Here is a 60,948-nt window from a genome sequence, read left to right on the forward strand (position 1 = left end):
ACTGACCACATAGTGGTGGTATAAATAGAAATATACAAATTGTCCATATTTTGCCAATAAAAGGAGTGGGATAATCAATGTGATTAGGTGACTTATTTGTCAAAAGAAAGAAAGAAAGAAAGAAAGAAAAAGAAAAGCAAGCTTAAAACTCTTCAAAACCCTATTTCCACTGCTGATTCTCAAGTTCTGTAAGACAGAGTGAATACCTTCTGGTTTTAGTAGAGGACATAGTGACAAATGGCTGTTACGGGATCTGCTTCTCCATCTTCTTGAATAATAGTTTGTCTACTAATGCATAATGCTCTTCTATTTAACCCACCATTGATCTCCACAAAGTGGGCCTTAGGTAATCAAGTAGCCAGTGTTCAAAAATTGTCCTTAATTCAAGAGAAAGGTCTCAAATGTGCAACTCTAATGTCAAAAACTTCCTCAGATTGATCAAAACAATCATTTTTATGTTATCTTTTCCAAGTATGGTCCTTTATATCTTCCACCTACACACACCCTTGTATTCTTCCACCAGACAAACTCAGATAACTTGCTACATCCACGGATTCAGGTGACATGTTGCCTCACAAAATCAAACAGGAATAGTAACAAAAAAAAATGCAGAGATTTTCTTTCAAGGCAGAAGAATTTTCTAAGTGATAAAAGAGACACGTAAGTTTCATATCTCTCTCTAATGAAGATGAAAATCATGTTAAACACCAAATACACTTGTCTAATTACATCAGGAAATACTGTTCTGTATTTGCTAATGAAATGTGATGCTACTATATTCACTGAGAGCCAAAACAAAGTGAAGATATAACATTCTAATTACAAAAAGGCAATTGGTAAAATGGTTGTATGCTTTGAACTGTAATAAAAATTAATAAAATTATGTAAATACAAACACAGTTACTGAAAACATGACACTCTAATTTTAGAAAAGCCACAGAACATAATGACTTAAGAAACTTCAAACCATTTTTAACCTCATTCTCTTCACAGAGAGAAGACTAATGAGAAAATGTTTGTCTAAAAGGCTAATATTTGTTTTGATATATTTACTTCGTTGCTTTCAGTATGGAAGCCACTCCATATCCTCATGGCAGTAAGGATAAAATCCTAAATAAATAAATACGTAAGCATGAATTGTCCATCCACAGGCATTTTGTAACTCACCATGGATGCATTCATAAATGTCTTAATGGCCTTACTACATGGAGTCCTGTTATAATGCAGGGGCCAGAGGACACACAGAACCCTTTCTTTGTATGTTTTCCAAGTCATAAGAAAAGGGATGTACCACGCATCACTGTGTACACAGAGAACATGATTTGACCTCCGTGATCAAATCCATGGTATAACCAGGTGCCTCGTAATAGGCTATTATCATAGCTGGTGCTTAGTGATTCTCCACAGTGGGCTTTGTTCGGCACTAATTTTTCATCCTGAAATCTCTTCATAGCGTTCATGTTGACTCAAGAAATGCAGTGTCTTTAAAATTAACCTTAGGAGTATATGTTCTATTAAATTTTCTAATAATTTAAGCATGAAACATTATTAAAATTCATATAGCCTATTCCTACATTTTAATTCTTTAAAATTAACATTTTCATTGGTTACGACAGAGATCAGTGAAATGATAAGCTTTCGAACTTCCATCACTTAACAATACCTTAGTCAAGAAGCGAATGTGGCTCTAAACCAAATAAGCAATTTAAAAACTCTTCAAACGCTGTGTCTCTGAATCGTCTGAATAAATACCATATTCTTTACTAACAGTCTTCAGTGATAAATGTGCTTATTTGCAATACACTTACTCAAGGAGTTATAAAGGGACCAGAGATAATGTAAAAGGTCCCTACTTGCTTTAGTATGCAGGAAAAAAAATACTACTTCAAGCCTGAAAATATATGATGGACAGTATATCTTCCATTTGGTTCTGATTACTTTTTGTAATCTACTGGGAGTTAATACCAGAGCACAGATCTTCTGTGTTTCTACAGAAGTCTCCCCTAAGGTAGGTGTAAGAATTACACCAGCTACAGAGGATGTGAATTTACTCTGGTAAAATTGCTACAAATACACCATCAAAATTATGTATCTATGAAAATTGGGAATATTTTTATTTTTCAGTCACTTTCAGGATATGATTACGTCCACAACGGAGGATTTACTTAATCCATAAAAATATATCATTTATTGTGCTTTTAACATGGCTCTTAAAAAAAAAACCCTTCAAGTAGCAAATACACTGTAACAAAATCGGAGTAGTATTTAAAACACCCAGATTAAACATCTAAATGATAAATATTGCATGGTACTGCACATCTGTTCTTTGTAGTGTTTTCCAGTAATACAGCATAGAGCAGCATTTCAGCAAACCAATTCAAACATGAGAATCGCTACAGAGCAAAAGCTCTTGTCACTGTTTGTGATTGTCTAATGGTATATGGTTCAATCATAAAGGGCAGCTGACAGGCTGGTATAAGAAATGAATTTTCTTCTTCCTCCTGACACATCAGGGTAGGGCCCCCTGCTGTAATGCAGAAAATCTTTTATGCAAAAAGAATACACCATCTTTCAGCACATGATTGCTATTCAGAAGATTCTGATTAGGTTTTTTGGTGCATTTTTTAAAATATTGATACAAAATTACACGAAGACCAAACTAAGAGACTAGGCTTATGCCTTAGCTTCCCCACGTAGTCATTCTGTGACCTCAGGCATATTACCTTTTTTCTCAATGCCTTTGTTGCCCCATCTTTGAAATGGGAATGGTAATAACAAAGTATGTTTCCTGTCCTAGAATTTTTTAAATGAGGTGGATAAAATGGATGAATATTTTTCGATTAAAAAGTTCAGCCTATGTAAAAAATACTACCCACGCAGTGCTGGGGAAAACAATGTTCTATTTTCAAACACTTAAAGAAGGGATAGTCACACTAAGAGCCCTAATTAAAAATAAATCAAACATGTGGCATAAAATGTTAACATTTCAAATTTTAAACATTTCTGGGTATGTTGCACAAAATGGAAACATTGCACTCTCCTTGGCACAGAAAGACCAAATCGCAAGCCTATCAGATGAGTCTGCGATGAAAACTAAACACTTTTTGTCTGTGGACTGTATGTTAACCACTTTGATAAATACTTCACATTTATCTTCTCAATGAATCCTCGCAACCTCTCCTTGAGGTAAGTGCTATTATTAAATCCATTTTAGAAATGAGAAAACTGAAGCCCAGAGAACTTTTTTTAATAGTCCCCCTGGTTGAAATATGTAAGGACAGGGGGACGTTTGAAACTTTTTAAGAAAACTGGCAGTCAAGCCGGAGCCAACCCCAGTTTACGCTTTTAAGCACTTTGCTGGTTGTATTAGCATAGTAGAGCTGTATTGATTCATTTGATGAGATCGCCAATATTATGGGAAAGATGAGGGAGTAAAAAGGAAAAAAAAAAATAAAACACAAGACTTTTGAGCTGGAGAAGAGAGATGAGAGATTGGTGCTCACAGGAGACAGAGGTCCTCAGTCCTCTGGACAAAACCCAGTAGAAGTTTGGCAGAATAGGTGGGGGGAGTCATGGACCTCAGCTAAATTGGTGAGAGAGTCACGGAAGAGTGAGGAAAAGGACCAGGCAGGTGGGCTTCCCCCGGGAGAGCCAAGTACGATTATACCAATAATAGAGGCGAAGCAGAGGCTGGGAGGCAGGCTGGCGACGTGCTAGTCACCTGGGAAAGGGATCTCTGAAGGGAAGAGGCACTAATGAATGTGATTTATGTGAGTTCATGTTCATAAGGCTGTATAAATGCAAGTTATTATTGCTTGAGAAGTCTTACATTCACCAGAAGGAAAGTGTTACCTAAGAGAGACATCAGAATAAGATATTCTGTGCAAATTAACTGGGGCTGCTATTCTGTGGCTAAAAACATCCTACCTCTGGCTGAGTATCCCGGGGTCTAATCTGAGATGGTCAGGAATGGATTAGTGCTACTTTCAGAGGGTTGTGGGGAGAGATCAGTGCACACCCTATCAGAGACTGAGGTGCTTCTGGGGTTTTTAAGAAATACAAAGGTGGAGCGCTGGGTGGCTCAGTTGATTGAGCGATTGAGCGTCGACTCTTGATTTCAGCTCACGTCATGATCCCAGGGCTGTGGGATCGAGCCCCCCATCCAGCTCTGTGCTGAGCGTGGAGCCTCCTTGAGATTCTCTCTCTCCTTCTGTCCCTCTGTCTCTGTCCACCTGCTTACATGCAATCTTTCTCCTTAAAATAAAATTTTAAAAAGAGAAAGAAAGAAATACAAAGGCAAATCCTGCTCTGGGAAGGAGTAGGATAACCAACAGATATACTTGAAGGGAGTCTGAGAGGACAGGAAGCACTCAGAGAACAGAGCACGAAAGGTCTGGATGGAGGGAGAGTCCACAGGAGATGCTCATGGCAGAGGCTTAAATGGGAAAGGGCCTCCCCCTGATGAGTTTGAGGATATTCAAGTTGACTGGAATGTCAAGTTTTCTATGCCAGTTTTTTGAATGGAGGTCTGTGGGTATATTCTAAGGAACCTAAGAGTTTTTAAATTCAAGAAACATTGTCTTACACTAAAATCTTTCCTGAGATTACCTAATTCCTTACAAAGAAATGCGTGCACCTGGGGGGCCCTTTTATGAAAAAGAATAAAATACTATGAACAAAAATGATATGCAAAAGTAAGTATTTTTTAATGAAGCTACATAGGGCCCAGGCACATAAGAAGCTTTGAAGGTTAAGCATAGCATTTGGTTAGGTTGGGACAGAAAAGGCAAAGCACTCAGTAAAGGTCTGACCTGATTCACTCCACCTTCAGGGAGCCAGTAAGAAAAATGGTTGAATGGTTGGAAGGCTTTGGTGCCCTTGGTGCAAAACAAGAAAGAGGATTTTGATTACCAGTGTGGGAAGAGTGCCATAATATAAAAGCCCTGGAGAAGGTTCTGGCATTAGTTAGAAACCAAAGATTTTTCCGATTATCCCATGGATCTGGAACAAAAATCAAGGGACTCTGCCACAGAGTTACACTTACAAGAAATAATCTGCCTAGAAACACAACGACGATATTCCAATTCAGCTTTGCTATTTTCTTAATGAGTGCTTTTTTTGTAGTCATATGCCTTGCTGTCAATGATCAGAAGCCAATAAAGATATCTTTAAATTAGTAATCAAACATACTAATAACCACCAGTAGATTGCCAGCTACTCATAGGCACACAACTTTCTCATGAATAGTTAATTGATTTATTACACCTTATATTGTCTATTATTTAATTCAGAGAAATCAGGCAGAGATTACAGGGAAACCCTGGGACCAGTCTATGAAACACTAATACCATACATTGACTCTTAAATCTGATTTGGCACATGGAGCCACATCATAACCAAACTAAACTGAGTGGTTCCAAGAATGACTTATGTGGATTAAATTAATTCATTGTGTTGAAACTGTTAGGATTCTAACTCATTTCCAAGCAACTTCACTAAAACTGGGATGATGTCCCTTGGGAAGAGCCCATTGTTGAGTTAAATGACTAGTCTACTGTTTGAGGTGATTTTTTTTTAATATTCAGGGGAAAATGTTTTGAATCTTTTAAAAAGTCTCTTGAAAGTTATTGCAGAATATTGGGAAGACAAAGGTTATAAAATGTAAATTAAACCCTAAAGTAAAAAGATTATAACATAAAAGAAACTAGGGACAAAGTCAGGTTTCATGGGACCTTAAGCTTATACAAGTTGGAATCCTTTTAAAGAAACATAATTTTAAATTATGAATAAAAAATGTATACATGGGGCCCCTGAGTGGCTCAGTCAGTTAAGCATCTGACTCTTGATTTTGACTCAGGTCATGATCCCAGAGTCATCAGATTGAGCCCCGTGTCAGGCTCTGTGCTGAACGTGGAACCTGCTTGGGATTCTCTCTCTCTCTCTCTCTCTCTCTCTCTCTCTCTCTCTCTCTCCCCCCCCCCTTCTGCCTCTCCCCTCCATATGCTCTCTCTTTCCTTCTCTCTCTAAAATTAAAAAAAAATTTTTTTAATGCATCCAAAAATGAATATTCTCCAATGATGCTAGTAGGAACCCAGGCAAATAAGGGGTCTTGAAGATTAACCATCATTAGCTTCACAATACATTCACCTCCTAGGAGGAGCTAGGAATTATGATATTCCTTCGTCTTCTGAGTTACACAACACAGGACCTGAAATCTTTTCATTGGAATAAATTAAAGATGATCTTCCTCATAATTAGAGACAGCAATAAAGAGAGGTTAGTTGGTGTTAAAATTAATGCATCAAAATGAGTCCTATAAGCAGCCAAGAACCAGGAATACAGTGATCAGGCAGGAGCTAAGGATAAATCATGGGTAATTCTGTCGTTTAAAAACAAATAATTTAATGAGCACCGTTTATTAGAAAATAATGTGGCATAACCTTGTAAAGCGAAACATTCACAAACTCTAAACCTGACAATCCTGCTCCTAAGTGTATGTGTGTTACATATATATACATACACACAATTTGGTAGGATAAAATTTAAACTTCAACAGAAAACTGGCAAATTTTGTTTTGACTCTTAGTAAGGGAAGGGATATGCAAGCAGACAAACTATTAAAGGATTCAAAATATTTTCACAGTTTTTGAAGTACTGATTCATTGCCGATTATCAAAAGTTAGTTAGGAAGGCTTGGTATCCATCCCTCCATCTCTCATCTTTTTGTTATCCTGGACAAAGGGTTCCCCCATGAATTTCCAACAGCAGGACTCATGGTTTATTGCTCTCATTGTTTCTTAGGCCACAGATTTAATCTGTCTGCTTGTGGATTAGCTGGTAGTGACTCTACACATTCCACACTCCTATCCCCATCACCCTATTCCTGCCCCTGCCTGCTCTCCCTAATGACACTGCCTAATATGGCAGATAAAAAGTAAATACGTCTCCTCCAGAAATTGTCATGAAGCCTAAGAAAACCACAGAAAATGAAAGACAGCATAATAACAATATACATTTACAAGGCTGTAAAATATCTAATGTATTTCCTGCCATGTAGCAGATGATCAATAAATAGAAGTTGAGCGAGTCGTTCCTGATGTTATGGCTGCCACTGTCACAGCCTAGGTCATTTGCAAGTAATACCAGTGCAGTGGAAGACGACGAAAGAAATAAGATATGTGTCCTCAATTAGCTCAACGGATGATATAACAACCAAGTCAAACAGGGGGCTGCAATTTCAGAGAATAGCAAGGTATTGCAGATATAATTTTTGGCTACTTTAAACATAGCACCTTGTACAGACTACTAGCCAAATGCAAAGCAAATGCAAACTGCAAATGTCAACCAGACATTTAAACAAAGTCAAACCCTGAAAGGATTTACCTTGAAAGGAGGTGGTCACCTCCTACCTTGGTTGACTTGATCTTCAACTGCACTGGGACTGCTCTACAGCTGTTCTGAGTAGGGAGTACAGTGGGGCTGGGGAGCGGAGAGAGAGAGAGAGGGAGAGAGAGAGAGTGTGTGTGTGTGTGTGTGTGTGTGTCCAGTAGCCCCATAGTCAGGTACATCAAAGCTTTGACTCCCTATATTCTCGCTTCAAATCTTTCTCCATGTAAAGGGTACTATGCCTAGACTTACCATACAGATCCTATAGAAACATTGAAACCTTCTGCTAAAGCCTAAGAGTGATTCTCAGGAACCCACGAGACCAGGGAAATTTTCCATTCTGAGAGGTACATTTCCTTCCTCCATGATTGACAATTGACAATAACTAAACAGGTAAAATTCTACCCCCTCAGGTCTGACAACTAATAACGTGTTAATCATTTCACTGAGTTATATAAGAATTACATCCAAATAGGAACAATCAGTTCTTTATAACACATAAATGTAACAAAAATTTAAAAATTGCAGAGGTGGCCAAAATCTTTAGTCATCCTCTCATCTGTCAAAAGTGTCAGCTTTAAATGTTTGCCAACCAATAATATAAATTGAGAGACATGTGGCTCTGTAGTAGACATTTTGGTGGAAAAGATGAAATACACTGTTATTTTCTGACAAGATTCTTCACCCTTTTCTGCAAATGGCCATTCAATCATTAATAAATATTAAACTCTTACTTCGTCCTAGGCATTGTTCTAAGGCCACTGGGATACACCAATGAAAAAAGCAGACAAAAATCCCAGTCCTCATGGAGATTCTATGCTCATGTAGACAGACCAACAATAAGAATAAACATAATAAATAAGCAGATTATATAGTAGATCAAAATGTAAGAAATACAATTAGAGCAGAGTAGGCAGTTAGGGAGTGGAAAGGGACCTTGAAGCCAGGATGCTTATGACCTCAATAAGGCAGTCAGGGCAGAGCTCCTAGAGAGGCTAACATTTGAACAAGGATCTGAAAGAGGTGAAGGACTTCTCCGTAAGGATATCTGAGGGGAAAGTGTCCCAGGGAGAGCAAACAGTCAATACAAGCCTTAAAGAGGGAATGTGCACCGTGATGGAGGAAAACAGAGGAAGGGGGTGGTTTGGAGCAGAGTCAGTGAGGGAAGGGAAAGAGCAGAAGAGGGGGGGCAGAGAAGTACTAGGGCCAGATCATTCTGGACCTTAAGGGCCATTGTAAGGATTTCACATTTTACACTGAGAGAAGAGGGAATGCTAGTGAAGGTGGAGTGTGGTGGTTGTTGAAGGAAAGAGGACATGATTTGACTTTAAATGGATAAAGCATATCACTGAGAAGGGAATCCATATAAAAGGCCATCACAGTGACTCAGGGAAGAGAAGATAGTGGCTCCCACCAGGTAATAGCAAGGAAGATGATAAGGTATCAGATTCCAGGTGTATTTTGAAGGTAAAGTAAATAGGCTAACCCCTAAGAGAAGTTTCAAGGATGATTCCAAGGCTCTTAGCCTAAGCAACCGAAAAGGTGAACTTACTGTCAAGTGGGACAAATGGGAGTGCCTGAGCATGTTTGGGGGAAACCTTAAGGCATTGGTAAAACAATTGCAAACAGGAAAAAAGAAAAATAGGAAGGGTCCTCATGAGAAAAGAAAGAAAGCTTCCTCTGTCCCTTCTTCTGACCCAAAATCAGCTGTAGAGCTAAGAATCCATTCTGCATTTGTGTGCTTGGTTCAATGTTTCAATACAAACTTGCTTTCTCTCTCTCTCTCCAGCCTTGAAAAAACATTTTAGAAGAAAGATATGCATGGAGGAGCATGCATATACAATTTTTAAAAACTGTGGTTGAAGAATCACATTACTGAATGAGATCAGAACAAAGTTTTGTAATATTTGTATTTCAGACTTAGATAAAGCAATGAATAATTTGTAAAACCTGTCTTAAATGTCATTTGTCTCTCTTGTCTGATATTAACATAGCCACTCTAGCTTTTGTTTGATTAGCACAGTGTATCTTTCCCCCTCCTTCTACTTGTAACCTATTCTATTTTTGTCCTTATACTTAAAACATATCTCTTGTAAACAGTGTATATTTGAGTCTGGCTTTTTTATTCAATCTGACAATCTCTTCTTTTCAATGGGGATATTGAGACCATTTATATTCAATGTGATTAGTAATAAAATTTGGTCTTGTCTACCACGTCATATTTACATGTCTCACCTGTTCTTGGTTCCCCCTTTCCTGATTTCCTTGAAATTCATTGAGCTTTTTTCATGATGTTGTCTTATTTCTTTTGTTGGTTTAGTAAATAAATTTCTTTGCCATGTTATTTTCGTGGTTGCTTTAGGATTTATACTATATCTTATCGTAGTCTACCTTCAAATGACATTATACCACTCTAGGTACAGTACATAAGGATCTTACAATAATGTCTCATTTCTCTCTTCCTGACCTTTGTTCTATTTTTCTCATACATTTTACTTCTACTTCTACTGTAAACCCCAAAATACATTATTATTTTTTCTTTAAACAATCATCTTTCCAAGAGATTTAAATATCTTACATTTATTCACATAGTTACTAATCCAGTGTCTTCTTTCCTTCCTATAGGTTCAGATTTCCATCTGGTATCGCTTTTCTCCTGCCTAAAGGACTTCCACGAACAGTTCCTTTAGTACTCTTCTGCTAATGATAAATTCTTACAGCTTTTGTGTGTCTGAAAAGTCCTTATTTCACCGTTGTTTTTAGAAAATATTCTTGTGGTGGAGTTGTTAATGCTGTGGTTGTAATCATTTTATAATATGTAAGTATATCAAATCGACACATTGTACACCTTAAACTAACACGTTATATGTCAAATATATCTCAATAAAATGCACAAGTTTTTTTTTTATTTTTTTACTTTTTAAATCTATATTATTTTATTTTATTTTTAAGTAAACTCTACACCCAACATGGGGCTTGACCCACTCACGACCCTGAGATCAAAAGTTGCATGCTCCACCAACTGAGCCAGCCAGGCACCCACAGACAGTTTTTTTTTAACTTTTATTTAAAAATAAATACTTTCACTGGGTATAGAATTCAGATAGACTACCACAGTCTACTTGGGTTCCCTCCTCCCTGTGTTGTAGCCTTGAAACTCTCTACAGAAGGTAAACTGGGGTAATCATAGGGCTCCCCATTTAGTTTTCCAACCTGTCAGGAATCACTGTTCTTCGTTGTCTAATATCATGTCTTAAAAAGCATTATCTCATATATGTTTTCCAGATTTGTAGTTCCTTAGGGTAAGAAGGTAAGCCAGCTCCTTCTAAATTAGAAGGTTTTTTTTTTAATACAGGGGAAAAAATAGGCAAATTCCATCCAAAATGATCAACCAGAGTTATCTTCAATTGATGGTTAGTTAAGGAATGGCCTAGGGAAAAGGGGGGAAATGTGAATTAGGAATCATGTTGATTCTTCAGCTAAGAAAAGCTGCTGCTCATCTCCTGTTTGGCTAGTTAACCACAGTGGTCCCCAATGGACGTTTGCAATTTTTGTTGAAAATGGAGTCGAACCCTAAGTTAAAGGATATGGAGGAGGAAAGGGAAGAGGAAGAGGAGGAAGGAGGGGAGAGGAAGAAGAAAAAACCTGAAGTGTAGGAATATATTTTTAAAATACAGAATACTAGGGACAAAACCAAGTTTCTGTCATATAACTTCCTGTTATATATTATTTCTCAGTAAAACCACAAAATTCTATATTTTTAGGACCCTGCGTCAATGTGCTCCCTTTAAGTCTAGGACCTAATTGGACCATTCAATTTCTCAACTTTAAAGGACATGACATATAATACAATCTTTGTATATCATTTAGGGTGATGAAATTTAGGAAAATTTCTGATGCAAACGAAAATTGACAGCAACTTTCAAATACTGACCAGTTGGGAGACTTAATTAATCCAGCTGAATATACTAACACCAGTTTGACATAGTAGCTGCAAGTTTGGGTGTTAATACTAGGTTTCCTAGGTGATAAAGATTTTCTTTTTCTTTAGGGAGTTACAATGTTTCCCAAGTCTTGTACATTTATTCCCAGGAAAACAGAAAATGATCTATACCCAGATTAAAATAAGGAATGAAAAGTGGTGTTCATCCTTGACATGGCAAGATATTATCACATAATCACACTTAAGAATAATAAAACAATACTTTATACACTTAGGTAGAGAGTGAGGAAACAACTATTAAATGTCTTTTAAATATGGTTCTGTCTTCCCCAGAAATGTGAGTTTTTATAACAGAACTTGAATATATGGTACAAAACATACAATTCCGAATTCGAAATGCAAAACTAAGTTTATTAAATGACCTTGGCAATAAATAATAATGTTTCTAAGCAGAAATGCATCCTACACCTGTGTTGTACAGAAAGGACATTAACTTCCTCTCACTTAGTCTATCAACCAGCTTTGAAATGCAATTTTGAGAGATAACAGCAAGATAACATCCCCTGTGAGAAATATCTGATCAATGCTATGAAATTCTCAATAAAGGTAGGAGTTTTTCAATCTATAAAAATTCTTAAAAACATCTGTTTAATTAACATATATATACATACATACACACACATATATTAAATTCAAGAATAGCAGAATTGCTAAGGATAATGGAGAGCACAATCCAATAGTATTAATAACCATTGTATCTCAAAACTCTACTTAGAAAAGTCCAGGCTCTTTCCTTAAGATACCTTCTATACAGCGAATGTGGGAGGGGGCATGAAGGATGTTCATTGATATAAAATTAAGCTAAAAGATACTTTGGTCTCAATTATCTAGATATTTTGAGTGAATGCCAGATGGTTTCCTCATTTTTCACTTCCTTTGCAGGGAACAAACAGCCTATGTCTTCTTTACAGGAAAAACTTTGCTCCCATTATATCATTGACAAATTTCAAAAGTATAAAATGACTTTGAGATGAGTCATCTCCAAGAGACCAGAGACTTGAATAGTTCCCGCCTTAAATATAGGACTTCTTAGCGGTTTCATAAAAATCCTGGCACTTTAACCCCAGGATAGCAGTTGGTGATCCTCCCCCAGTGAAACTTTGGTGTCTGCATGAGTTTAACCCTATGACTCTTCTCTGGGTCCCTCAGCACGCTGTCACTCCCTTGTCATCCAGCATAGCCCGAAGACTTTGCTCCTTCCTTCCACCCTCTTTGATATGTCCCAGCTCTTCTGGGCAGGCTGATACTCAGATACTCTGGCTGCACTTCCTCAGCCCACCCCCATTACAGAGTTTCTTCACTGGTGACAGAAAAAAGGGAGAAAAAAGGACATTTGAGACACATGCTATGCCTGGATGTACTTGTCACTAACCTCACAAGCCAAAATTTGCAAAATTTAGTCAGTGCACCATTGGTGAGTTTGTACGACACACAATATTTAGCTTGGCTATATTTTAATTGTGGTATTTGCTTATTTGACTGTTTGTTTTTTTTTTTTTAAGTGCCAAATGATCCTAGGAACCATCTTAGTTTCGGGAGGAAAAAAAAAAAAACACTAAAAAACAACAACAACAAAATTTAAATGAAAATTACAATTCCAGGCTGATATCTCCAACCTTTAAAATATCAATAAGAGGGGTACCTATGTGGCTCAGTCAGTTAAGTGTACGACTTTGGCTCAGGTCATGATCTCACGGTTCATGAGTTTGAGCCCCACATCAGGCTCTGTGCTGACAGCTCAGAGCCTGGAGCCTGCTTTAGATTCTGTGTCTTCCTCTCTCTCTGCCTGTCCCCTTATCATGCCTACTCCCTCTCTCTCAAGATAAACAAAAACATTTTAAAAAATAAAAAATAAAATAAAACATCAATGACGAATAATTCCATACAAGAGTCCAATTCATGCTGTCATCTAAGGAGTGTATTCCACACCCTCTGGGAGTCCCATCAGGGTGCCGGGCTAGTAAATGCATACTGTAGCAACCTATCGTTTTTATATGGGTATGGATGTGTGGTAACACCCTCTGTTAAGAAAAAATTAAAATTAAAATTTTCTCTGCCATGCTCCCTAGTCTTAACCAAACATTGTTTCAATCGCTTTCTGGGGAAAGCCCTTGTTCTGTCCATGACCCCCCAGGTGAAGATTCAGAGGCCTCATGTCAGGGCCAGAACACAAAAGCAGGCTCCCTAACTTTCTTAATAAATGTGTTGATATCACCACTTGGTTCCCAAAAAGATGCCCTCTGTTCTTATTCCACAGTGGGCATAACTGGTGTACACCACACTTGAAAGAATCACCTTGAAATGTTTGACATCCAGTTCCAACCAAAAACCCAATGGACAGAAAGTAAATGTAAGAATGCTCATCTGTCTGCTCCTCTGAAAGTCTAAGTTCTAGACCTACATCTTATTAAACATCAAAAGGTTACGTACTCGGGCAACTTCTCTTCATGATACAACCTGGCCCTTTGTCAAAGGACATTACAAGAATGATCCATGTCGATCACACTGCTGTATGCGTGATGAAGCACTCGTTAAGAATGTGTGCCCATTCCGTTACACACGTTACATATACAATAGTTACAAGGGTTAGTTACAGGAACGTATTGCATTTGTCTTCTTAACAGGCGGTTTGAGTTGCTTCTAGGAAAACCAAAACTACATCCCTGCCCTCACTCCAAGCCTTGGACCCTCTCATTAACACATTTGCATTCACAGGTGTCCAGCTTCTGTTCTCCTCTATGACACACGTTCCATCTTCTGTATTACCAACCCCCCAATTTCTCAACATTCTCTCTGCATCAGCTGTGCTGCAATATTCTCCATATAAAATAAAACCCACATTTGACCCCACATGCCCTGTGGCTAATAACCGTTTCTCTGCTCCTCTTTGATAGCAAAACTCCTTGAAAGAATGGTCTAAACTCACTGTCTGTCAGTTCCTCCCTGCCCGTTCCCTCTTGAACCTGCCCAGTTTAATTTTATCCAACCAGCATCACTGAGACATCTATTGTTGGAGTCACCACTGACTGTTCCAATCCTCTGTCTTTATTTTATCCAGACAGTGGAACAAGTTGGGAGAGATATTCATTGGGGTGCAAATTTTGAGGAGGTGCCAAAAACTCAGTAACTGACATAAATAATGTTTCAATGTAATATTTTTCAATGAAAATAAATGCAAAAAACTTCATGATGAACAAAATGTCAAAATTTTGAATGAAGACAGCATTTGATCAGGCTCAGACCAATGTAAGGGGAGCAAAGTAAATGTTTAAAGGTGGGATCAGATCCTGTTTCTGTGTAAAAGGTGATATTTTGTTTAAATATTAACATCCAAAGTTCTTACACTAACCTCTAACACTACTTGTAAAAGTTTACCTGCAACAGAATCAGAATCACCTGGAGTCTTGGGTGTCTGGATGGCTCAGTCAGTGGAGCATCCAGCTCTTGATTTCAGCTCAGGTCATGATCCCAGGATTGTGGGGTTGAGCCCCACATGGAGCTCCCTGCCCCTTTCCATCTGTCGCACCCCCCCCCGCCCACTGACCCTGGCAAGCTGAGTGTGGAGCCTGCTTGATATCCTCTTCCCCTGCCCCTCTCCCCTATTCATGCTTTCTCTCTCTCTCTCTCTAAAAAAATATAAATAAATAATAAATACTTTTTAAAACCCATTTAAAAAAAAAAAAGAATCACCTGGGGTCTTGTTAAAGCGCCAATTGCTAGATCCCACCTCCCCAGAGCATCATATTTAGGAACCCTGGGTAGGGCCCAATAATTAGCATTTGTAACAAGTTTCCAGGAGATGCTGAGGCTGTTGGTCTGGGGTTCATGCTGTGAAAACCAACAGCCTGCAGTATTTTTTACTTCTCTAAATTCATCCCCCATTACTTCCCATCTTCTTTCGCTGCTCCAGCCACTCTGATCTTTTTGGCCTTCGAGCCAGCTCCTACTTCAGGACCTTTGTAATTTCTTTCCTTCTGTCTGGAACATTCCTCCCCTAGATAACCACAAGGCCACTCCTTCTTTGAGTTCTCAGATCAAAAACCCTTTTAATAAGGTTTTTTCTCAATACACCATATAAAATACCAAACTTGCCTCACCCTTGTCTGTAGTGCTTTATTTTTCTCCATAGAGCTTATCACCATCTGTTCTTTATCTATTTATTATTTTTCTCTCCCCTCAAGAATGTAAGCTCCATGACAGACATTCTATACTTATTTCAATATTAATTCCAGAACCTAAAACGTACTTGGCACATAGGTGCTCAATAAATATTTGAAAGAAATGAATGAGTGAGGGAATGAATGGATGGATGAATGAATGAATGAATGAACGAATGGGAATTGGGCATTCACCCTAGACTATTTCCACATCTGTTTCCAGGTTGCATAAGTGGAGGGAATAGTCAAATTTGTCATGTGAGTCTGAGCAAGTCACTTAACTGCAGCCTCTTCCTGCAAAGTTTTATTGTAAAATCACCTTAATTGGCTTAATCAACCGAAAAAAATGACATTAATTCAGTAACCAATACCAGAAGCTTCCAATTCCCCGTTCTGTTTTACCCACATTGCTGACTTAGTGTGCATAGAGGACCACTTAAGGTGGCTAAAATTATAATCCTTCTACCCTGTTGCCACCTGCTTCCAATAGCTGTAAACCGATCTGTTCCTATGAAGAATCATCTCTGAGCTTTTATTTCCTTAAACTATTTTTTTTCTCTCATTCTCCTCTATCACGCTCTTTATTCTCCCCAGAGAGTCACCTAGTTTTGCCCAGCTAAGAGTCATTCCACCTTCTTCTTTACCAAGTGGCTCCAATTTAAGTGTCCATTCTCCTCATAAGACTCAGGGTAAGCCATGATTAGGAATCCTGTTGGGATGATCCTGTTTCCTTGGCTAGCAGCTGGTGAAGGCATGTGCATATCACTTAGTTCCAGTCTATGGTCATAGACTACTGGAGGCCTCAGGAAAATTTAACTGCCTCTCACTAAAGAGACACTGGAATCAAAGAAATCGAAGATCCTTCTACTATCCAACATCGTGGTACCTGCATCTGATGTCTAGACCTGCAGCAACAACTTTGTAACCTTCAGGGAAGCTAGTGGAGGATAAAGGAGAGATAACTGAGGGGAAAAAAATAGAAAGACATTGGTTCTTGATTAATCAAGGAGCCAATGAGCGAACAACACTGGAGCTATGCTTTCTTGAGATTTCTTGGTAAGTAGGACAATAGGGTTAAGACAGTTAGGTTTGGGGTTAGGAATCATCACTTGCATCCTTCCTCATATGGGGACTGTGGTCAGTAGCAACATTACAACAGCACAGTTACACACACAATCTGTATGTAAGGCAAGCTATATATCACATGTACAACTTTGCATCCTGGAATATAGCCCTTTCCAACCGCCATAAATTGCTTCCTGGGAATCAAATGCCTATTGTGGGGCATCTCATGCTGAGGTATCCATGTTAAATTTCAGGTAGATCCCAATCTCTTTAAGGTACCAAATAAATACAAACATCTGCTTCCTCAATGTGGCCCAGAAGGAAGTTGGTTTACATCTATCAACCCATGAAAGGAAATAAGTGGTTTTTATCATACACAATGACCAAAAATAGTAATCATTGCTTATTATTATTATAACATGAGACCTAGGGGAGAAAATTTATCTTGAACTTTGTAGGACCTTTTTATACAATCAGCTCAATAGAGTTTCTACACAATTTCACAGATAAAAATGAAAGGGCTATGTGACATTTAAAAGAGCCCCTATAGATACTCATAATTTGAATAATTGTGATATGTCTGTTTCAGATATTCTGAACTCTCTGAATCAAAACCATTATAATATAACTATCAAATATCTCATGACACTAGGGGCACCTGGCTCAGTTGGTTGAGGGTCTGACTTCGGCCCAGGTCATGACTCCGTGCTTCGTGGGTTCGAACCCCACGTCGGGCTCTGTGCTGACAGGCTCAGAGCCTGGAGCCTGCTTCAGATTCTGTGTCTCCCTCTCTCTCTGCCCCTCCCCCACTCTGTCTCTCTGTCTCCCAAAAATCAATAAACATTAAAAAAAATATTCAAATATCTCATGACACTTAACTGTTTATTGCCTCATAAAGTATTTGCATCACTGGGCTTTTTTTCTTTTCAAAGTTTACTTTTAGAAGTTCATTCTCAGGGAGCCTAGATGGCTCAGTCAGCGAAGCGTCCAACTCTTGACTTCCACTCAGATCATGATCTCATGGTTCATGAGATCAAGCTTTGCATCGGGCTCTGTGCTGACAGTGAGGAGCCTGCTTGGGATGTTCTCCGCCCCTCCTCTACTCCTCCCCCTGCTGGCACTCTCTCTGTTTCTCTCTCTCTCTCTTCCCCCCACCTTTCTAAATAAATAAATAAATGAATAAATAAATAAACAAACTTCAGAAGCTGACTCTCTCCCAGTGACTTGTTCTCACTGGGTCACTGCTGCAGTGTAGTTAAAACTGTAAAGTTCTGCTTTGTTTCACATTTTTTGTCGGCTCCAGCTCCAGCGCTGTATTGGCAAGGGCTAGGGGTTTCTTCTAGAGTTTGGCTAATACTCCTTACTCAGGAAACCTCCAGATGGACATCGCAGAGATGCTGGTTCAGTTTTTTTCTTTTCAATTTGGACATGTCACGCACAACCTCACTGATGTATAAAACATCAGTAGAAAATGTAGAAAAGTTATGTTGCTTTTTGCCTGCGTATACCCTTTTTATGATGAGCTGAGATGTTTTTCCACAGGCAAAAGTTTTCCTAAAGAAAAACTATAAAAAATAAAAACCTAAAATAGAATAATTTAAACAGAAACTTTGCATTCAGATTTTTACAGTTTCCTGCATAAAAAAATAGAAGATGCTGTGAAGTCTCTAGGAAAGCAAAAATGTCTAACTAGAATGACACTTTTGAGAAGGCATAGGGGATGTCCAAATTACATCATGTTGTATATTTCAAGATTTAATCATCATGGGTCAGATTATCCAAGAGGACTCCACCCTGAATTTCGGAATTGTATTTGTTATTATCATGCTCTCATGAGAATGATAAGTAAATAAACATTGTCCAATTGTTTTAGGTGGATATTCCAAGGCACATAGAAATCATGATGTAAAAATATTGCCTTTGCAGGATTTCTTTATGGATATCCAGTTCAGAAAATATTTTGAGAACATGGAATCACCTGAGTATTGTTTTACTGCTGCTATAGTTTTTCACTTGCAAACCTTTTGAAACTCATATGAATACTATATCCATATTAGAACATACAAAAACGGGAGCGCCTGGGTAGCTCAGTCAGTTGAGCGTCTGACTTCAGCTCAGGTCATGATCTTGCAGTCTGTGATTTGAGCCCGGCGTCAGACTCTGTGCTGACAGCTCAGAGCCTGGAGGCTGCTTCGGATTCTGTGTCTTCCTCTCTTTCTGGCCCTCCCCCACTCACACTCTGTCTCTCTCACTCAAAAAAAAAAAAAAATGAATAAATGTTAAAAAAAATTTTAATAAAAAAAAGAACATACAAAAACACTATGAATTCCTTTGTAAAATAATGAAAATAAATAGTCCTGGTTCTTACCTTTTCCTTTTATGGGGAAGTATAGTTTCCTTCTATTGGGAGTTAGTGGAATGGTTTAGATCAGTCAAATTTGACTGATCTAAATTTATATCCTGGATCTATCGATCCATGATACTGGACAAATCTATTAACATGTAAGACTCTTAAATTCTTCATCTGTAAAAATGGGAGGAAGAAGGGCCATAGCTCCCCATACTCATCTGTCATAAGGTCCTTCACACTGGATTACAATTGTCTGGTTACTTGTCTGTTTCTGCCATGAAATTATGAGTTTCCTAGGGGATAGGAGAATGTCTTTGGAACAGGGGTCCTCAACCTTGGCTGCACATAAGAATCACCTGGGCAGTTTCCAAAACCCTAGGACCCAAGCTTAACTATTTAAATGATTATCCCTGAGGGTAGACCAACATGTCTTTCTTTGATTTCTCAAATGGGTTCACCTAACGTGAACCAAGAGTGAGAACCACTGCACAGTACCTGGTGTACGGGGCAAATGTTGAATAGAATAAGTAAACCTAGTCAGTAAATGAGTGAAAGATGTCACATACCACATTATAATATTGACCTATCCATCTTCCGCCACTAGTCTGTGAGCTCATAGTATGAGAAATGCCATTATATTTGTTTTCCATCTTCATCTAACACAGTGTCTTATTGGTTTTATACCCTTGGGCGTGTATTAAGAGTTCGATGGTGGGTTGAGAAAGACAATATGAAATAAGGCAAAAAGAGTTTCCTTGGTCAATTAAATTAAAGATTTTTTAAGTAGATAAAAAGCGTAAGAAAAGATTAGATTTGCTCATGTATCTCAAATGGAAAAAGAGAAAAACGAGTTCTACTTTCATATGTACTGTGATAATTCCATAAATATAGAACTATGTACTAAATAGCCAGTATACAACAGACAATTTTGCCTTGACTGAGTACCCAGAGAAAATTAAGAAACAAATGGGCAAATGCACCCTTTTTGGCTTTTATCTGGACTGCTTTGGGCTCTGCAGGAAGAGCTGAGCCCATCATCCAGGGAGGACAGTCTCACAAACATTAATGTACACAACACATTATTTACTGGATGGTCATTTCTTAGAAACTGTTTTGAGTAGCCAGTAATGCCTGCTTCCAATTTTAGTAAATGCTTGCTCTTATATTCTCCCCCACAGTGTGAATTAGATGAGATTTGCTTGCTCCCCTGGCCTAAATAAGGCTGAAATATTCTTAAACTCTACAAGACAAAGGCAGAGACTCTCATCTTTGAGGATGAAACGTTTACTGAATTTATCCTGCAAAATTCTTTCTTCAGCATCAAAATAGTTTAAAAGTGTGTGTGTGTATGTGTGTGTGTGTGTGTTTATTTGTTTGCTTGTTATTTACTTATCTACTTTGGTAAGTTCATACCCATTAAATGTTTGATAGGATTATCATAACATGTTAAAGAAAATTTTCACAGGAAGTTGTATATGTGAGTACCAATTGGTATAAAAGCAAAAGAAAAATTAAAATAATAAGTGTATAAAATAAAAGCAAAACATAAAATTGGCCAAGTATTTGACACCTGTCAGTGTCACCCAAAGATACTTCACCCTGGAAGCAGCAGTGTATTTCAACCTCCAACATTTTTTGTCACTCCTATAAAAGCAGCCTTGTTAGTTCTGCCCTCAATACCCCTGAGGTTTGGGTCCCAACTCTTCAAGACTATTCCTTTTACCTCCATGTATTAGTACCAGCTGAGGAGCACTCCCTCTTCAAAGGTCTGAGTCCCAGTTCCCTGGGGTTCCTTCTCCAGACTTGAAAGCTTTAGTAGCCTCAATCTTTCATTTTTGTTCTCCCAGCCCCACTTTTTGTGCAATTATTACCTCTATATTCCATTTGCTTTTTTCATTTTCAGCTCTCCAACACCTGTGTAATCAACTCCTTCTATTAAATTCTCTATTGAGATACCTAGTGTGGTTTGTTCTTTGCCTGCTGGGACTTGACTAATACACACATGAAGGAGAACTGTGTAGCAGTTGGAAGCAACAAATTAATGTACACATAAGCAACATTAAAAAATATTGGGGTGCCTGGGTGACTCAATTGGTTAAGCGTCCAACTTCAGCTCAGGTCATGATCTCAGGGTTGGTGGGTTCAAGCCCCGCGTCCGGCTCTGTGCTGACAGCTCAGAGCCTGGAGCCTGCTTCAGATTCTGTATCTCCCTCTCTCTGTGCCCCTTCCCCACTTGCACTCTGCCTCTCTCACTCTCGAAAATGAATAAATGTTAAATAAATAAATAAATAAATATTAAATACAGGGTACTGAGTTAAAGAGCAGGAAACAGAACACGATCATTAATATGATGTCATTTACATAAATTAAAAATAATTCCTTCAGAAAATCAGTATGTATTTTCTTTTTTTTTTTAATTTTTTTTTTAACGTTTATTTATTTTTGAGACAGAGAGAGACAGAGCATGAACGAGGGAGGGTCAGAGAGAGAGGGAGACACAGAATCGGAAGCAGGCTCCAGGCTCTGAGCCATCAGCCCAGAGCCCCACGCGGGGCTGGAACTCATCACAGACCGCGAGATCGTGACCTGAGCTGAAGTCGGACGCTTAACCGACTGAGCCACCCAGGCGCCCCAAGTATGCATTTTCAAGAATACATGCAACATATTAGAATGGCGGCTTATGACAGAGATAGGAACCAAAGTGAGATATAGACATAAAGGAGAATGAAGGGAAGGAGGGAAGGAGGGTAAAAGGAAGGAAAGAAGGTATCTGTGAAAAGGACTTTGCATGAATCAATGATTATAACATGCCATTTATTGAGATTTATGATTAACTCAACCTTTTGCCCTTAAGAGCATGAGAATCATGAGTTTAAATTGCAAATGACAGTGGCACTTGGGCCGCTCAGTCAGTTGAGCCACCAACTCTTGATTTTGCCTCAGGTCATGATCTCATGTCATGAATTCCACAGCGGGAACTGAGAATGGAGCCTGCTTGGGATTCTCTCTTTTTTTCTCTCTCTCTCTCTCAAAAAAAAAAAATTTTTTTTTGAATTGCGAGTGACCAAAAATCAAACTAACTTGGGGGGAGGTAAGGGCTAATTTCTTGGCTTATGTAACAAAACAAAACCAAACAAAAATCACACACAGCTGAATCCAGGGGCTCAATTACACCATGTTATGTTACTCTGTCTTTTGCTTTTCTCTGAATTGGTTTCTATCTAGCACATTATCTCCACAACAAAGAACCTAGAAAATCAAGGCTTTTATTTTAGTGTATAAGGCATCTGAACATTATTTTTTTTTTTCTCTCCTTTATCATCACTCTGGCCAAAGTTATAGGATAATGCTCATTGGCTCTGATTGGTCTGCTCAGGTCATGTGCACTTCCTGAACCAATCACTATGGGGACAAATACTTTTTATTGGCCAATCATGGGTCATTCTCCCCAGAGAGTGGTTTCAGTTTCATGGAACCTGTTACTAGAAGCAAATTCTTCAATACAACCTCAATCCCATTAAAATGTTTCCAAAACTGCTCAATTACTATTAAAGAATTCTACAATGGCACTGTTCTTTCAGTAGAAATATTATATCTGGGTACATCACAGAGGTAGAGCTGGTCTTTAAAGAGAGGACAAAGAACATGACTCACGGCCATGTGGCTTTATTTTAGGAATGCTGTGAATTCCTCTTGCCTAAAATATCTTCCCCATCTGCCAACCACAGTCTTAAATTCCAGTTCCACTACTGAGATTCATTGTTGTGAGCCTATAACATGGACCCTCCAACTGCTTGGAAAAAGTAAATGTCTCTTTTAATTTATCAGCTTTTTAAAAAATGTTTATTTATTTTTGAGAGAGAGAGCATGCACAAGCGGGGGAGGGAAAGGGACAGAGGATCTGAAGTGGGTTCTGCACTGACAGTAGTGATTCAGGTGTGGGACTTGAACTCACATACCTCGAGATCTTGACTTGAACCCTGAGATCATGACCTGAGCCAAAGTCAGGTTCTCGACCAACTGAGCCACCCAGGCGCCCCACATTTATCAGTTTTTAACACCTAAGTATTGATTACCTTATCAGATTAATGATGATAGGGAAGGCAATAGTGAGGGGTCCCTCAGAGAAAAGAGTCTAAATGTGTTAAACTATCACAAAAGGCAGACTTGCAACTGTGTGCCCAGAGTGATAGGGAAGAGTGAGGAGAAGGCTGGCAGGTGATAGGGGACACTTGAGACACAACCTGTCTAATTCACAAATCCTCTTGGTAAAACTACTCATTACATCTTAATTACATCTTAGGAGGGGCGTCCTATGAGAAAATGCCCTAGCAAGACAAGTTCTTAATAAGGCAAATTCCATATTTGAGACATGGCTGTAGAAGAGCATCTGTCCTGGGTCTGCAGGAAGAAAGAAGATTGTCTAAACAAAAGAGAGCCACCAGGAAGAACCTCAGACTCTAACAACTCTCTTGAAGTGTTTCTTGCTTCTAATAGTTATGCATATCCCTAGGACCCTTGTTGATCTTTTCTGTGGATATGAAGGTGCCAGTGTCTAAATGGCTTTTTTTTTTTCAGCTAATGCAGTTAACACAGAGCAATACCCCAAAGCTAGCATCCTATGCGATTTGGGACAAGATATTGTCCTTTCCTATATTGTCCCAATTTTGAACCCCTTATTACTAAGTTTCCTATCTCAGGCTCCATCTTCCTAAAAGTAACTGTAACAATGTATAACAATACAAACCTTCCCCAAAGTTTAGTAAGTAGACTGAAGGAAAAAAAGGAGGGAGGAAGAGAAGGGGAAAAGAAAGGGAGGCAAGAACCACTGGCAGTGATTATCTGCGGGAAAAGGAATGTGATGAAGGTCCAGATAGTTAATAAAAAAATAAGCCTTTTCATTCTATATATTTTATTATGGCTTGGTTTTTGTTTACAGTGATCATGAATTCATGAATCCTTTTAGTGACTTAGAATTTAGTAAAATTTGTATTTAATTGATTCTACTTCTAAAAGATCTTTGTTTTAGGATTAAACTTGAGGGAGACGGGGCCAGCTCTGTCGCCTAAATACTGACCACATAGAGAAAAAGTGTATCCTATAAAAGCTGGCGTTGCCTGGAGCTTAAGAATAATGCTTAAGTGATATAAAACCAAGCTGAATAAAAATGCAAAATACTCCAATTCTTTGTTACATCTGCTTTTCTCTTTTTTCAAATAGAATGAACTACTGCTGTTCTTGAGAGTGTCATAAAGATACAGGTCGGTTATGCCGCTCCCCTGGATGGGTTTCAGTTGGTAATAAATGGTTTTCTGAGACGTCTGAGTTAAAGCTCTTATGTAAATAGAGAGAGGCTTACATAATGCTCTTTAAACTAGAACTTTGAAGACAATCTGCACTAGGCATATGAAATCTGTCTGTGCTGCAAATGACATCTGAAAACTAACAGGAAACCATCCAAGAAGTGGTTTAAGAAAACAGGAAGAATAAACACCCACAGTGAGAGCTTCTGATCAATCATTTAACCAAACCTCAACCACGACCAGTGAATACGTACGTAAGAGGTGTATCTTGGGCTTATAGTAATGCTACTAACCAAAGCGCACTTCAGCAGCGCTCAGGAGGATCGTTCATTGTAAATTTCTATGTAAAATTCCCCAGGGGCTGGAGCTGTGCCTTCGGCTGTTTCCCTCCCAGTAAGGTTAGACAGTGCATCATCTCACGGAAGAAGCTAAACTAGTATTGATTTTCCAATTTCTAAAAGGAGTAACCATTTCGAGCAAAGGCACGCTGGGGGGTGGGGGGTGGGGTCTGCGTAAAGGAGAAACACATTGCAAACCGAAAGCGCTGCGGAGATGGGAAGAGGGAGCTGTGGTGAGCGAACAGAGGCTCCTCTCTGCCCAAGTAGCGGGGGGTTGCGAAGTTCTCGCCACAACAGCTGCGACGTTCTAATTCTGTAGACCAGCCAGGAGAGAAGTTTCTCTGCCAAAAGACAGAAATTTCTGTATTGGGGGGGGGGGGGGGGAGAAGCGGGAAGGACCATCTTTCATCCGTTCTCACTCCCGCCTCACCTACGTTACCCCCGGATCCTGATGCCCTCCCTTCCGACCCCCTCGGTGAGCAGCAGGTGGGCGGGGAGCGCGAGCTGGCGCTGGCCGGGAGCTAAACGCCGCCAGACTTTCCCGAGCGCCCCCCCCCCCCCCCGCCTCTCCCCACCCGCGGCCTCGGAGCCCAGCCCCGCCTCCCCGCCCCGCAATCCCGGGGCCCCAGGCCGCGCACGGATCCGAGGCGACGTGTTCGAGCCCGCGAAAACGAGTGGGCTAACTTTCAGGTCCACCCCCACCCTGAGACTGCCTTTTCACCCGCGACCCGGAGTGCGCGCTAAGCAGCAGCCAAGTGAGAGCGTGCGTCGGTCAGCGCGCCGGGGAGCCGTGCGGCGGGCGGCCCGAGGGCCCCGCGGGCAGGAGCGCTGGAGGGAGTCGCGGCGCCTGGAGCCTCGGAAAGCATCTGCCCTGCTGGGGCCCGCAGGGGCGCCCCTCTCAGCGCCGCCCCCTTCCGCGACAGCCCCTGCGGCGCCCAAAGGCTGCGCGGGGATGGGGAACCCGCGGGCAGAGACCCCCTCCCGCCCGCATCTGCTAACTTTCCTAACATCTCCCCCCTCACCCTGCCATGTAACACACTATTTACGACCGCGTAGACTCGCGCTCACGCACGCCTGCCCTTTTCCCCAGAAGCCTGAAAGTGGCTGAATGGAAACACTGACACGTGAAAACTCTATTCTGAGTGACTTAGTATCCGCCGCCTTGAGGTTTTAATCTTGCCCTGCTCGTCCCGCCCGGTGCTCCGGGCAGCTGTCCGAACGGTCCGGCAGTCTTTACTGTCCCTAGGGATGAGGAGGCGAGGAGGAAGGGGGAGGAGGAAACGTGAGAGGTCTGGGGCCACCAGGAATATCCAAGGGGAGACTCCGAATTCTAATCCCAAGAATTTAAGTCCACGTGCATTGTTTCCAAACCAAATGCACATGGCAGCTCTCTTCGGAGCCCTAGGACCCCTAAATTGTATTTTAGGAATAGAGAGAAGGGACGCGCCACCACAGACCATCTGTCCTTGGGGGGTAAGGGTACTGCTTACCTTAATCCTGCCCTTTCCCTGCCCCCCCGCCCCCGCCGTTGGCAACAGGTTTTCAAATATGGGAGAGGCACATACACGAGCACCTGGCTCACTCTTCACCTTGGTGGCCGACGCCAGCCACGTGTTGGCCCCAGACAGGGTCAGACAGGCCGTACTTGTCTCGTTGACATGGGTGCCTGTGGCTAGCATGGTGTGAGATTTCAAAATGTCAGGGCCCTGCTGCGGAGATCGCAGACAACCTCTTATGAACCTCCCCCGGAAAGAAATGAGTGCGCTTTGTCTTGCCTTTGGTTGTTCCTCACCTAAGAAAATCTTTTTTTCTTTTCCAAACACAACACTGAGGATCACTTGTGTCCTTACACTTCTAGCTTAGACGTGTCTACTCTAAAAGGGTCCGGGGTGCATTTTGGCTGGACTTTCCTTTCTTCTGAGTCCCTGCCAGGGATCTTAACCCCTAGTTTTCCTGGCCTGAGACATTGACTGGTGGCCCATCCTTCTTTGGGACAGCTTCCAATGCTCCAGGTCTACTAGGGGTCCGCCCACCAAGCCCCCTGCTCACTAACTACCGCTGACAATAAGAAGTGGAGAGAGCTTACTTCTCTCTCATATGACCTCCAACCTGAGGCTTTGCATGGGGAAGGCAAGGAAAGCAGAGGAGATGATGGGTGGACATTCCAACTCTGACCTCAGAGAAGGAAAACCCTGAACTAACTGCCTCTCCCCACCTTGCATTTTATTTCTGAAACCTGAAATGAAAATGGAAATTGCTTGATATATGAGGAGACGTTATCTAATTAGGGCATAAGAAATTTAATCTTTCCAGCATGCAGGTCATATAATTAATGTTAATTTAACGCTCAAATTCTCAGTCATTAATTTTTATTCTCTTAAATGCAGTTTGGCAGGGGCCCCTGATCCATGGCAATGGATTTTACTGGATGTGAAAGCACACTTGGTCTTAGGAGTGACTCACCGTAGACCTTCCCATCCCAATAACAAGATCACATCATGTATGCATTATTAAGCCACATAATTGAACGGTCCATAGTTTGCATATCAGACTATTAAAATAATGTGTTTTGCTTTTCTCTGAACACGTATTGTTCAAGCCTCTGCGAATATGTGGCGATTCTGATAATTATCACCAAATTACTGCAAATGTTCTCTTCATTAACATGATTTCTTTCAAGCATTTTTAAAAATGTGAATGTTATTATGAATTAAGAAACTTCTTACAAAGTTGTGTGAAGTGTGTGTGTGTGTGTGCGCGTGCATGCGTGTGTGTGTGTGTGTGTGTGTGTGTGTGTGTTTTAAGGGACTTGTCACTGGGAAGGAAAGGATATATTTTAAATGGAGGAGGGAGAAAAATGCTTTTGACTAAGTCTTTCAAGTGGCTTCCTTTGGTCAAATAAAAGTTTTCTCTCTAGTTTTTTGGGCAGCGTCTAGGCAAGAGACAAACAGAGAAAATAGAAAAAAAGAGGGAGAAAAGAGGGAGGGAGGAGAGAGAATTTGAAAGTCACAGGAGAGTAAGAGAATTAATTTTTTTAAGTCCCTACTATCTTGTCCCCATCTGGTGTGGATAACTTGTCCCCACAAATAACCTCCTAACTTTTTACCTGACCTAGAGTAAACTAATATCCTCCCTTTTTAAAATACCAACTCAAATTTTTCTAAAGATAACAGCTCACAATTAACTAAATATTGCTGTCTTCCCCTAGCTATTCTGAGCTATACTGTTGGGAGAAATTATAAGCCGTAAAGAGCCTTTATTGTAACCTCTCCACCACACACAGTTTCTAAAGTTGAATAGCAAGACATTAAAACACACACACACTACTGCAAAATAAGAGTCTCTTCTAAATGTGAGAAATTTTCATCCACCCCCCATTTCTAGTAAAATTTCCCTTTGAGTGATTTTTAAACTTATAACAAACAGGTCTTTCTGCCGCTGGTATTGTCGCTCCTTCCCGCACAGCGTCGCGCAGCGCGCGGGTCGCTCTCCTCCGACGGCGCTTCCAACACCGAAAAGCTGCCATCAGCCCCGGTGAAGAGGGAGTTTCACCCACTGGTAATGTCACAAGAGTTTGAGGTTGTAAGGTTTTTCCTAAATAAAAGACGTCACCTCGGGTGGGAGTGAGGACAGAGAGAGAGAGAGACAGAGAGAGAGAGAGAGAGAATGAGTTGTGGCTGGTGCATTCCGTCCGCTCCAGCAGTAACCTGCTTGGCTGTTCCCTGCGGGGCTGGATACCCCCTCCCCTTGCTAGGTGCCCGGATCCTTCGGGCCTCTCCTCAAGCCCACGGTCAGCTCTCCCGGGAAGGGGTGCCAGGCCCCGGGCGGCACTTTTATTTTGGCTGAGAGGAGAGAACGCTGCTCCCAGGCCCGAAGAAGGCGAACTGAGCCCTTCTGTTTGGATTTCCCTCCTCGCTATAGCAACCAGCAGCATCCGGACAAAAATGCGCCCTCCCTGGACAATGGCCCGGCCTCCCGCTTCTCGCCCTCGTCTTCCTCCACCGGATCGCAGCCAGGACCTGCCTAGGAGCTCAGTGGCTCAGTGGCAGGGAACGCCCCCACCCCCATCCTGCTCTGTTCCCTAGCAGTCCCTCCCGAGGTCAGGCCAGGGCGCTGGGACGCCGGCGCAGCCCCTTCTCCCTACCCCTGCTGATCCCCCACGCAGGCCGAGGCCGGGACACAGAACCTCCTGGCAGAGCTCGGGAGCTCCCACAGCGGAGTTCTCCGCGGGATTGTGTGGGTGGTTAGATGGTCCTGAGTAGCACAAACTCCAGCTTTCTTTCAGGGTTAAGAAAACAATTATTAGTATAATGCACAAAGCAGACTACTCCCTCCCTCCCGCCCCCCCCCCATCCGCACACATTCACATTCACGTAAATATAAGCGTCCTAAACCACGATCCTAGGCATGATCTCTGACTTTCTTTCACTCTCCCAAGGTTAATTAGGTTCCCTTCCACGAACCGAGCTCCGCGCCTATTCATTATTCTCTCCCTCTGACCTAGGGCGTTAATATGATCAGGCCTGTGACTTGGCCGTGTCCTGTTTTCCTATTTTGCATTTAATGCTGGGACCCGGCTGCCCCAGATTACCATCGAAAACTCGAAGGAAAGACAAGAGGAGTGAACTGTTCTCAATGCTCTAACCTGCCTAGACCTTCGCTTTCTGCGTCGTTTTCCGGACAATGCCACCCTTTACATCACCGGGACCCACGTTCTGAAAACCTCCCTTTAAAAAAATAGTCATCCCTAACTTTATTAAGTCCCAAAGTGCCTAGAATGACAGATCTAAAAACTCAGAAAGCCAGGAGGAAGTCTTGGCCCACAGCTAATACCGCTGTGATTAACTGCCCTTAAGAAAAACTTCGCTCCCGCGCATCATCCCTCCCCCGCTGAATGCGGTCCCCCGGACACTAACAACACGATTGTTAAGTGCATTCGTACAATTTAGAAGGGATTTACGTTCCTGATCTGTGCAGCCAGAATAAGAAAACCGAAGTCCAGCCTCAACCAAATGCAGTCTTGTTTCCCCCAGCGATCGAAACCCAGCCCTAGCTGTTGGACGCCGCACCAGTGCAATGGCTAAGGACGCCCTTTCACTGCGCCTCTGCGCAGGTGTGTGTCCGTGCTCTCACCCCTTGCCTTTCGCTTCTCAAATTATTCCAGAGCATAAGAAAGGGAACGGACTGCGGCAAGAGCTTTATTTTTAAATGCTTTAGAGCTAAGGAGGTTTGTGGGAAATCCCTTTAATTTATCAGAGTTGTCATTCCCTCCTGGTAGTCACCTATCCACCTGCTTTAAGGCGGGGGGGGGGGGGGGGGGGGGGAGGGGAAGGGCAGGGGCGGAGGGGGGCTGGTGGAGGGGGTTGAGGTGGGCACCCTCAGGCTCCATTGCTAGGAAGTCATTAGTCCTTTAAAAGCAAAATTTCAGGAAAGGAACTAGGAGCCACCAATCACCTCCTGTTCTGTTCCTGATATTTCAATATAAACAAACTGTATTAACTCCAAATAGAATTTATCTCGCGCACTGATGGAATGTGTCCTTTATGCTTTCTCCCCTGTAAGGCCTCATATTCACCACTCAAAATTTAGCAGTCTTCCTTTGATAAATTACTCAAAGTAATCCCTGAAACAGCTAGACTGCCTGGGTGATGTGGTTTTAGAAGTCTTCAAACCGTGCCTGTCTATAAAATATTCACTTGCGGACTACAAAGGGGGGATCATTTTTAATGACAAGATTCAGAACTGGGAGTAAAGGGGGAAGAGATTAATATCCATGAATTCAAATAATTTCATTTCAAATACTGAACTTAGAACATTATATCTCACTGGTTTACACAGTAGTGAAGAATCATCTGTATATGAGGTGTGGACAAACATAGAGTTGCCAAGCATATGAAGAATGGGAGTTTCCACTTTCAGAAAACTTTTCCTTCTTCAAGACCATACATGACATAGAGCCAGATGCACATTTAGAAACTTGTAAAATACATGTATAGGCAGTAATTCATATAAATATGAGATTTTTTAAATTGTGGTGACAGTGTGCTGCTACATAATTAAAGATATTAATTTCTGTTGTTTTTTTTTTTAAGAAGCTAAACGTTTATTGTGTCTCTCATAAGGACTGGCAACTTGAAAATGCATTTTCCATGCTCTTTATGAATGCATCCCCAAGACTGCAGTTCTTGAAGCTTTCAGGAGGTTTTCATTAAAGCAGCCAGCTGCCTCTTTGTGTGGATTGGCTGTTTAAAGCTGTAGCTCTGAGGTGGGAGCCTCAGTTTTGACATTCTGTAGGCCCTTAGCAAAGAAGTTCCATTCGATTGTGGGGGAGCTCTCAAATGAAACGTCATCTGGGGGACCAGCAGGAGAGCAGAAAGCACAGGAATGAAGGGCTGGGACACAGGAGGAGGAAAGAGGGAAGGAAGGGGGAAAGGAGGGGGGAGGGAGGGAGGAGTGGGAAAAGAAGAGATTCAAACAACCCTCCTCCAAGGAGGATACATTTAAAAGGAGACACCAACAGGCAATTTTATCCAAGTTTAAGCCAGTTGCCACCTCCTAGAAATTTCCCTGTTTCCTGATTTTTATTATCATGAGACTACCTAAATAAGAAATAAATTAAGATCTATCAAATGAATACCATCTCTCTATTTTAATAACTGTGCCTTTTCAGCACAGTGTGTGGGAATGGTTATGGGTGTTTTTTCTGCCAAGTCCTGGTACAGAGAAATAAATAAATGTTTTTGTTTTTGTTTTACCTATAGTGTGTGTTTAGTAGATGAATGAGTTAATAAATTAGAGTTCAAGTTAGAGAGCATGGACTGATACCATTACTGTTATTCAAGTGAAGACTTTGGGGGCCATGGGTTAAGGGGCCAGGCCCAGCTCACTCTTTTGAGGAGGGTGACAGGGTGGAGATAAATAGGGGTCTTTTCGGTTACGTTCGGATACGTTGAGCTGTTTCCTCTCCACGCAGAGCACCCGGGCAAGAGGGAGTCCGCACTATTTCTTCAAACCAGTCCAGGTCAGGATACCCACAGAGTACAGCCCTTCCTGGGACCTAAGGGAAGGGCCCAGGCTAGCGCCGCTGCCTGCATCTCTTCTTAGGGTGCCTCAAGTCTGTTCTCGCTGAAAGGGCCCAGGGGACCCTGCAGCCGCCCCCAGGCAGCGAGGCCCGCTCGAAAAGCCTGCTCAGCCATTGTCCTAGCGAGTGATCTCAGAGAGCTGTGCTGGAGTGAGGGAGATATCAAGACACCTTGTCAGTTCAAAGCATTTTAGGGTTGTTTGAAATCCTCTCCACGTCAACGTAAGCAGCCTCAGTATTTGAACAGCTGCTTTGAACAGTGAAAGGGAATGAGCTGAATCAAAACCTGGAGGTGTCTCCCCGAGACACCTTCAACGCGCTTTTATGCGGGTTGGAGAAAGGCAGGCAGACCTGCAGACTCTGCCCTGGCCGGGTCAGCCGCAAAAAAAAAGGTGCCCACGACGGTGGGGGTGGCGGGGGAGGGAAAATGAAGAAGCCCCCATCTGGAGCTAAAACCCCGGAGAGTCTCGGTTCCCGGAGCCCCAGGGAAGAGTCGCGCCGGGAGACAGACAGGAAGCCGAGGCTACTCTGGACCCGGCGTTCGCGCCAGCCGGGCCTCCGGCGACAAGCAGGGAGGCGGGGGAAGCGCGGGGGGGAGGTGGGACACAGAGCCCTGGTGCGCGCCCAGCCCTGCCCGCCCGGCGATTGGCCCGGCTCCGAGGTTGGGGGTGGGGTGCGGAGGCTGAGGCCCAGGGGTTGGGCATTGCTTTGTGTACTCCCGGGGATTTATTGGGTGTATTAATCCGGGAGAACTACCCCGCTTGCCCTGTTGAGAACGTTCTGGCTCCAACGTCTGCCAGCAAAATGGGGGCGGGCGGGTGGGAGCGGAGTGGAGTAGAGACCCGGGACCTCTACGTGGGATGGATATCAGAGTCCCAGTGAAGTCCCTTTACAGACAGGAAGTTTTGATGTACACGTGCAGCATATTCTTGCCCCCACTCCGCAACCGAGCGCCCAAAGCCTGGGGTTGAGGGGAGGCGGCAGAAGAAGAGGCAGGTGGAGAGACCTTTAAACTGACTCCGAGCCCGGCCGCCTCGGCTTTCTCAGAGATGTGTCTGGAAACCCTGTCTTCTCTCGAGTGTATCACCCCACGGGCTGCAGAGGGCCTTGTCCCTTGAGAAATGTGAAATCAAATCCAGAGAAAAGCAGACACCTGCCCTGAAAGGGCGAAGGCGGGGGGGGGGGGGGGGTGAGCTGCTGAGTATTCGGACACTGCCCTTCCCGGCGGCTGGATTCCTCCATCTGGGGATCTCTGAGTTCTCCGAGCTGGGAGGCGGAGGGGGGGGTGGGGGCAGAGGGCTGAGGCCCGCCTGGATGGGACGCTGCTGGCACGCCGCCCGTGCGCTCCCAAAGCCCCAGGAGAGCCGCGCGCCCAGCGCCGGGAACTCCGGGCCGCTGTCGTGAGGAGGCGGTCCTGCCCGCCGCCCAGCCCCTTCGCTCCCTGTCGAGGAGCCTCCAGCGCCAGCCGCCGAGTCTGCGCGCTCCGAGGCTAGGACTTTTTCATTTTTTCCTAACCGGGCAAAGTTACGGGATTCCTAGCAGCCCCCAGGCGTGCGGCTGCAGTGGCTCCGCGCTTGCGCTGGGACCGAGCGCCACTCCGTGTGTGTCCTCGCCTTGCCGCGCGGGTGCGCGCGTGGGGGGAAGCAGGTCCGTCCTGTTGGCGGCCTGTGGGTTCGCCCCTCCCCTAACCATTTCTCTCTCCCACACACACGCTCATAAACACAGGGCACGTGGAAATTCTCAGCCAAAGCGCCTTGCCCGGGCGGGTGCTCAACGTGGTGATTTATAAACAACTCAGCCACTCCCCAAAGAGCTCGCTCCTCGTTAGTCATGATGAATTCTCTGGCCCGCTCCACTTTGCTGTCTAGATTAAGATGCTCGGAGGCCCCAAAGTGCTCCCCTTGAGCGTTGTTTTGGCTTCCTTTACAAAGCCACCACCCCCGGCAGCGCCAGCGCTACAACGCACAGGGCCAAGGGTGAGAGGTGGGGATGAAAGTCACTTTCCCTGGGGTCTTTTTTTTCTTTTCCCGGCAGCAACTTTTGATTCTCTTGGCAGTATCCGCGCCCTTCACTTGGCCCTGCGTGGTGGTCCCGCTGTTGCAGGCAGGGTCCGCGCCTGAGCCTCTCCCACCAGGCTCGCAGGCTCCTAAGCCCGCGGCAGGCACCTGCTCCCGGTGGCTAGGGAACTGACCAAGCGACGCGCTCGCGCCCAGTAGAGCGGCGCCGCGGTGTACTCTCCCGCAGTCTTGCTCTGGAGTTCACGGCTGAAGGCTAAGCTGGAGCTTAGCCAGCGAGCGCCCGAGAGCTGAGTTAGACCAGCCCCACCCGCTGGCGTCCGTAGAAGTTACTAATTAGGAAGATTCCCCTAGCATCAGCCCATTTTCCTTCACACACCGTTCCTCCCTTTGGAAGCAGCTAACGGAAAAGTTGTATCGAGAAGAGCCAGCCGCACAGGCAAGCGCGCACGCAGCTCCGCGTCTCGGCTTCCCGGAGCGGCCCTGGGTGCCGCCACCGCACCCGGAGGCTGAGCACCCCTTGCCAGCGCTTCTGTGGCCTCACACAGGGCAAAGGTCTTCCCGCCCAGGCTCCTGGTTTTCTAAGCCAAAAACTGCGCGCGCCCCAGTGTGTTAGTTAATCTGACAGACTTTATGAGTTTTGTTTTGTTTTCGGTCCAGGCCGCTGCGCTGTCAGAGCAGGCAGTTCCGCGCCTTTACAGGAGTTTCTCACTAGTGGATGAGCGCAGGCTGAGCCTGCCTCTCATGGGGTCCTCTCGCCCAGGGGCTGGGAGACAACTGGGCCTGGAACCTAAAAGGAAGGGAGCCTGTGCTAGCGGCGGGTTGGAAGGGAGGAAAAGGACCTTTATTTGGGGGCAAAAGTGTCCGCACATCCTGAAGCAAAAAGCACGTGGACATTGAAATTCTATCCGTGGGGGTAAAGGAGACTTCAACAGAGGGACAAGTCTGGCTTCTGACTCTTGGTTTAAGAAACGCTGGTGTGTGTGTGTGTGTGTGTGTGTGTGTGTGTCCCAAGGTGAATAAAAACGGGACTACCCCTGGCTCCTGCGACTCAGCTTTTCTTTTTCTCTCTCCTTCTTCACCCCCCACCCCAGCCCTAACAGGAAGAGAAGGTAGACCAACACACCCCCCCCCCGCCACCACAACCCCCACACACCCAAGTCTTCCAAGTGGCTGTGGTCGAAAAAGGACTGAGGCTGCCCCCCGCCCCCCACCATCAGCACCCCCCCCCCCCCCCCCACCGCGCGCACCGCGCGTCTGCTCGGGAGACAGATGGGGGGCGGGGCCCATCCAAGAGGGGCGGAGGAGCCCCGGGGTTGGAGAGCTGGGGTGGTGAGAACTAAGAGAATCTGAATTGGGTGGAGAGGGGGGACTGGAGGAGGGCTGAGAGGACTCGGCGCCCGGGGGGGAGGAGGAGGGGGCAGCTCTACGCCAATCAGTGGCGCCGGCCTGGGAGGTTGCTAGCGGTATCCACGTAAATCAAAGGGCGCGGAGCCAATGGGAGGGGGCGGAGGGGGCGGGGCCCAGGCGCGTGCCGCTGCGAGCTGGCGCTGCCAAGAGAGCGGGAGAGAGCTGGAGAGAGCAGGGAGAGGGGGGAGCGCGGAGCTAGTCAGAGAGTGAGCGAGAGCAAGAAGGAGGGAGAGGAGGAGAAAGAGAGCGAGGGCGGGCGGGAGGCGGCGGCGGCAGCAGCAGTAATAGCAGGAGCAGCAACAGAAGGCGTCGGAGCGGGCGTCGGAGCTGCCCGCTGGGGGAGAGAGAGAGGAGAGAGAAAGAGAGCGAGCGAGCAGAGGAGCCCGAGGCAAAAAAGTAACTGTCAAATGCGCGGCTCCTTTAACCGGAGCGCTCAGTCCGGCTCCGAGAGTCATGGCGACCGCAGCGTCTAACCACTACAGCCTGCTCACCTCCAGCGCCTCCATCGTGCACGCCGAGCCGCCGGGCGGCATGCAGCAGGGCGCGGGGGGCTACCGCGAGGCTCAGAGCCTGGTGCAGGGCGACTACGGCGCGCTGCAGAGCAACGGGCACCCGCTCAGCCACGCTCACCAGTGGATCACCGCGCTGTCCCACGGCGGCGGCGGCGGCGGGGGCGGTGGCGGCGGCGGCGGGGGCGGGGGCGGTGGCGGGGGCGGCGGCGACGGCTCCCCATGGTCCACCAGCCCCCTGGGCCAGCCGGACATCAAGCCTTCGGTGGTGGTACAGCAGGGCGGCCGCGGCGACGAGCTGCACGGGCCAGGCGCCCTGCAGCAGCAGCACCAGCAGCAGCAACAGCAGCAGCAACAGCAGCAGCAGCAACAACAACAGCAGCAGCAACAGCAGCGGCCGCCGCATCTGGTGCACCACGCCGCCAACCACCACCCGGGGCCCGGGGCATGGCGGAGCGCCGCGGCTGCAGCGCACCTCCCGCCCTCCATGGGAGCGTCCAACGGCGGTTTGCTCTACTCGCAGCCCAGCTTCACGGTGAACGGCATGCTGGGCGCCGGCGGGCAGCCGGCGGGGCTGCACCACCACGGCCTGCGGGACGCGCACGACGAGCCGCACCACGCCGACCACCACCCTCACCCGCACTCGCACCCGCATCAGCAGCCGCCGCCGCCGCCGCCCCCGCAGGGCCCGCCGGGCCACCCCGGCGCGCACCACGACCCGCACTCGGACGAGGACACGCCGACCTCGGATGACCTGGAGCAGTTCGCCAAGCAGTTCAAGCAGCGCCGGATCAAACTGGGATTTACCCAAGCGGACGTGGGGCTGGCGCTGGGCACCCTGTACGGCAACGTGTTCTCGCAGACCACCATCTGCAGGTTTGAGGCCCTGCAGCTGAGCTTCAAGAACATGTGCAAGCTGAAGCCTTTGTTGAACAAGTGGTTGGAGGAGGCGGACTCGTCCTCGGGCAGCCCCACGAGCATAGACAAGATCGCAGCGCAGGGGCGCAAGAGGAAAAAGCGGACCTCCATCGAGGTGAGCGTCAAGGGGGCTCTGGAGAGCCATTTCCTCAAATGCCCCAAGCCCTCGGCCCAGGAGATCACCTCCCTCGCGGACAGCTTACAGCTGGAGAAGGAGGTGGTGAGAGTTTGGTTTTGTAACAGGAGACAGAAAGAGAAAAGGATGACCCCTCCCGGAGGGACTCTGCCGGGCGCCGAGGATGTGTACGGGGGGAGTAGGGACACGCCACCACACCACGGGGTGCAGACGCCCGTCCAGTGAACTCGAGCGGGGGGAGGGGCAGAGCGCGGGGCTCCCCCTCCCCTACGGTCCACGGCCCTTTCCCGGCCCCCTTGTTCCCTCTCTAACTTCTGATTGTTCTTTTTATTTTAATTATTATTTCCCCGTCCCTTAAAAAGAAAAAAATAATAAGGAAAGCAACTAAGGCACTGGACTATCCTTTAAACGGTAGCAGGTGTAATGATGTGTTTTGACCTTTACAGGCTAGTACCCAGGCAATGGAGTGGAGTGTCTCATAGAGAGAGTGAGGAGAGAGTGTGTAAGAGAGAGAGAGAGAGAGAGAGAGAAGGAGAGATGGCAAGCACTGAGTTAAATACCTGGCAAAACTAAATAAATTACCAAAAAGAAAAAAAAAATCCACCAAACCGTGATAAACACAAAACAGCTTCCTGATGCTCGGAGTTGGCACATGCTCTGCTGTGTTGATTTAATGTGGATCCTCATCAGGAAGGAGGAAAAAATACACATGTTCTTTGATGTAGTCAAAATTTAACCGCATAAATTTGCACTGCAAGAAAATTGAAGTTTACACCAACAAATTCATTGAACGTATTTTTCTTTCTCGCACGGTTAATTTTGAAATTGCCGGGTTTTGTTTTGTTTTGTTTTGTTTTGTTGTTTTATTCAGCAGGGAGAGTTGAAGCCAGCTCTTGGCTACTCTCCATTTCTAACGTTCTTGTGTTGCCCCTTGTTCTTCTTCCTGTTTGTGAACTTTGGTTACCTTCAGGCTCCCCCCAACATTGGTGTAACATTTAGTTGCTTCTTTTACCAAAGCAAAAACGATTGGCTTCATACAAAATAAATAATTCTCTGCTTTCAGGAAACGTGCATGGTCTACCCGCTTTATCCAAGGCAAGAGTCCAGTTTGGAATACAAAAATGAGTCAAGCATTGGTTTTTTTGTGACCAGCCACAAAGTAAACTTCATTTTCAGGCAGTGTTTCTGGGGGAGGTTGTGGAGGGGAGAAAAAGAAAAATCGATAGTGAGTGACTGATTGCTTCATTTTATCAGGCGGGCCCATTGTGAAAGAGCTCAGAGGAAATGTGGAGGTTATAAATGTATTTCCAGAGTCGTCCAACAGAAAGTGGCACTTTGAAGAGAACTAGGGAAATATATATCTTCAGAAACCCCTGTATAGTTCTCTGCCTTCAGTTTTAATAACTTAATTATGAGGAATTATTTGTGCTGAGAGCAGCAGTTAAACTTTGTTCCTCTAATAGCTTTTTTTTTTTTTTTAACATAAAGAAAATAATCTGGGAACTTAATGGTGTATGCAGAGACTTTTTTTTACTGCACAAATACCCATATGCATACAGAGGATATCTCTACTCTAGGCTGGTTTTGTCTTCACTAGCTCATTTGTTTATCAAATCAAATTTAAGGTCCCACACCTTCTTCTCCTATAATTTATCACAGAAAATACCAGTTTAACCTAGACAGCTTTCCCCCCTTCTTTCACTAAGGAAGCCAAATGAACTGGGGGAAAAAATGCTATTTTCTATCCTTCCTTTTCTCCCTTTGTTAATAGTTTTAAGTGCGCTTTTACCTTATCTTGATGGAAAATGGTTAACTCCCATAACAAAAGACTCTACTGGGAAGTGTAGGTGAAAAAACTTCTAACTATTGAAAATAAATACCATTAAACTGTGACCAGTTAAAATATTTAAAAAAAATAATCAGCACAAAAGGGCGCTAAAAGGGAAAACACTTTTTGTTAATCTTAAAAGTTTGGGGCTTTTTTTTTTTCTGGTTAAGTATTAGGCAAATCTTTATTTAAAAAATTAAATTCTCAATACCATAAAATTATGGTTCAGCATCAGATTAGCATTGCACTCAGTAGTTAAGGTTTTAGGAAATATGCTTTATATTGTCTTTTCAAACACCTGTGATTGTTTCATTTTCAATGTTTTTGCAAGATAAATGATGACTTAGAATGGGCATATTTATTTGCCTGTATTTCATTTCCCCCAACGAATGTCACGAGGAGATGGACACAGAGCTGCTGCTTCGGGCTGTATCACACTGCTTGTTCCTGAGGTGTGGGGACTGGCCTCTAGTGAAGCAATCCAGAGCAGGGCAAATAGCCAATGGTTAAGGGAGGAAATGAATTTTCAGATTCTTATTACCAAGTGGGTAAGGTCAGACGCTGGAGTTCAGGGGACTTGTCTATAGCTCCTCTAACTCTCTTGGGTTTACTAAGAAGAAAGTTACCACTGAACCTTACCACTATGTATATATGTTTAATATCTGTCTTTTGAAATGCAGAAATAGTTTAAATGTTTCTTTGTCTATTTTTCTTTTTTTTTTTAATGCTACCCAGGGAAATATTTTCATATCATTTTTAAGTGGCCTGCCTCAATGTATATTTATTTCTTTTAAAGCAAAAAGGTTCTGGAAACTGTTTTTCTGTAGCTTTAAATGAGTAGATGAGCAAAATCTATATGGGATGTAATTTTTTTGTTCAGTCTCTTTAAAAATACTTTGTTTTGGTACATTTGGTTGTGCTTGTGGGGAAAATAAAAACGCAGAGATCCTTATATATTTATGTTAAAGTAATATTTTATTATCTACATAAAACAGAAATGCACAATACCTTCATAGTTTGTTCTAATTATTGAAATATCTTTATTTTATTTTTAAAGATAGTGCCAAGTTTTAAGGGGGGGGAAACCCTAGACCTTATACTGACTGAGTTGAGTTGTGTGTAAAATACTTCCCTTCCTTTATACTTCATAAAGTTTTGGAATAAATTTTATGCGTATACTGCCAGGTTTCATGTTTATAACTTTCAGAGCTTTTTTGTTTGTTTGTTTTTAAGAGAGACTACTGTTCTGATTCTACTTCACTTTTCTTTGCAAAAAACTATCAGTCCCAGACCTTTCAGTCACTGTGCCCATAGCACTAAATTGAAATGGTCATTGGGTTTGAGTTCTGATTCGTTTGCCATTTCAGCGTCCAACAGAGAGATGTTTGTCCCCTTTAAATATATGCAGATATCCCTACATCTTCTTTCCAGGTTACCTTTACCTTAACTGATTGTGCTTTTTTGGAGAGCATCAATCAACTAGGTGGACTTTAATCTTTACCCACTTGTCCTCACATAATTTGGGATCTAAAAGAGCAAAGCTTAGTTAAGGGTATTATTCTTTTTAATAATTAACAAATATCTTCCAACAAAGAGTAACTCTGACAATATGCAAGATGTGTGTTTACCGAGTGATTAGAGGTAGGACCTAAATATTATTCCTGTTAGGTTTACAGGGGTGGGGGGTGGGGAATGGATTTTGCAGTGGTTTATACAATAGTATCTATTTCTCTTCAGGCAAGCAAACAGGCTCTAAAACAGAAAGAGAAAAAAAGAGAGAAGAATGTATGGGAGAGACTCAGGCTGTGATGCTAATAACAGATTGTTTCAGATAGTCTCCTATGGAGCATTATACTTACCAAAATCAGTTTTAAGATTAGTGGAAAATCCAAGCAGCGTTGGGTTAGTTTACAAGTTTGCTGATATATTTGGAGTGCTCCTTGAAACACTGGTTTAAGCATAAATGTCCATTTTGAAAGGTAGTTTCTGGGCTTATTACATCTGATCATCTTTTCTAACTCCTAGTCAATATTACACAGGTCCCAAACAGATTCAGCCAAATGATCTTATCAATAGTCTGAACGAGAAGTGACAGAAAGAAGAAGTGTTTTGTGACCGCAGACATGCTGATGGGTAAAATGTTTAAGCTGGATATAGATTTGAGTTCTGGGTCAATATCCTTCTCCATTGTAGGCAGAAAACAAGCAGCATCTGCCCTCTGCAGGGCATTTTAGTGGACCTTGAGAAGGCGTTTTTTGTTCTTAGCCACAGGGGCTACTGACTGGAAACCATCACGTGTTAAACGGACACGCCATGGTTTTGACCCATGCTTGCCGTTCAGATTAGAAAGCTACTCGGGCACTTTCATTGCCGGTTTGGGGAATGTATTACACGCTAACGTAAAAAACTCCATCACTGCCACTGGGAGACATTTGTGGGGCAGCCATCCCTAGGATGTTGGCTAGCCACAGTGACAAACCCTTTCTTTTCCCCAAAGACAATAATGCAGAACGCGGCCGTCCTGAAAAAGCTCCTGTGTTTCCTCAAAATATGTCACTTTTCAAATTTATGGTGTACGATGGGGGAGAACGGATCATGTGGGAGAGTCGTGTGAAGGTCAGATAGAGGGAATGGCCACAAATAACATTGTGCTTGGCACTTGTAGACATTCTCAGTTCCCATGAAGTTACCTCCTTTATATTTCAGATGGCGGCAACAAAAGCACTCTCCTTCCCCTCCTGCTCCTACCAGTGAAAGCCACACACTGGTTGGCAAAACGTTCTGATGAAATGGCTTTCATAAAGGCACTCATCCTTCTATCTTCTTATTTCTCCAAAGCCAACTAATAAAGAGATGCAACAGCAACAATGGGGGGCAGGGGGGGATGGCATGGGAGTGCTTTGGTACCTGTGCCTGTGCATCTCTAAGCTGCATACATCTGCCTTTCCTTTGCCTTACTATGGAAGCAGCTTGGGTAGTGCTGTGTTTCTGGGGGAGAGAAATTATCGTTTTGTCACTGGTTTCTGTGATTTGTCTTTGTTGATTTTTTTTTTCAATCGGTTTATAGAACTCTGTTCTAGATTCTATTGAATGCCTAGACAAGTTAAAGAATGAGATAAAGAGCGGAGCTTTTACAGAAAAAGAAAGAAGGATGGTGAAGGGAGGGTCAAAGGTAAAAGTGTTTCTTTGGGTCTGCTTGTATATTTCAGTGAGGCAAAAGGGACAGTGTCTATTTAAAATGAAAGTACATCTGGAGGTACTATGAATGAAGCTTCACAATATGACAGAATGGGATGTTCAGCTAAATTTTATACCAACAGGATCCCTATTCGGGAAAGTTTACTTTTTCAGTGATGCATAATCTCTTACCAGGGGGCAGATGGTGGGAGGAGAGAACCAGGGCTCCTGGTACCTATTCTCACAGCTGGATTCAGTACAGGAAATAATGCAAAAGTGGTAGGGGCTTGCCTCTCAGCTAGAAAACTGTGGAATAAACTTGCCCACCTTTGTAGAACTTGGGCCAGAGTTATTCCAATGCATCCTTATCTAGAGGTGGGTACAGGAGGACCAGAAAATGGCTTTTGAGTTTTCTTAAAGCCTTCGCTTGGTTATGGAGATAAACAATCAGAATACTTTCACATTGTTCTTACGTTTTGTGGGAAGCTGGGAAATTTGTTCCCTCCTTTATTTTTTAAGAAAAAGAAAGTTAATTAACTTTATCATGTAGTACTTTCCCTTTACCTTAATAACAACTCTGCTTGGCTTAGCTGTTAGAGGTTTTAGAAACAATATCATATCCCATCAAAACAACCCTGGCCTCTTATTGTTAGAATTCTGGTTGTTGATAACATTAAGATGTATTTCTTTAAAAAAAAAAACAAAACATGTCTGAAATGTTATTTAATACACCAGTAAAAGTGCATCTATATCTTAAAGTTTATTCCTTTCACGTCTTTCTGAGTTTTTATAGCTCTTTGTCTGAGATTTGGGGGGAGGGGGGCAAAAAAACTTCCATATGCGGTTCGTACGTGAAGAGTCTGGGCTCTGGAGTGTGGTCTGTAGCTGGCGGCACACAGCTCTTTGCTCTCAGAATGGGGACCTGTCATCTAGAAAAAAAGAAGGAAATAAATGCCCCACAAAGACTCACTTGTCACTGATTTTAGAAAGACAGGGGAGCATTAGGACCCCATCTGAGCAATATGGAGGGGATTTTGATTGTTATAAATTGTATACGATTAACTCTCGGCGTGCAGAACGACAGCAGTAGGAAACCTCGCTGTGGAGTAAATTTGAACCTGCATCCTTTTTGATTTGGGGCATATATTTTTCCTCCCGCCAGTGTTTCCTCTGGGTTTGTTGTTTAAATTTGGGGGAGGGGGGGGAGAGTAAGGCACACACACAAATTTGGCCAGAGTTTGGCAGGAGACTGGGGAAAAAAAGAAAAAGTTTCTTGCGGGTGTGTAATACACATCAGCCATTGTAAATCACTGGGCTTTAGGGTTCAGGCAAATCCTCGTGGAAAGGGGCGGGGGGGGGGGACTTCTTTCCCGCCTTCTGTTCAGAAATCTCATTCCGGCAGAAGAATTTTTACGTTCCACAGCGCACGATTCTGGAGACAATGACTCGACATTAATAACTTTTTGTTTGTTTGCTCCCTTCACCAAATATTTCTTCAAAGTTGTTACAGCGCCTGGCCAAGGAGGTCGAGGGTGCTGCCGGCCGCTTCTCCTCGGTGCTCAGGCCCAAGGAGGCACCCCAGCCCCGCGGTGCCACCCCCACCTCGGGGAAGCCGAGGCCGCTGAAAGGAAGGCCCAGACTGCCCAGCTTGCCGGCGCAGGGAGGAGAGAGGCGCGGGGAGCTGGGCATTCCCTGTACTCCATCCCCGGCCCTCGCTCCGGGACAGCGAACAGCTCCAGAGTGTTTGCCAGGAACCGGGGGACTCTGCGGCTCTCGCGGCTCCGACGTCCGAATCTTTACGGGGAGGGTCGATAGCCCGGACATCGCCGGCTATTCCATCGCACTCACTCTCCAAGGAGACCCTGGAGGTCGGGAGGGGGGGGGCAGCCAACGAGTGGTGGGTTCTCCCACCCGAAGCTGAAGGTAGAGGTGGGGGCGGGGGAGGGCAGATGCCTTGGGCACAGCTGCCGCCCCCGGGAAAGTTGGTTACAGTCGCAGCGAGTTGGCGGGGCCTCTCTAGGGGCGCGTGCGGCTGGGGCAGAGATGCAATGGGGCGCAGAGGTGACCGAGGGTCGAGGGTCCAGGCGCCAGGGAATCTCCGAGCTTTGTGCCTGCGCGGGTTTTCCGCTCGACTCTGCAAAGTTGGGCCCAGGACCTTGCTTTCCTCACAAGAGAGGCAATCGTGGGAGAAGATGCCCCAAGAGAAGAGGGCAGAGGAGGCAACTGCTGGAAAACTGGGGAGGAAAGGGGGAAGGAGAGCAATTTGGCCCTTTCTTGTTTATTTGTTTGTTTGGGGGGGCGAGTGGGAGGGAGGCAAAGAGTAGAGCAAAGGAGCCAAGAGCTGGCAAACGAAGTTCTGAAGCATGTTCCCTTCAGCCCACACCCATCAAACTTCTGGCTGTTCCTGACCTCAGCTCCCTGCCTCCAATGAAGAAGAACCTACCTACCAAATGCTGAAGCTTGGAAGAAAACGAACCTCTAAACCCCTCGGAAACGGACCACTCCCTGCTGGGTCTAAAGTCGCTCTTGTATCTACAGTACAGGAGGAAAACCAGTTCCCCAGCGAAGGGAACCAGGGAGCCCTTCTTGGGCACCCCAGCATCCCAAGTCAGAGAAGCGGGCAGCGAGCGGGGAGGGGCCACACCCCACGATCAGAGGCACGGAGTTCCCCTCTGCAGTCTGGGCATTCACAGCACGGGCCGGACGCCCCCAACCCCCGCCTCAGCCCTCCAAGGCTCCTGGGAGGAGTCGCCTAATGGGAAGAGATCCTCAGTTCTTAAAGCCCTCGTAGACAGGTGCTGGGAGTTCTAGCACGGCCTTTCGCCTCTGGAGGAGGAGAGGCCAGGCGGGGAACAGGGGCTCTTGGGGCCTGGGGGGCGCGGCGAGGCCAGGGAGGCGGGAAGCTGGCTGAGGAGGGGTGGGAAGGCGGCCAGGGACGGAAGCAGGGGCTCTGGCGGGGCGCAGGTCGGTGCTGGCGCCTGGCCCGGCCTCCGCCGGGCGCTCCGGGCCTCCTGCTCGCTCCCGCCGCGCCAGCCTGCGGCCACTCACCGGGCCCCGCGGCCATCCCGGGCGAGGACGCACGCAAACAAGGATGCTTCTATTTACTCGCCTCTGCCTGTGGATTTCTAAGACATTCAGCAGGCACAATCATTAAACTAATTTGTATTTGATTGTTTGGGCGGACGGAGGGTAGTTTTATTGCGCTAAGCATTCAAGCAGGCACGCATCGCTGATTACCAGTATACATTAAATAAAGTTGTTTGTACACATTGTCTTACCACATATAGGCAGAGGCTTATTATTCTAATTACTCTAATTAGTGCATTGAAATGTTTTCTACTTGATTTGAGGAGACAGTGATTAGTTCTATTACTTCTTTTAACTCGTATTTTATGGAAAACTGTTGGTGCATGTTCAAATTACTTTATTTGCCCCTGGAATATAACGCTGACCCAAACGCAGTGAACTGCACGGCCCTTGTGGGGCCCCAACTTTGATGTGGGCCTTAGCTTGGAAGAGGCGTTTGTTATTTATTATTTCCCTCCCACCCGCGCGGCCGCGTCTCCCAGCGCCGGGGCCCCGCCGCCCCCGCCCCATCCCGAGCCCTAGATGCGCGCCGGCACTGGCCGAGTCCAGGCAGTCGTGGATCCGAAACCCGCTCCGGCGCCGCATCGCTGGCCTGCTGCCCCGCTGGTTCCCTAGGTGCGATTACTTTTAAAAGACGCCCTTAAGCATATTTTCCGTGAATCTGTTTCTTGGGCTTTAATGTTACTATTAATTGATAAGATCAGCTCATCAAACATACTATTTCGATAGGGAATTGTAATTAAAACCTTAATCCTGTTTGAGACTTTTTTCCCTTTAAATTCCTTTTTCTTATGGAAGGGGTGCAAAGTTCACTATAAAAGTATTATAACAGGGAGATTAATTCGTTATCTAAATAACAATCTTTGCTATTGATCCAACGCACTTTCCTGCACCTTTTGTGTTGCTCGGGGAGACCCTTAAAAAGGAGAATATGACAAAGCAGAAGATTTGGACCGAGTCCCGCAGACTCGGATCGACCTGGCAGGGCGAGGGGGTCAGCGGCCCTCCCCGCCTTAAGCACAATCTGAGGAAGCTCCCGAGGTGGGTCTTGGCCGGCCCGGAGACGCCACCGGGAAGCGCCGCTTCCGAGCCGCAGGCCTGGGAGCCCGGCCTCCTCCGCGCTCCTCTCCCCTGGCAAAAGGAGATCTGCTCAGTTTCTAGGTAAATATTCCACCGGTTCTGCTTTTACTGTTAATATTTAAACTCGGATTATCCCGTCTCTGAATGCGCGTTCCTAACCTTTGCCGGTGGCTGCGATGTAATAAACCCTGGCGGGGCCGGGCGGTTCAGACTCCCGGGGTCTCGGCCGAAGCCTCCCGCCCCCCGCCCCCACCCCGCCCCGCCAGCCCCCCGCCCTCCGCCCCTCGCCGCCCGCCGCGAAAGCCGCGCGGGAATGAAATCAGCGCCTCCCGGCCCGGCAGCTGACGGCTGAGCATCCGGGACGCTCGCAGGCGGAGGGAGGCCGCCCTTTATCCCGGCCGAGGAGTCTTCGGGGGCTGCAGATGGAGTTGGGCCGCCCTGCAGCGCCCTGGAGGAGACAGAGCGAGCCCCGGTTCCCGGAGGCGACAGCCCCCAAACAGGGGTGGGGGGAGGCGAGGAAGTGGGGCGGGGAGGCCGGAGTGTTTGTGGGGAGCAAGCAGATCCTCTCCTAATCTATCTTCCTCCCTCACACGCCCCTTTAAAAGAGGTCGTGGCCCCAGTTTGAGAAGAAGCCCGAGAATTTCTGAGGCGAAGAGGAGCGTCTGTGTTCTTTGGTCAGCCCAGTGGTCTGAGACTGTCTTCTTTTCTAGGATCTCCCCCCCCGCCCCCCCATTCACACCCTCCTTCTCTCCTCCTTCCAACAAAGTCTTCCTCCACCACGCACAGACTTGTTATGTAACAAAATCTCCCCGGCGGGTTTAACTGGAGAATAAAGGACACCCCAGCCCCACCCCTCCTCTCCTTTCCTTCCCTCCTTCCTCCCCCTTTTCTTCCCCCAGTGCATCTGTTCGCCACGACTTCTGTCCTCGCACCTCGCACCACGGCCGCAGGCCTTAGCCGAGTAGAACTTTGGCGCCCCACAGTGGCATCGGCTCGGAATGACTCTTGATTTTACAGCCTCCCAATCTGTTCGAATGTTTTGTTTCAGAACCAATTGCCTTCCCCCTCCTCTTTCTCTCCCTCTCCACTCGTACTTTCCCTCAACTCCTCCTAGCCAAACACTTACGAAGGTGACTCTGTACATATGACTCATACGAAGGTCTCTAAACATCCGGGTCTAGGTAGTTCCTGAGTACGGACTTGAAAAGCTTCATCGGCAAAGACCATACATTTTATACCAGAAAGGTTCCCCCTAAATAAAGGTAAGAAGAAAGAACTGCTCCCCAACCTATGATCCTTACGTGTTTGGACTTTGGCAAGTGTTCAGTCTCTCAGAGAAGCCCCAGCCTTTGAGGGGCATTGGAATACTAGGTAAGAAGTAATGGTTAATAATAGGATGCTTCGTCGGGGGGAAAAAAGGAGCCCCAGTAAATGCTATTTTAATTCCGCCTAGGTTTCACCTGTGATAGTAGGTTTGTTCAGTCTTAGTTTTCAAAAGCGAGTTTCTAGCGGTCACTTGAACAGAGACCGATCCATGGAAAAGCTTTCCAGAATAAGAACACCCCTCCCCCAAATAAACTACCAAAAGTAGCAACTCGGTATATGGAGCTGAACTTTGCTTCCTTCAGAGCCCAGTGAATTAGTCCTTCTCCCACCCTGTAGGCCATTTTCGCCACGAATGGTGATTCCTCCCTCTTCTGTTATCCCAGCAACGTGATAAGGAGCGAGAGGAGGCCAAGGACCACAGGCCGCAGTACTAAGGGAGCTGACAATGTGCCTACAGTCAGAAGACCTGCATTTGTGTAGGAGCTCTGCACTTAGGTGTGAGCAGCCTAGGGGAGGTCAGCGGACACCTCCAGACCTCAGTCCTTCTCTTTTGCAGAATGAGGATAATACCCCCTCTTTCTTTCCAACAGGATTTAAAGTAAGGCTCAACTGAAATAACGTACCAGAAAGTGTATAAAGTGCAAGACCGATGTGAACAGCTGTTGCCGCCAACTCCACCCGAGGCCTCTGCTGACTGTTCAGGAAAAAAAAAAAAATGTAGCTTAAAAAATAATGATGCAGCCTTATGTCTATCAGTGTGGAGGAAGGAAAAAAAATAGCCATCTCAATTGCACTATCTAGGAAGGGAACCATGGATTCTGATTAGCTTTAAATCAGGGCTACCATTGCACGGGATTTTTTTTTTTTTTTTTTTTTTTTTTTTTTGATGTTCAACCTCTGGCTTGTGGCTAAAACCATCATTAGGGCCTCCAGCGCCAGCAACAGTAGTCGCAGCGATTGTAGTTCCGCTGTGATGCCAGGGTCAGCCCAGTACTCCAGTGAACCACTGCCCCCCTCCCCCCACCCCCCGCCCCAGCTCTCTTTAACGTCTTACAACCTCTTGACATTTATAGCATCTTTCTCTAGGTGTCATTTATAGCAGCCTGCATTAGTCGAGAAGAGAATCCTGGGATCATACACTTAGAACCACTCACACACACATAAAGCAGCAACAGCAACTCTAGCACCAACCACCGGCAGCTTAGCAGGCCTCCCACCTGTGGAGAGCTCCAGTGGTCGCGGGCCACATCCAGTCACTGGGCTTGGGCAATAAAGACAGTTTGGATCCAACAGTCACTCTGCGACACCCGGGAGTTCCCCGGAGGGGCGCTGTGGCGGAAGCCGGTCCCCCACTCTGGGGGGTGGAGGGTCCCTTTCGCTACTCAGAGGATCCCATTCCACTCGGAGCGTCCTTCCACCACCCTAAAGTCCCTTCCGCCGGTCCGGGGGTCCCTTCTGACACTTTGGCGTAGGAGGAGTGGCTCCGGCCAGTCCCTCCCTTTGCCTGCGTCGGGAGGCCCTCTTGGGGCGCCCAGCCGGGCGGGGGGTAGAGGGAGAGGTTCTGGGCGTTTCTCCGCCCGCGCTGCAGCCTCGGGTCCCCGTGCCCTTGGGGCGAAGTCTGCGCGCGGGTCCCCGCGCTGGAGACTCGAAGGTGCGGGCAGGCTCCCGGCGCCCGAAGTGCAGGCGGAGCAAGAGTTTCGCCCCGGGCCGCTTCTGGGCTGCCCCCTCTTCTCCCTGTTGGCTACGCGGGGCGGCCAGGGCCAACTTTTACACTTTGTCTCTCAGGAGTTCTCCTGGGGAAGATGGAGGCGGTTGCCGTCCCGCTGGGCCCCACCATCGGAGCCCCCTCCGGGACCCGACAAACACGCCTCGCGCTGAAGAGGAGGTGGCCCAGGCGGGAAATGACCTGCACCTTACGGTCCACCGCCCTGGTGGCCCCAGCCGTGCTCCAAGGACCTCTCTCCTAGATGGTTACCTTCCGAACCCCTGGAGACCCCTGGGGTTTCCTCAGTCCAGGCGCTCAGGGGTGGGGAGGGAGGGGCAGCTGAGGCTGCCCGAGGACCCTCCGCCCCTCCCCCCCCCCCCCCCCCCCCCCCCCGCCAAGGGCAGCACGCCTTGCCGGTGAAGAAGGGAAGCGAGGTAGTACCAAGACGCCCCAGATCATGCCTATCTGGCGTGAGCCAAGGACTGCACACTAGGTGCACCTTCGCCTGGTTGTAGAAGCTAAACCACTAGCCCCAGGACAGCAGGACTTCTTCCAAATGCGCAGAGTCCCTGAGCAGAGGTGTGTGGGCACTGCTCCCCGCAGCAAGGCGTCGATAATGCAGGTACATGAATACACAGGCATTTCCAAAAGGACAGACCCATGCTCAATCCATTACGATTCTTAGAGTAATCAGAGCTGGAAGGGAACGGTAATTTAGCAATCTTGTTTTGTTTGTTTGTTTGAGAGAGAGAGAGAGTATTTTGGCACAAAGAGGAAAGAAGTGGAGTGGGCACTGTGGGTAGGAGGAAACTGGCACTAAGTGAGGCAGGGGAGCAGGAAAAGGCAGAGGGTGAGCAGGTTTGAGCCAGGCCTGAGAACAGGAGCCGGCGCCCGCATAAGAAGGCTGCTAAAGGAGCCTGCATACAGAGTTAATTGGTAGAGGATCTTGAAGAAGTTTTAATTAGATTCAAAAGGCAATTAAGAGCCATTGTAGAGGAGTGATCCGATGAAAATAATGCTTCAGAAAGGAAGAGAGTTGGCGCCGTGCATCAGATAGATTAGAGAGGATGAAAAGCAGAGAGGTTAGCTGGGGGGCTGCAGGAGCAGTCCTGACTCCGAGTTGTCAGGGAAGTCTGAAACAGACAAGCAGATGATGGTACTGAAATGGCTGTAGGGGCTAAAAGGGGAGATAAAGAATTGTGAGACCATGATTACATTCTTGTGGGATCAGATGGACAAGAAGAAATGGGAACAAAGAAATTGTGTTCAGTTTGAGATGTACTGGTTTCACTAGTCTCTCTCTCTCTCTCTCTCTCTCTCTCTTTCTCTCTCTCTCTCTCTCTCTCTCACACACACACACACACACACACACAGTATCACAGTAATCACTGTAGCAGGTTTTTCAGCAACAACTTATCTATTTGTTGAATCTACCTCTGAGGCTAAGCCAGTAAAATCAACTTAATTTCAATTCTGGAAATTTTTATTAAGCACCTATCATATGTTAGACCCTTTCCTAAATGACATCTCTAGAACTGAACTGGAAAGAATAGGAAGGAAGAGAAAACAAACATATATCAGAGGTCACAATGTTTTTCCTACATACTAGGTGCCAACCATGTGAGAAATCTTAATAGACAGACCACAGCCAGGGTTCTTGTAACTTCCCAGAAGAAGTCCTGTTTAAGGCATATCACTTTTTTTTCCTCATGTATTTTCTACTACATATTTTCATCTAAATCTTCACTTGCTTCTAAGGGAGTTTAAGAAGTCTGTTTTTTAAATTTTTCTTTAACGTTTATTTATTTTTGAGACAGAGAGAGACAGAGCATGAACGGGGGAGGGTCAGAGAGAGAGGGAGACACAGAATCTGAAACAGGCTCCAGGCTCTGAGCTGTCAGCACAGAGCCCAACGCGGGGCTCGAACTCACGGACTGCAAGATCATGACCTGAGCCGAAGTCGGCTGCCTAACCGACTGAGCCACCCAGGAGCCCCAAGAAGTCTGTTTTAAAGAAATTTAGATATACATTAAACTTGCCTTATTTAACAAGTCAAGGATCTAAACCAATGGGGGGTTAGATTTGGGGATAATATGTTTGTTTATATTTACTACTACTTCCCGATTAAAGTGCACAAACCCCTCTCCAAGATTTATTTGCCTTCAAAAAGAAAGAAAGAAAGAAAGAAAGAAAGAGAAAGAAAGAAAGAAAGAAAGAAAGAAAAAAGAAGAAAGAAAAAAGAAAGAAAGAAAGAAAAAGAAAGAAAGAAAAGAAAAAATAGGAACACTATAGTGGATTACTTTGAGTTAGGAAGAAAGGAGGGCAATTTGCAGAGGCCAGTGGAACAGGAGTCTGTTTATACTCTCTTGAATATGGCATAAAGTAACTGCGAGTGCCTGCTTTAAGAGAGCATGAATGGACTTCCATAGGATTTCTCTTCCTCTTTTGTATGCCTCAGATCGTCAACCTACATTGCTTACTTTTACTTTCCACTCCCCATGTAAAAGCACACTAGCCAGACGGTCTTGATTTTTTTTTCCCTTGGGAGCTCCATTTTTCAGAAAAGAACTTTTCCCCAGAAAATGTTTGTGACAAATGAATATTTGGGGGATCCTGGGGAAAAAACATGAGAAACCATTTTCTGCAATATTTGTCAGAATAGGATTTAGTCCTTCTTTGTTAAAGGAATTAGAGTTTTCTGGAGTCCTTTTGAAAGCACTTTTTGGGATGTAAACATTCTACTCTCAGCCCACACCACCGCCTGAAATATTTTACAAAACGCATCCTGTAAAAACCTCTCGGGGGCAACTGGGTAGATGGGTAGCCCTCTGAGTTAGAGGGTGCACGTGTATACTGGAGGACTGGCCAGTGTTGCCTGCCTCTTTTCTGGGCCTGTCATCACCACAGTTAACTTGGAAAGAAGAGAAAGAGCTAGTATAAAATAGTACATGGTGGGGGCTGAGCGATTAGAATGATCTGTATAGTGGAGCGCCATTCTAGAACCCAACAAAAAAATATTTCTGAAAGAGTTTCAGGTAGCATCAATTTGAAGGTAATCTTAATCAGATGATAAAGTATAGCTTTCTCTTTATAATTTTGCAGTAGTTCATATAGAAAGATCTAAAGGAACATATCACCTATACCTGCCTACCTACCACACTGCTTGAGAAATCGAACGTTGCCAGTATGTTATGTGCCCTTCAGTTATGGCTCGCTGTGGCCTTCTCTTCTCTTCTCCATCAGAAGTGACTACTGTCCTGGATTTAGTATTTTCTACCCATTAATGCCTTTATATTATTACACATATATTTTTATTCTTAAGAGTTTTTAGTGTTTTTCAAACTTTGTATTGTATAAATGAGTTAAAACTTTTGAGGGGCACCTGGGTGGCTTAGTTAAGCATCTGACTCTTGGTTTTAGCTCAGGTCATGATCTCATGGTTTGTGAGATCGAGCCTCATGTTAGGCTCTGTGATGACAGCACAGAGCCTGCTTGGGATTCTCTCTCCCTCTCTTTCTCTCTCTTCCCCTACCCCCCTCAAAATAAACAAATAAACTTTAAAAAAAACCCTTTGAATAAGCCACACTTCATAAAAAAATGTTAAAGATCTCAAATGCAAAAGACTGACATCTTGGATACACTGCTATCCTGTTCAGACTTAATAATTGGTTCAATTTATTTATTTCAGACGTAATATATTGGTTCAAAAGCCTATATGGTTATTCTAAACCAGTTATGCTTTCAAAAATTAAAGCTCCATAGGACGTAGTAAAATGAAGAATGGATAACAATTGCAATATTTATGTTTGGCCTTTTTCAATAAGCAAAACCTATATATTTTTACAAATTATCACCTTAGTTGTACATATAAGCCAAATAGACTATCCTATGTGTGTACTTATAAATAACTGTATGTCTTAATACTTGCCACTTCAGAAATATTCATTTCCCAATGGAAAGCATTGTCTTCTCATTTTGGGTACTTTTGTAAGTACTAAATGGTTCAGGAAGGATTCTACTGACATGAGCCAAGAGAATTTGGAAATAAAAAGGTACAGTAGTTTCCTTCTCCAATGGTGAATAAAAACAACACTGAGGTAGGTTGTTTCCAGAGATGGTCCCAACAATAGCCCCCATCCCGCACATTCTCTGCAATGAGATTTTGCCGTTGTCTCATCACATGGTGGATAGATATGACCACAAGTCCTATCTCAGTTGGGCTGGCCCGCTGGCTTTGATCAAGAAAATGAGGCCATTAGGAACGCCTCTACCTGGCTTGCAACACTAAGGTTTAAGAGTCCGTGTGACTTCTATTTTTGAACTCTTGGAACCCCTGGAGGGAAAGAAGAGGTGAGGTGCATCCGCCAACAACCTGGCTGAACCCAAGTCTGGCCAATGAGCTGGCCGAAAGCACCTACGAGTGCCTGCAGGCAAGAACAGGAGAACGGGCCAAACAACAGAGTCGTGAGAAATAATAAATCATTGTTGTTTTAAGCCATACGTGTTGAGGTAATTACCATGCAGCAGTAAGTAACTGAAAGAAAGAGAAATATGAGAATGGGTTTGCGCCGTAGGTCTGGCATAGTTGCACTGTGAGGTGAAGTCATAAAAAAAAATGCTCACAAAAGAGTCTTAGCAGTTCTGCATCTTAGTAAAACTAAACATTCAAAAATTCGTAGGGTGCCACTCCTGCCCGTTCACCGTCCTCTGAGGTATGTCAATTAGGAGTGAGCCTTTACACTAGATGAAAATTTTCAAACAACCAGGTCAAATGACACTGCACTTAGAGCTAAGTGTGCAGGAATCCTGAACTATTCTGATATTGATAGTGTTTACAATTACCAAAAGGAGTTTATAACCTGAGTAGACAAATCCGTACCAGTTTCCAGGACAACAAAAGCATATGAAGGGGTGCGGGGGTGGCTCAGTTGGTTGGGTGTCCAACTTCAGCTCAGGTCATGATCTCCTAGGTTCTGGGTTCAAGTCCCACATCGGGCTCTGTGCAGGGCTCAGAGCCTGGAGTTTGCTTTGGATCCTTTGTCTCCCTCTCTGTCTCTGCCCCTCCCCTGCTCACACGCTCGCTCTCTCTAGCTCTCTCTCAATAATAAAAATAAACATTAAAAAAATTTTTTAAAAGCATATGAATATTATGGGTAAGCTGACTCAGAATTCTTAGTTGGAGAATTCAAAGCTCAGAAGAGTAATGTAAGAAAACGATTTAGCAATGTTCAGTAAGATGAGGAGATGTGATCCAGCAGAAAAGGGCTGATGCTTTACGGAGGCAACAACTGGAAAAGGCAAAGGAAACTTTCCCTTCATAGGAAATGGGTGGGAGGAATAGCTGCTTATAAGAATATTTTCTTCCTCTGAATTCTAGTATTTGACTATTAAAACTCTCCCATTTGCATGTCACTGAAACTAAATAAAGCGGGCTTAACCACTGCCCCTCCAAATACACACACACACACACACACACACACACACACACACACACACACCAAGGAAGTTATTGGATCATGAAACATAGAACTTTTGAAATGACTTCGCCCAGGGAGACAAATTGCATCATCAGGACTGAGTCAGGTTCTCTTCATCTCCTGACAGGTGAACTCCTTCTGGTGACTAGAATTGCTGGCTTCATGATAAAAGTTAGGTCTGTATTCTGTACTACAAAGAGCCTCATCTTGAAGAGTTGCACCTGAGGCCAAGAATTAGTCTCACTGCTCATTCTTTTTAAACAGTGTGTGGTGTGTATGTGTGTGTGCTTGCGTGTGTAAGAGCTGCAGTGCTCTGACTGGCCAGCCTGAGTTCACATGCCAACTTCTAAATACAAGGAATCAGCTCTTTCTAAACCATTTGTCCCTAGAGTCCAAGAGGGGTTTTCCCAAAGGAAGTCGGGGGGGGGGGGGTGGTGGTGCCAGAAGGGTTAAAAGGTAGCATGAACGGAGGTGGGGGGGGGGGAAGGAATAAAGAAAAATAATGTCTACTATAATCAATGTACAGTAATGCTTATATTTTTTAAATGTCCCTAGGCTAGGGGTGCCTGGGTGGCTCAGTCAGTTAAGTGTCCAACTTCGGCTTAGGTCATGATCTCACGGTTCATGAGATTGAGCCCCGCTTTGGACTATCTGCTGTCAGCACCAGAGCCTGCTTCAGAGCCTCTGAAGCAAGCCCCTGCTTGCTTGCTCTCTTTCTATCTCAAAAATAAGTAAACATTAAAAAAAAAAGTCTCTAGGGACGCCTGGGTGGCTCAGTCAGTTAAGTGCCAGATGTGTGCTCAGGTCATGATCTTGCCCCTCATCAGGCTCTGTACTGACGGCTCAGAGCCAGGGGTCTGCTCGGGATTCTGTGTCTCCCTCTCTCTCCGTCCCTCCCCCTATCACGCTCTGTGTGTCTCTTTCTCCCAAAAATAAACATTAAAAATTTTTTTAATTAAAAAAAAAAGACATTTCTAGACTACGACCTAAAAGAAAGGATACTTGCAGAACTCTATCTTGACTTAGCAACTTAAAAAAAAAAAAAGGTTATATCATTATTTAAGTGAGTTACAAAAATGAATGTTATTGGTCTCTTAACCTACAGTTTCCCTAGTTCTTACTGCAGAGGTAATACACTTTTCTAGGAAACTACTCTTAGAAGATTAAAAGATTTCATCTAAAAATGTACTTATTTGAAATTCCACAACATTCTTAACGAAAAAATATTATCTGCATAATTACATTAAATGGCTTCTGGAATACATTACCACTAATGATGCTAATAGAGTTAGTCCAGATGCAAACTATAAAAACATCCATTATCTTTTGTCCTTGAAGGAACTTCAAAAATTGTTCTTTTTTTTTTCTTGTAGGAAGCCGACTAATGTTATACTCTAATTTCTTGTACGTTGTTTTGTAAACTGTCCTACAGAGCCTCAGTATCTCACAGAAGTTTCTCAAATGATTCAGAAACAATATCCCATAATTCTTTACTTTTTTCTATGGCTCAATTTCAGATGTAATTGATTTAATGAATCTAGTAGCCAACATATACATCTGATTTTTATTTTTTGTCCGAGCTTGTATTCGGCTATTAGGTAGGACAGAAACAACAAAAACATTTTCTACTATTTTATAAGAAAAAAATTAAGTTACCATTATTGGCAATATAGAAGGTTAAAAATAGATTTCATTGTGCATCAGTGTTATGTTAACTTACAGGATTTACAAAAAATGTTGGCAGTGACAAAGTAACCTAAATATTCTGGGTCTCAAGTTTGTAAAAAAGCAAAAAGTCCTACAAAAATCATGTTTATTGAAAAATAAAGTAAGATGTTTGTAAGGTAAGCGAGTGCATGGTGATAGAAAAGGCTACATGAGAGGCGTCTAGGGTGGCTTAGTCAGTAAAGCGTCCGACTTCAGCTCAGGTCATGATCTCGCGGTCCGTGAGTTCGAGCCCCGCGTCGGGCTCTGTGCTGACAGCTCAGAGCCTGGAGCCTGTTTCAGATTCTGTGTCTCCCTCTCTCTCTGACCCTCCCCCATTCATGCTCTGTCTCTCTCTATCTCAAAAATAAATAAACGTTAAAAAAAATTTTTTTTTAAAGAAAAGGCTACACGTGGAAGGCCCGGTGAATGACTAGATCTCGTCAATAAAGCTGCATTATGCAAACTGCTGCTAGCTTTAGGGGATCCTATGACATGGTCATTAGTACATATACAATGTTTTGAATCTAGTTAATAAAATGTCTTTATTTTCTCATATATAATTTTAGGTCACAAGCTTTTTTGGCCTTGTTGGGAAGTGTATTAGTCAACCAGGGTTCTCCAGAAAAATGAAACCAAGAGGCTATGTCTATATGTATGTATGTATGTATGTATGTATGTATAAATATCCATACAGGGGCACCTGGGTGGCTCAGTCGGTTGAGCGTCCGACTTCAGCTCACGTCATGATCTCACAGTTTGTGAGTTCGAGCCCCGCGTCAGGCTCTGGGCTGATGGCTCGGAGCCTGGAGCCTGCTTCCGATTCTGTGTCTCCCTCTCTCTCTGCCCCTCCCCCATTCATGCTCTGTCTCTCTCTCTCAAAAATAAACATTAAAAACAATTTTTTTAAAATATCCATACAATATCAAAAGGAGTTGACTCATGGGATTATGGAGGCTGGCATATCCAAAATCTGCAGGGTGGTCTGACAGTGTGGAGACCCAGGAAAACCAGTGTTCCAGTTTGAGTCCGATGGCAGTTTGCTATAGAACCAGGAAGAGCCAATGTTGCAGATAAAGCCCAAAGGCACAGGCAGTTGGGTGGCTCAGTCAGGTAAGCATCCGACTCTTAATTTCGGCTCAGGTCATGATCTTGAAGTTTAGGAGTTTGAACCCCGCATAGGGCTCTGCGCTGCTGGTGCAGAGCCTGCTTGAGATTCTCTCTCTCTCCCTCTCTCTCTGCCCCTTCCCATCTTTGCTCTCTCTCTCCAAATAAATAAATGAACTTAAAAAAAAAAAAAAAAAAGGCCCAAGACAGCATGCTAGAGAAATTCTCTCTTGCTTGAAAGAGGCCGAGCTTTTTGTCGGAGTCAGGCCTTCAACTGGTTGGATAAGGCCCACCTACATTATGGGGGCATTTTTGCTTTACTCAAAGTCCACTGATTTAAATGTTAATGTCAACAAAGAATACACCCAGAATAATGTTTGATCAAATATCCTGGCACCTAGTGGTGCCAAATTGACACATAAAATCAACTATCACACGTGTACCCCTTATAAACCTGGCATCCCTACACAGCTTCTGAAACTGTACTTAATCTCCAAATGAAGAAAATAAGGTCAGATTTCCACCCTACATGATACAAGTACCCTGCATACGATGAAAAAGCCACTAACACTTTCGCCGGAAGAAAATGCACGGTCCTTAGATGATGTTTAGTCTTCTTGATATCCTGTAATGTAAATACTATGATGTAAAATTAATAATACTTAAATACTATGATATAAAGTCAACACATCTTATTACATGATAAGGGGATAAAAGGGAGACTAAAACAAAGTTGTGTGCTATCTAAATACCCAAACATCTTCATAATGAAATAAGAGTAAGTACTCATGACAACAAGCCCTCGTTTTTGTAACTGGTCATGAGGTCATAGCTGGTATTCACGACTACCTCCTTCCACTAGCCATTTGGTATTCCCTTTGCCTTTAGCAAGCACCTCTGCTGGTCTTGGTTATTTACATGGTGAGGTGACCCAGACCTTCATTCCTGACCGTGTACTGGAACATTTCTAGGACCAGACCAGGCAGTAAGGAACAATTAGGGAAATCCAGGCCAGGGAGGGGAAAATGCCCAAATAAGTGGGTTGTTTTAATGTGGTCTAAACTTATTCTACTAAAAATGTTGTAAACACTACAGCAGCTATTTTTTTCCTGCAGTTTTCAAAGGGCTTTGGACCTGTTATCTATGTAACTTCAGTTCTGTTTCAGTCAGGCATCTATTTTTATTTTATTTTTTAAGTAAGCTCTATGTCCAACGTGGGGCTTGAACTCATGACTCTGAGATCCAGAGTTAACATGCTCTACATACTGAGCCAGCCAGGCGCCCCCAATCGGGCATATTTTTATGGCATAAAAATATCTACCAGTACATATGTTGGCTTTAGAGGGCATGTATCAGACGGTACTGAAAAATAAATTATCCTTTTAGTTTGTTTTTTAATCAAGAAGATTTCTAGTTTTCAGAGGAAATCCTGAATGCTATTACACATTCATATACCTATCCCATATATGTATCACATGAAGATAAGTGCTCAGTTTTATGGGAATGTAAATCTGGTGCCTTTCACCAACGTTGAATTCATAGTTGGGAGTTTCGTGTTTCAATTAAGTAATTAAAACTTGTTGAAATGAAATATCATCTTTAAATTGCCATAATTCAAAATAAAGTATCACACATAATTAAAAAAGAGACTAGAAAAAGATGGAAAGAAGAGAGTTTGCAAAAAGGGATGATAAATCTAAAAGTAATAAATTAAAACGACTTTCAAAATAGATGGGGCATTAAGAGAAAATAAAACTGCCTTTAAAAACATCGCCTATCTTATAAAACTTGGATCTTAATAGTCTTGCCTTATACTGGAGACAGGCCAAGCTGTGTACAATCTCCAACATTTGCTCAACAAATATTTATTGAGTACCTACTCTGTGCCAGGTATTATTCTAATTCCTGGAAGACAGGTGAACAAAACAAAGCCCTTATACTTATAGAGGTAAAACTTATAGAGGGATGGATATAAATCAACACATAGTATGTCAGAGAGTCCTAAGCGCTATAAATAAAAATACAGGGTACAAAGGGTAGTGATTGATAGGTGGGAGAGAATACACTACTCTATCAACTGTCAATAAGGGCCTCTCTGTAGAGGCAATATTTGAACAGAGGCCTGAGGAAAGTGAGAGCTGGGATGGTGGAGATACAGGGGGAAGAGCATTACAGCAAAGAGCAGGTGCAGAGGTGGGGGTGGGGGCCAGTTGGAGAGATAAGATCCTAGAAGATAAGGGTTTTGGTTTCTATTCTGGAGGATTTTAAGCAGAGAAATGACATGATGTGAGCATGTTTTAAAAGGAGTATGTGGATGTGGAGATTAGATTGGAGGAACAAGGGAAGAAGCAGGGGACTGGGGGTAATAATCTAACAGTAGTGCTAATTTTGTAGTATTTCAGTCTCAGGTGGATCTACCCTTATGGATTTGAAGAAGCCAATACTAACCGAAGCACTTTCACTTCAAAGGAGTATTAAGATATTTTGGTTGCCGCGTTTCTAAAATTTATATATGAACATAATTCCATACCTTACAGAGGTCCAATAAGCTAAATGCAGAAAAGAAAAAGTTAAATTAATGAAGACAAAATACAGCCACCAAATAAGGAATGTATAATTGAGAGGCATGGCAGTAACTGATTTCAGATTATTAGGCTAGGTATTTAGTATCTCAGTGTTTGGGGTTGTTGTTATTGTCATTATTATCATCAATATATAGAGTTTGTACTGCTCAGACTAGTGTGGATACTGGGGATGCTTGTTAGAAATGTAGTTTTCTGGGTTCTGTCTAGGCTTGGAATCTCCGGGGGTTTGGGGGCTACAAATTTACATTTTAAACAAGCTCCCAGATGATTCTTACATATAGTGATGTTTAAATCAGCAACCTCAGAGTAAAGGAAGTATTAGCTTGAATATTAAGATTAAAAACAAGGAGGATTGTATTCTATTACTTTATCTTGACTCCCTTTTTTAATTGGGTAGGATATGAATAAAAGAAAATTAAAATCCCATTGCTCTGCCATAATTCTAAGAAAAACAACGAGTTAAACTATAATAAAAATTGAAGAAGGATATGCTTTGTTAATGAGACGACAATAAAAAAGCATTAGAATGAGAGCTTTATAGTAAGAATGACCTTAGGAAGCTTGTGGAACAACTTTCTTATTTTACACATGAGGAACTCGAGACACAGAAAAGTTAAATAACAACTACGATGTAGCACAGTCCAGACTGTGGATTCCTCCGGACTCCTGTTCCCCTTCTGTTGTTTCCATTCCTACACCATCAATTCTCTAGGGCCATTTCAATTAGTTTATCCTATTTTTTATTTCCTAGAGAATTAGGTGATAGTGGTATTTGAGACAAGCTTTTTATTTTCCCAGGGGTGAAATAGAAAGAGTGGGGATCCTCCTAAAAATTCTGAACGTCAACCAACGTTATCAGTAATACATTTCTTTGTAAAGAATGAAGATGTTATTTCCTCTCATGTTATCTTAACATACTTTGGCTGCTTACAGTGAGCTCAAACATTGGTGGAAAATTGCGGTATCTGGAGTATTGTCGTTCAGAATTATTTGTTCCCAACACCTTTGGCTATGACCTCTAATGGCTCCCTGAAGGAGAACAGTCCTGTTGCCTGATGATTGGGCTTGGCCACATGCCTGGCTTTGGCCAACAGAGTGTGAGCGGACCTAATGAGCAGCCTATCCACTTCGACATTATAGATGCATTTCACATTGCTTCCACTTCTCCTCCATCACGCCTTTTGCCACTGGAAGGGCATAT

The 60,948-nt window shown here is 44.2% G+C and overlaps 1 protein-coding gene across 1 annotated transcript; it reads left to right on the forward strand.

Annotated features, from left to right (window-relative positions):
• The first annotated feature begins 35,274 nt into the window (after window positions 1-35,274).
• POU3F2 (POU class 3 homeobox 2) lies at window positions 35,275-42,330 on the forward strand. The gene has a single exon (XM_060616233.2). It carries the CDS (start codon window positions 35,562-35,564, stop codon window positions 36,894-36,896), a length of 1,335 nt encoding a protein of 444 aa, XP_060472216.2. The 5' UTR covers window positions 35,275-35,561; the 3' UTR covers window positions 36,897-42,330.
• Window positions 42,331-60,948: the final 18,618 nt, after the last annotated feature.

Source organism: Panthera onca, chromosome B2, assembly GCF_046562875.1.
Source record: "Panthera onca isolate mPanOnc1 chromosome B2, mPanOnc1 haplotype 2, whole genome shotgun sequence".
In the NCBI taxonomy this organism is placed as follows: domain Eukaryota; kingdom Metazoa; phylum Chordata; class Mammalia; order Carnivora; family Felidae; genus Panthera; species Panthera onca.

Excerpts from the sequence above, each read along its gene's own strand:
- POU3F2 (XM_060616233.2), top strand. The coding sequence starts at position 35,562 with ATGGCGACCGCAGCGTCTAACCACTACAGCCTGCTCACCTCCAGCGCC.